The sequence below is a fragment of the Musca vetustissima genome, unplaced genomic scaffold (assembly GCF_032173495.1).
Source record: "Musca vetustissima isolate MV318-11 ecotype Yass unplaced genomic scaffold, APGP_CSIRO_Mvet_v1 utg7192, whole genome shotgun sequence".
Taxonomy (NCBI): Eukaryota; Metazoa; Arthropoda; class Insecta; order Diptera; family Muscidae; genus Musca; species Musca vetustissima.
This window is the reverse complement of record NW_026880622.1, coordinates 98,705-170,602: the sequence shown is the minus strand read 5'-3', so window position 1 is coordinate 170,602 and position 71,898 is coordinate 98,705. Positions and strand designations below refer to the sequence as shown.

The following is a 71,898-nucleotide window of genomic DNA, read 5'->3' as shown; positions in this document are numbered from 1 at the left end:
GATTTTGGCTTCCCGCTTCCTTATCCAAGCTGTCAACATTACCGATACCAATCATGAAAAGGAAATGGTCCGTGATTTGAGACAAATTTGCAAAGACTCGCCGCTGAATGCCACCATCTTCCATCCTTACTTTGTGTTCTTCGACCAGTTCGAATTGGTGCGTCCCACCTCGATACAATCGATGATAATTGGTGCCATTATTATGATGATCATCTCATTTGTGTTTATACCGAATATTTTGTGCTCCCTGTGGGTGGCATTCTCTGTGATATCCATTGAAATGGGTGTGGCCGGTTATATGGCCTTGTGGGATGTCAATTTGGATTCCATTTCCATGATTAACCTGATCATGTGCATCGGCTTCTCGGTCGACTTTACCGCCCACATTTGCTATACGTATATGTCATCGAAAAAGAAGAGTCCAAAGGCTAGAGTACGTGAAGCCTTCCATTCGCTGGGCTTGCCAATTATTCAAGGCTCCAGTTCCACGATTTTGGGTATTGTCGCCCTGTTGCTGGCCCAAAGTTATATTTTCTTGGTATTCTTCAAAATGGTGTTCTTGGTGATATTCTTTGGTGCCATGCATGGCCTGTTCTTGTTGCCCGTGTTGTTGTCTCTCTTCGGCCCTGGCTCTTGGCAAACATGGACCGGACGTGATAAGGGCTGTGATGATGAAATCGATGAAATTGAGGGAAAAATTAAATTGGCCAAAATGGATAAGAACTTTGCGAATGCCTTCTATCTGCCCTATGCCTCAAATGTGGCTGGTGTGAATGGTTTTACCTCGAAAGGATTTTTGGGTGCTCCCTATAAGGCATATGGCGATGAAAAAGATTTGGGTATTGGCACATCGGGAGAAGATTCCTCTGAAAGCAGTTCCTCACGTTCGCAAAGACGTCAAGCCTTGGAAGATGAGACAACACAGAGACGATATGAAGAAGGTTGGCGAAAATCCTCCTATCACGATCTCTTTGCCAATAATAGTTCCGCACAATTTGCGGCCCACCCTGCCTTGTACAATCAAAAGGTAACAGCCCATGAATGGCGTACCCGCTTGGAGGAACATCAAGAACGTAAACGTCAAAATAGCGGAGAACGTTTTGCCTATGATAATTATGGTGCCGATTTGCAGAGGCGTCATGGTGAGTTCATTGATGATGAAGATGTTGAGCCAAGGCGCCAGTTTACACCCACCTCATCGTTGGATGAACGTTCGAGGCGTAAGTATCGTTCAGCTTTGCCACGTGTTAGTACGGGAGGTGGTGTAGTGGGCAGTGCGGCAGCTGCTGGTAGTGGTGATGAGGATAATTATCGCCAACAATCACACTTAGATGCATCACACCTTGCCTCCGCCAAACGTTATCAACGAAGACGTTCCTCCGATGAATCGACCCGCCACTTCCAACGTTGGCCTACGTCCAATATCGAGGAGAGATTTATGCGCCGCCATTCTCCAAATCGTAATACGCACAGCCATGAAGATGGTGATTATCCCGCCAATTATCGTCCTGAACCACCCAGGCGTTCATCGTCACATCATAATCTCTATTATCCCAATCAAAGTAAATCGTCATCACAGCAGCAGCCACCTAAATATCAATTTGGTTATAATCATTGATGATATACACACACACACACAGACATACATATGTATGTATCCAGTTAGAGTAGTAGGTCTTTAGCCTCGATTCACTGAGATTTCGCCCCAAGGAGTGAAAAGTGAATTTTTGGGTTCTCTTTTTTCTAATTTAATTTAAAGATGGCGCATATGATGTGACATTGGATTTTTTTTTAATTTCAACTATTATTTTAATTAATTTTTTAAATTAATTAATTTAGGAGACTTTTTTTATACATACAAGTGACATGAACAGGAACAAAAAAAAAGAGAAAACTATAACAACAAAAATTAAATAAAATAAAAACAACAACAATGTAATATTAGTTAGTTAAGTAAATTGTAAGTTTAGGAAAAAAATAATTAATTGAAGAGAAGAGTAGGAGAGAATGAGAGCTAGGAGAAGTTGGCAAGGGGATAGTTTTGTGTAGGGAATTTTTAGCGACGAGACCGTTTTTTTTAAAGAAACTTTTTTTCACATTTGATTTTTTCTACAAAAAGGTGGACCTATAAAAATAGGAGAAAATACAAATTTTCAAAAAAAAGTTCCAGGATCAGATTTTTTTTGGTTTTATATAAAAATTGCCACATTTTATTATAAAACAAAAATCAAGTTCAGACCCCTGACAGGAAAGAAAAAAATAAACAAATTTGGTTATGGCCAAGCCAAACCTATTTCATTAGAAAAAAATATCCCCTGGCCTTAGTTTTGATTTTAGAAAGTTATAAAAAGTATATAAATTAATTTGAAACTTTATTTATAAAAACAAATACAAACCTATATATAAATAATATTTTAATTTTTTAACAATTTTGGTTTTTTTAAAGCCCACAATTACACAAATAGATTTTAATTCTCTTAGGGAATTGCAAACTATTTACAGTCATCGTTTTCGTTTTTCGTTTTTTTTTAAATAATTTCACATTTCCCTTAGGTGTTGTTTCCCCCCTTGTAGATATTATCTAATTCGTGTGTGTGCTTTCAGTAATATTTTTCCAAAGAAAAATATTATTTGAAACAAAGGAAAAAATCAATTTGGTTCTCTTACTTCCCCTCTACGTATAAATATTGTTTATAACATTTAGAAAATATTATAAAAAAATTAAATTTAAACAAATACTCATGCATACATTTTCCCCAAATATTTAAGCAACAAATTTCCATTTCTATTTTTATAATAATAATAATAATAATTTAATATAATAAAAATAAATATGTATATTTGAAAATAATAAAACAAAAAAACAAATGAAAAATATATTACAAAAAATAGTCATTAATTTTAATAAACAATAGGGATTTTTTAAATGGCCATACAACAACAAATTGTGTATATTTAGGTGGCCTGTTATTTTTTTTATTCACTATTTTCTGTAAATTTGTTTCCATTTCTTTTTTTAATTTAGTTATATACGTAGAATTTTGTATTTTTTTTCTTATTTCAATAAGAATTCCTAATATTTCGATTACGCTTTAAATATACAAAATAAAAAAAAATCACAATAAAATAAAACAACAACGAATATATATTGTTCCCCCCCTCAACCCCATGTACTATTTTGCGTAATAAAAAGTTTTTTTGTAAACTATAAAAAAATTAAAAAATATTGTGTTTTTTTTTTTGTATTTTTTCCATAGTTAAAGAATTTTATTCTTTATTTTTTAATAAAAAATAAATTTTCAAAATTTATTTTTTTTTTCAAAATAAACTGTAAGTATAACGACACGAACCCTTGACGCCACAGGCCGGCTCTGTCGGCTTGGAACAAATGAAAAAGTATTCCTTTACACAATTCGCAGTGGTCCATTCAAATTTGCTATTTGTGGCAACACAGTGATTGGGATTGTTGCCTTTAGGGGGTTGTCCCTGGGTCCATTTGGTAAAATTGAAATTTGCACCACTCGATAGCCAGGTGTATTGTTTGTGCAAAGCTAAATCGGAACCGGAAATCCAAAATCCAGCATCATATAAGTCTAGGGAAAAAGAAAAATATATTTAAAAAGACCCAAAAAAATTTTAAGAATTTTTTATATATTTCCAAAGGCTAGAAATAAGCAAAATTCTTAAAAATATTTATTTTCAATTATTTTCTAACAAGTTTTGTTAAGATTTTTAAACAACTTTTTTAATAACTATTCTAAAAATGTTTTCTTTGACCATCAACAAATTTGAATTTTTTTTTTAATTATTTTTTTTCAAAAATTTTTTTAAATATTTTCCTTGGTTTTTATACCCTTCACCACACTGTGGTACAGGGTATTATGTCTTTGTGTATATGTTTGTATGCATAAAATCACTTTTTATGTCGATTTATTCATGTCCGAATTTTTGATTCGAATTGGATGAAATTTGGCACAGCTCCTTTATTTGGCCCGTGGACGAACCCTATTGAAATTCGGAATTAGATGTAGCTCTCATATATAGTTTTGACCGATTTAAAATAAATGGGGCACTAAAGTCTCTATATATCTTTCGATTTGCAAGAAATTTGGCATAGAGTACTGAATTAGATCGAGAATAATGTATGCTAAGTTTCGTGAAAATCGGTTCAGAATTAGATACAGCTTCCATATATAGTTTTGCCCGATTTAAGGTAAATGGGACACCAAAGTCCCTATATATCTTTCGATTTGCACGAAATTTGGTATAGAGTACTGAATTGAGTCTAGAATGATGTGTGCTAGGTTTCGAAAATTAAATTTTTATAGCTCCCATATATTTTTGTTATTTAAGAAATTTTCCCTATATATCCTTCGATTTGCACGAAATTTGGCATATGGTACTGAATTAGGTGCAGAATAATGAGTGATAAGTTTCGTGAAAATCGGGTCAGATTTATATATAGCTCCCATATATATTTAATAAAATGGTGCGCCAAAGTCCCCATATATCCTTCGATTTGTACGAAATTTGACATACCTTACTTAATTGAGTCTAGAATGATATGTGCTAGGTTTCGTGAAAATCGGTCCAGATTCAGATATAGCTACCACATATATTCGACATATGTGGAATATATCCAAAAGTGGTGAAGGGTATCATAAAGTCAGCCCAGTCCGACTTTACTACATTACCTTTACACTTACAATTCGCAAACAAATAATTGCTCAAATTATCATATTCCGCCTGAGATTCAATGGCCGTTAAAGTCATATCCCGTGCAGCACAAATATAATTGGCCGCATACCAGTTGAGCTAAAAATAAAATAAAAAATAAAGGAAATTTTGTGTTAATTTTGCACTTAAAAATCAGAATCAAGGAAGGATTGGACCAATAAGGTACTTTATATGACGAAAACAAAAAAATCGATAAACTGTTTTATAAATAGAAGATCATTGAGGTTTCCGGTAGATGGATCAAAATTAATTTTTATTTATAAACAATTTTAATATTTTTTTCACTTCAAATTTATATTTTATTAATAACCGCTCTCTTACCTTCTGCGACACACCCACATAATATTGTTTTTCACCCAAGACCACAGTCAAACCAAGAGATCTTGGTGAAGGGACAAAAGTCGCTACGGTCTCATTACCAATGCCAATAAATATCGAAAATATTGTAAATAAAATTGCAAGTTTCAATGTTAATGACATGATGAAAGGTTTAGTAGTTTGAAAACTATGACCTTAACCTTATGAAAATCTCTTATATATAGAGAATAGAATTTTTAAAAATCTACTCCAGAAAATTGGGGGATTTTTCCCTAGAAGCTTATCAAAGAAATTTGCATTTGCAATTTTGAAATTCATACAATAACTTGACATTGATAAATGGCAAAGCAAACATTTTTTTCACATACCAAATAGGGGAATTTTCTGTAACATTGTTGGATTTATTTTTTTAGGAAATAATATTTAAATTTTTTATTAAAAAACTTAAAAAAAATTAAACCAAAATAAATTTTATTTGAAGTAAAATATATTATAATATCATTCTCCCTTAGAAATGAAGGCAAAGCTTTTCCATGAGCTTTTTAATTAGTCTACTAGACCTTGCAATGCATTTCCTTTAATACCACATCGATTTTTATTAAATTCCCTTACTAAAATCCAACCCCAAGAAATGAAGACAAATAATGAAGTAAACCATCAATTTTTATCACTTCATTAAATTAATTAAAACTCCTGTAAACATTTTCCCCTTCGATTGCATTTTTTTAATTTTCATTAACATTTTACGATAAGATTACGAATAAAATCAAGGAATTCAAAATAGTTGCATGGATGAATGACAATTTTCCCCCCAACTAATGACAATCATCATTATTAAAGAGAATAAGTAAAGCTACGCTTCTGTAACGGAGCGAATAAGTAACTACATCGTTATCCCTAAAAGTATGCAATTGTATTTGTGTCTCTAATTACGATGACAATAATGCCAAGTTGATGTTGGCATTTCGAGTTAATTAAACACAAATGCTGCTATGCAACCAAGTTTAGTTTTACAAAAACAACAGAAAACCACTATTATTGTTGTGGGCACAGTGGGGTATTGGTAGACATTTTATAGTAAAGTGAATGGTTAAGAGGAAGACTTAAATTATTTTAAGGGAAAGGCCATACAATTAGATTTCAAAAAATCTTTTTAAAAAATACAAAAAATTAAACTTGATTTTTTAAATTTCAACGTCAAAAAAATTAGATTCAAAATATTAAAAAACCGCCTAAAATTAGACTTAAAAATATTTTTTAAAAATCCACGCTAAAATTAAATTTAAAGTTTTTATAAATTCATTCCCAAATTTAAACTTAGCAATATTTTTTTAAAAAAGCGTAACATTAGAACTGGAAAATATTTTATATTCCTCCAAAAAGGTATACTAACAAATATTAAAAAAAAATCGAAAATATAGGATACGTACACAAAAGTGGACCTATACCGAAAAATGCAATGTACACCAAATACAAATTTCAGCAATTTTTAATGGATATTTTCCCTAAAAACTCCCAGAAAGTGGTCCGATATTGACGATGCATGGTAGGGTGAAACATCCCCAAAATACTGCAATTAAGAGGTCAGAGTTATATAACGCCATCACCAATATACGCAGGTTTTATTTCGGCCTAACAGATATAGCTCCATTTCGAAACTAAAATTTTTGCATCAGAATACATTTATTTACATTATATGGGGGCTAGGGACTACCCCTAAAAGGGGGTGAATATTAATAATTTTTGGTAGGGAGATTTGTTACCATATACGACTACAAAATACCAAATTTCATTGAATTCGGTTGAAAAACGCGCTCAAGAACCTCAAAATATCGAAATTTGGTGGTACCATTATATGGAACTACCAGAAAAAATGGACTTATATTTACAATATTTAGTGGAGATATTTGGTACCCAAAAAGAACCCAATGTACCAAATTTCAGCGAATTGGGTTGAAAAGCGAGCTCAAGAATCCCAAACTATGAGGGCTATGCCTAAACGTGGACCGATATAGCCCATCTTCGAACTTGACCTTGAAAAGACTCTATGCAAAATTTTGGCGATCTGCCTCAATTACTTCAGAAGATAGCGTGATTACAACAGACGCACGGAAATGGCTAGATCGTCTTACAATTTTACCCTGATCGAGAACATATATACTTTATAGGGTCGCAAATGAATCTTTCGATGATTTACAAACGGAATGACAAAATTAATATACCCTCCATACTATGGTGGAGGGTATAAAAATACTACTTCTGACAAATTTTCTAAACATGTAAGTAAATGTAATTTCATTTTTTAATTATAAATCTCTCCTCCATCCTATTTTCCCACTTTCCCTCATTTCACCCAATGTCCTCCGCTAATGTGTTTAATCCTTTTTATAAGTATTGCAGCTTATGAACATTTTTTTCTGCGTAGTTTTCACATTCTTGCTTGTCATTTTGGTTGATAATCCAGTCACTTCGATGCTGAGTTGGTATTTACAACTCAATTTCATTGAAGCTGTTACATTTCGCTACCAAGGATAAATATCCTTGGAGATTATGACACAGAGGCAAACATTATCGCCAACAATGTGTTTAACTTTCTCAATGACCTTGTAATGTTAAGCGATTGACAAGTGTTTTTATTTTTTGCTTTGTTTGTCCAATGAGTTTCTTTTATTTTATCTCATTTCATTGCTCATTGTTATCCTGGTTATCCTTGATAATGATAACCTTTTAAAATTTATTCAAAATATTCTAATATTGTTGTGGAGAACGAAGTGAAGAAATAAGAAGACAAATAAAAACCAAAATTGTCAAGGATAGGGAAGTGTATGTGTGTGTTTGCAGGATTTTCAAGTATTCCAAATGAAATTCAATTTTCTGTTGTCAACTTCTGAGAAATCTTTATGGCCAATTGTTTGGTACAATTGTTCCAGGATGTTATTTAAGTGCAGGAGGGTTGTATTCAAAATTGAATTGTTGGTTTGTAGGGTTTCACAGCTAATTTAAGTCAAAAAACGTTAAATAAAATTCAATTAGGTTATAAATAATTAAACATTTCGAAAGATGCTCCTTGAAGTTAAAAATATTTCTTCTTAAAGAAAACATTTCCTCCCCAACCTCTTTAGTTTTCCCCTTTTTATTAAACCGAAATTTCCATCGAAAACTACAATACATTGTTATTCTTGCCAATCACATTTTTTACCATCAACTTTAATGAAATCATGTATATGCATGTTTATGGTTAGCAAGCTAGCGAAACTAAATGATAACATAAAAAATATACAAAAGGATATCTTTGAAATCCTTACCATACATTTACACTTTAACAAAATCTTACAACGACAAAAAAATCAAAACATTCAAACGAAGACCAAATGCTATGACCATTTCAAAATGAAGGGTCCCTTCTTTGAAGGATATCTTAATATGCAACTGAAGAGAAAAAGAGCACATAAAAAAGGTTATGCGTTGCAGTTCAAAACAAATCCTTGACCTAACATAATTTAGATTTTGTTAAGCTTAAAGTAACGACGTCAACACTAAAACGAGGAAGGACATCAATTGATAATGGAATGGTTGGCAAAGGGGACGATAAATTTGACTCAAGGGAGAAATTGTTCAATTTTCCATAAAAATCTGCAAAAAATATGTTAGCAAAAAAATACAACAAATATCAAATAATATTTTTTTGAGAAAAAATTGGAAAATTGGGGAGATTTGGGAGGTTTTTCAGGAAATGACAGCATGGGGACATTGTATTAAAACAGTAGTCTTCAGAATGATTGCTTTTGCTAGAATATTCTATTATTTTAATTTTTATAGATTTTCCTTTATTAATCTGAAAAGTTTTTTATTAATTTCTGTTTCAATATGGGCTACATGATCGGAGTTGCAATGAAAAGGAAAGCCAGAGAGATACTACATTCCCACCACTATGCGACGCGTTTCGCCGTTGGTTAAGCGGCTCATCAAGCATATTGGGCAATGTGGCTTACAAATGTCTTTACTTGATAAGTTGTATTTATGCCGACTATTGTTTCGAAATTGCATCTACGAATTAAATTCAACCGTATTAAAGTTCGGACATTTAGCATCACACCAGAACGTGACTTTTGGGGTCAATTGGCGCCTTTCTTCTCAAAATTTGGTGTAAACCTGGAACTTAGGAGGATTTTTTAAGTGCTCTTCCTTAGCAAATTAGTATTTTTTTTCTATAAAAATTCTCTATAAGTTATTGAGGAATATTTTTTTAGATATAAATATTTTCCTTCGGGAATGAGAACAAGTCCCGCAAAGTTAAAATCTGCACACAAACCGAGAAATGTTTTCGACCAATTAAGGGATTTTTTGGAACAAATTCTTCCTTAGTAAGTGGATTTTTTACCGAAAAATTTTTATCCCCAACAGAATAATTTTACTTAAAAAGGGTCTTACTCAGCGAACTGAGATGGAGATTTTTTCTACCAAACTTGAGGGTTTTTTTTCCTCAGTAGCGGAGGATTTTTTATATAGAGTATCCCTTAGTGTCCTGTTGCGAGAATCTTAATATGGATCTTCGAAGATATTTTGAGTCATACTTAGTGACGATTCCTGGAGTGGAAATCAAACCAAATATTTTTAACGGAAACCGGCGCACGAATCATCATCGAAATAGCCAGAAAGTGGACCTCAAGAACGTGCTTAGAGTTTTTTTCGAAATTACTAAATATACGAATGATCCGCAAGGGATGCGTAGCCAAATTTTTGCCTTTAACAAATAGTCTTTGGTTGGAAGATGTTATAGACTCTTATAAGAAAGTTTTTTCTGGTCTACAAACATCGAGTCTCTTTAAAGAAGACCACCTTGTTTTCTAAAGGCTAACCTTCGAGTCGTATAGACGATAACTTCTTGAATTATCTGCAAAAGGAAGAACTTTCTGTCTGTTATAAGAAGATCATCTCATATTCTATTGGAAGTTATTTTGGCATTTTTTTGAGGGATAAAAATCCGTTCTTCGGATGGAAAAAATTTAAGTCTTCTATGGATGATTTTCTACTGCTCTTCGAGTCTAACAAAGAAAGCAGTTCTGAAATTTGCTTATAAAGGAAGAATCTCCTGTCCCTACAAGAAGAAGATCATCTCACAGTTTAAAGAGTGTTATTTTGGCCATTTTGAAGGACAAATTTCCAGTCTTCGCAAGGAAAAACTTCAGGTCTTCTATAGGTTGGTGTTTTGAGGAAAAAGCTTCTAAGAGGGTAATCTTCTGAAGTGATGCAGAAAGACCTTCGAATCATGTATTCTATAGGAAACCATGAAACTTTTTGGAAGGAACAATTTTTGGTTTCTATGCGATGCCCTTCTGGCTTTATTTATGGGATACCTTCTGATTTCCTATAGAAAAATGATCAGGTCTATTATAAGAAGGACTTTCTGGTGTTTTAAGGAAAAGGTTTCTGGTATTCTTTAGGAAAAACCTTTAGGAATCCTCTAGGACAACAATCTTCTGCTGTGCTACAGAAAGACCATCTAATCTTGTCTTCAATGGATTCCTATTGAAGACAAGATAGATAGAATTGATCTTCTAAAAGAAGTCACTTTGCAATTCTGGAAGTTTTTCGGAGGGCACAACTTTTGGTTTTTATGCGATGCCTTTCTGGCCTTATTTATGGAATACCTTCTGATCTCCTATAGATAGACCATCAGGTATATTATAAGAAGACATTTGGTCTATTATAGGGAACCCATAAGAGCTTAGGCAATTATTTGGCTCTAACAAAATATTGAACTTTCGATCTTGAAAAAAAAAAATTCAAAATCATAAACCCCAAATCATACGGCAAGATCTCGGAGAAACGATGATGATTTCTTTTTTTTTTAGCGTCAGCACATCCTAAAATGGTGGAACGTTTGCCTGACGGATCCAAACTTGCACAAATCAGAGAAAATCGACCTTGTAATTGGTGTCGACCTGTTTTCACAAATACTGGAAGATAGAGTCAGCACTCTTCCGGGAAGGAAGAAAACATATGCAGATAGCACCGCTTTTCTATCATCATTATAGTTCTTCCTTCCCGGAAATCAGGATATAGGAAGTCGAATTATGCTGAGTAAAAATGTGGATTTGTAGAAAATCGATTTGGGATACTAAAAATATGAAACTGATTCTCAAAACATCAAGGTTTACAAAAATTATCTTTTGCACCCACTGTGAATTGCTAGTATTTTAAAATAGCGAAATTTACTTCGATTACTTCCCAAAGTATGCTTTGATTTTTTATAAATTCTCTAAGCTATCCTTTGTAAGTTGGAGTTTTATTGCCTTTCCACTTTTATAATCCAAATGCTGTTTTACACAAATATCCCCCCGATTTTTTTCTGTTGAAAACAGCAAAAATTTCCATTGAATTGTGAGGCAAAAATGGGGGGATTTAACTCAAAAACATATCAAAATTTACGAGATCACAACGTGAAATTGCATTATGTCAGGGTAGCAATTGCAATTTACGCACTTACACACACACATACAACCAAAACGAATACAACAAATAAATGCGATAATATCAGGAATTGTATCCCCCAACACACAAACCCCAATTCCATGCATAAAAAATTGTTCGCAATATATTGTATGCCATTGAATTGACATTGAAATGACCTTGCACTACTAACCACCCAGTGTTATGAAACATAAGCTAATTTAGTCCGAACAACTCTATCAACACCCATTTTCAATAAAACAAAAAAAAAAAACGAACAGAAGAATGAAAAATTTCTTTGTCTTTATTGTTGTATCAGTGAAACGTAGAAATCCCGCGCATACGGAAATTGCTTTGGGGTATTGGAACTCCTGTTAGCATATCCTTGTTATTGCATTCCTTTTTCTGGTGTTGTTCCTTTGGCATACATACGAACATAGCTCCTGCATTTCAATGCAAGTCTTTGCTGAATCACCTTACTGTGTGGCATTGTTGTTGCTGCTGTTGTTCCAATCGCTGAGTCGTTTATTTGAAGAACATGAAAATCTACTTGAATGTCACGTCCAACAAACGAATGTTGTCGATGTTTTTCTTGTTGTTGTTGCATTTTTTTTGTGGTAATAGCCACCAACAGTTGTACAAGCTGCCAGTAGTTTGCCGATACTAACTTCGTTACCGCCAACGAATTTAAAAACAATGCGCACAAAATGTTTAGCATACTTTTAGGGGACACAGTGGATGAATTTTGAAAACAATGCTTTAGGGGATTTTTTAATGAAATACTGATTGAGTTCCTGAAAACGACTTTCTGGGCTTCTCTAAGAAGGTTCTCTAGATTTCTGTAGGAAAAAATGCTGGACTTTTAGAGGAAATTCTTCAGGTTTTCCTTAAGAAGACCATTGGATGAGATTTAAAGCAAGGTTTTAGGGGTTTCCTAATTGAAAAATCGCAGGACATCTTGAACACGACTTTCTGGGCTTCTGTAAGAAGGTTCCCTAGACTCCTGCATACTGGTCTTTTAGAGGAAATTCTCCGGGCTTTCTTTAAGAAACCATCGGCTATTTTAAAAGAAAGCTTTTTTGTTTTTTATTAGAAGATTCTTTGGCCTTGTCTAGGAATCCTTCTTGTTAGGAATACCTTCTGATCTTTTTATGATCTATTATAGGGAGACATTCAGGTCTTCTATAGGAAGTTCTTTAGATTTTCAATAGGAAGATTTTCTTCCGATGTATTATAGGAAGATTTTCTGGTCTTCCTCTAAAGGAATATCTTTTGATCGGCTTCTCTAAGAAGATCTGGTTCTCTATACGAAATAGTTTGCCCTTCAGGTGTTTTATAGAAGGACTTATTGGTCTTATATGGGGAGTCTTTCAAGTCTTATTTAAGAATATTGTCTTTTGGAATGTTTTTATATATTCTGCAGGAAGCAAGATTTTAATCCTTATATTAAATTAGGCTTATATTTTTATCTGCAAACACTGTCATCGAAGAAATGAAAACCAAATAGTTTACCATCTATTAAATATACACGGACCTCCAATATTTCCCTTTAAAAAATATTCATCATACTCCACTATGCGGATACGCTAGACAATGATGTCGATGGTGGTGAAGTAATGCCAACACCAAATAAGGATCCTTCTCAGTAGGGGACGATTTCACTTTTTGCCACACTCACACAGCAGGTGTTTAGTTAGTTGGTGGCTGGTTAATGGCAGAAGTTGTCAATAAGTGCCATTTTATGCATTACCTTCCACTGGCAATGTCTGTGGGGGAAACAAACTCTGGATGTGTGGTTATTGGTAACAAGTGGCTTAAATAGTTGATTAAATTATATAACAGCAAGGTAAGTTAGCTTTTCCATTTTTGTAATTTAATTTTATGTTACATTTTATCTCCCCAAACGTGGAAGAGATTTACTTCTCCCTTTTTCATAGAATCTACTTACTTTAAGTTTGTAACTAAGTTTTTTTCTTTACTTTAATTTATGGCCAATATATAAATCTTCGTAATAACAACAAGTCATGTCCTTCTCCTCGCCTCCCCCCCACCTTTACATCTAATAGCTCTGTGACACAGGGTGTGTGCGCTCCCGCACTAAATGGACACTTTGACATGCTATTGTGTTGGCGCAGTGGCACAAATAACATTCACAAAAGTTTAAAGGATATGCAAGATTTATATGTGTGTATGGTCAAGAGCACAAAAAAGTGCAAGGAGATAGGAAGTCATCGTCAGCGACTGGCAATGTCTTAATATTGAATGACAAATTACTTTCAATTTAATTGCAATTTGTACGTGCAATCGAATATCCTTCATAGCTGTTTTTTTCTTTTTTCACGATATTTTTCATGGGGTCTTCATTGTCATGGCATTATTTCAAAGTCATTTGCGTTTTAATTTTTATGTTTAAATTAACTTAGTTATGGGACATCAAGATATCAAATAAAGTTGGCAAGGAGAATGATAATCTAATTTTTCTTTTTATAAATAATATAAAATTTTAGAATAATATAAATTCCAACAAATATCAAAATTTTAAATTTAATTTCAAAACTTAAATATTTTATTAATAAATGATAATTTTGTTATAAAATTTAGTTTCGATTTTAGAATAATATAAATTCCAACAAATATCAAAATTTGAAATTTAATTTCAGAACTTAAATATTTTATTAATAAATGATTATTTTGTTATAAAATTTAGTTTCGGCATAAATCTACGAGAGTATATGGCGCCAGAGGTTATTAATTAGGCGCCAAATTATTTAATAGGCCTAGCTTTTTATGCATAAAACATATTTGGCAACTCTTCACATTAATGAAACAAATTTTCAATCTTCAAAACATCTTATTGATCATTAATACGAAGCAAATTACATAAAAATACAAAGAGGAAAAATAAATCCCTTCCATTGGCATTATTTTCTAATTAAAAACACATTTTTTAAGTATTTTAATCATTTTATTCCAATTTGTTGACTAAAACAATGATTTCGTTATTGGCAACACTCAACTACAACGAAAAGACGCCCCAATTGGCAACACAGCACACAAAAAGCTTTCTCTGCTATCATTTCCATTGAATTGTCCCGTTTGATTCCCCACACAATTGCCAATTGAACAATCATGCAAAACAGCTATTCACTGAAATGAACCACCACCGAACTACTGACCAACACAACACAATAATGTGTAATTACAACTGCAATGCATCGTGCGTTGTTGGTTTTGTTGTTATTGTTGGTGCTGCTGCTGCAACTTTACATTTGATTCGATTTTCGTTTAGTTTGTCTCAGTCTCTCAGTTGAAATTTGTTGTTACGGTCGATAGTTTGATGTGTGCGGGCGTCCGTCTCTAGAAGAAAAATAAGTGATGAAAATACACAAAAAAGAAATAATACATGATTTTTTGTAAATGTAAAGTGAAGGAAGCAGCTAATGAAATAAATTACAAAAAGCAAAACCAAATAGTTCACGCTGAAACGTGCAAAATAAATTCCATTAAATAAAAAAAGTAAATTTCCCTTAGAAAAAAGAAAGAAAAAAAAACAAAAGTTTGCAATTTTTCTTTGAGATTGCTTTACAACAGAAAGACGGCTACAAAAGTCAAAACGAATAAAAATAGAAACACGAAAAAACAAGCAAAAATTGAATGCATGAATAAAAAAAGAAGAGAAACAACAACAACGACGGCAAAAAATTAATGGTCGCGAAAAAATTTGCACAATTTTGTTTTTTGTTGGTTTGACGCGGCAGAGTTTGGGGCTGAACAACGACAGCAGAGTGCGCCGCTGCTGGTTGGTTGGCAGTCTGTCAGGCTGAGTTTTGCTTTTTTCATTTCATTACAATTCTCTTGACTGTGCTTTAATTTTGTTTCGTGTGTTGTGTGTGGTTTTTATTACAATACAAAAATTAACTCGGTTTGTTGTCAGCGAAAATAATAAAAAAAAGCAGCGGTGGCGGTGGCCAACAATTGCAACAACAAGAAACGCATTTTTTATTATTAAAAAAATAAGCAGTGTGTGAATGTGCATGCCAAAAAATTAAGCAAAAGCAAGAATAAGAAACAACAACAATAAAACAAAATCAATCCCTGGCTCCCTTCCTTCCAATAAGAAAGAGTATTGCCGACAATAAAACTCACTCTCGTCGTTAGCATCGGTCGGTCGGCATAGGCCGCGAAGGCAGCAGCGCCAACAACAACTAAAAAGTGTGTGTGTTTGACCGAGTGTGTGTGTGCACATGAAAACGAAAAGAGAAGTAAAATAATGTAAAACAAATAAATTAGCAAACAAACAACAAGCAAAAATAAAATGCAATGAATGAAAATGATTATTGAGAACAACAGCGGCAGCAGAGAGAAGGCAAATGTAAATAATTATTTTTGACACGGTGAGAGAGATAGAGGCCTTTTGCTGCTCAGTGTGTTATTTAAAAAACAACGGCGTTTATTAAACTCCAACTGTGGCGGCCGACAGCAATATGGGCTGCAGCCTCAATGTAAACATAGGCAAATTGATGGAATTAAAAGGGAAATTGTGTTTAAAAATAACCAAATTATTAAGTTAAAAAGTCTAAATAAATAAAAAAATGGAAAAAATTCAGTGTGTGAAAAGTTGGCAGCTAGAATTTTGAGATTAAAAAAATTAAACCGAGTGTTTCATAAAGTGATAAATTTGCAATAAAACAGCATGTTTTGAAAAAGTCAATAATTACAAATCCAAAGTGTAAGTTATTTTCTATTAAAAAAAATAATAATAAATAACAACAACATACAAAAAGTGAAATTAAAAAATAAGTTTACTGTTGACCCTGCAGTTGTAAATTTGCCAATAAATAATAAAAGTGCAACAACAATCTCGTGTCAAAAATTTTGTACACCACTGGAGTTTAAATCACATGTGATTTCCTTCTTCTGCAATTCGGTGTTCTTCTTCTTCTTGCTGTCCTTTATGTTAAAAGGTAAGTCTACCAACAAATTTATGCAAATTCGTTGACGCTCTGACCTTTTCTATTAAAGGCCTACCGTGGCAAAGACAGAACTTCAGAAAAAAACTAACTAAAACAAATATCCACAAAAGCGAATACATGACAAAAAAAGATCCCATTCAAAATGCATAGGAACAAGAATTTTAAAAAAGTGTTGTCAATTTGGCGTTTTTAACACTTGTAATTGTTAAAGAATATGTTTTGTTGGTGAAACTGGCGATTTCTAAGGCTCAGCCATGGCACACTAAATAGGTAGTCCTTTTAGCGTAGCTAACGATTCGATTTACTGTCAAAGTTCGTAGTTTCGACTTAAATTCGATATACAACGTTGCTAACCGTGTGGAAAAATTTTACAGATGGTCGGTCAGGATAAAATCAAATGTTTTTGTTTTGATACATCAGCTTATTATTACATCATGGACTCAACTACACAATTATTAAACCTGATAATTTAGGGAAAATTTCTACAAAATATTTTTAGGTACTTTGTAATATTTTTTTATCCGAAAGTCTGCAAAAAATTTATACTTAAATTACTTCAATTAAAATTGTATTTATACATTTGACCATTTTTACAGTTACAAAACTTTCATTTTTTTGTTTATTAAACAATACGAAAAATATATATTTTTCCCTCGGCTATAAAATTGTTATTAGGATTTACAGAAATATAAAATTGTAACGCATTTTTTAATGTTAATTGTAAACATATCGAAAATAACGTCGAAAATTCTCATAGAAAAAATATCTAATATTTATTGGCCTAAAGGCTTAGTTATGCATGTTACAATTGAAATAAATAAAAATAAAATAAATAAATGTGGTATGATGTTATTTTTATCTCCGATATTATCTGCTGATTACGATGATTTTAGACACTAAAGTTCATATATTCCTGATTGTTATTTTGAAGCTTTTGGATACTTTTTTTGTTCTCTGGGTTTTCAATTCAGAGTAGTCCACAAATAAATCAATCCAAGTTTTTTAACCCAATTTGCTCTAATTTGATTTTTCAGGTTCTCAGGGTTGTCAAATCTTATTATCAAAAATGGTCAATATGTATTTTCGTTATATAGGGATATCAATTCATGAAGGCTTAAGTCGCTTTTTCCCACCTATGTTTCTGTAATTTGGAATAATGGCTTACATACACCCTATGTAAGGGTATCGCCCCATTGTCAGTATTTTAAAGATATTAGCCGCATTTTCTTATTGTCGTGGCTGTAATTTTGCATTCCGCCATATTGGAGGGCAAAATACATCTTTACGGAAACTTATTTAATCATAATTTTCGCTATTTGAAGGTTTAAGGCGCACGTTTCAACATGAAAGGTAAAATCTTAATATTAGTATCGGCCCCTTTATAGCAGGCCTTAGGGACCACTTTACATTGGGAAAATTTTGTTTTAGTCTTGAATTTGTTCGCTAAAAATTTATAAAAAAAATTCAATAAGAAATCTGTGCAAAAGTAGGCATTCATTTGGGCCAAAATATATTTTTTTTATTCCTTTACTTTACAATGAAGAACTAAAAACATATATTTTTAATATTTATTCCTTTCCAAAAACTTAATTTAGCGCCTTTTTATTCTCGCAACATTGACAACACTACTGCCACTAGGCATAAGAGGAGAGAGAACAAAATAATTCACGCATATATGCAAAACGAATGAAAATAACACACACAACACCATTCCCCACCAACATTTAGCATGGCTGTGTTGTTTTTGTTTCTTTTTCTTCCCTTTTTTGTAATTCCAGACTGACAACACCAATCTATTTTGTGGTGGGGTAGGAAAAAAGCAAAAACAATAACAACAAAAGCAAAAAAAAACACTTTGATGGAAAAAAAGGGAGTTCTTGAAAATTACACACTGCAACTCAATAATAATAAGCACATGCATTTATTTTTGTTGTCGGTGTGTCGTCGTTGTCCCTGCATAAATTGCGTGTAATGTTGTTGTTCTTATTGTCGTGTTAATGGTCGTGTTAGTGTTGATGTTGGCGGCGACGGCGTATGTCGTCTGGTTGTGCCTCAATGGTTGGTGTTGGCTGACATACACGAAACCTAAACGATAAACATGATAATCGGTCAAGGTAGCCGAGAGAAGATACAACAAAAACAAGAAGCAACAACGACAACACGAACAAATAAAAAAAAAACTGTCGATGTTTTTCATTTGGGGGATTTCATGTTTGATTGATAGTGCCACCCGTAACAAAGAGGGAGAGAGTAATGCAAAATACAAATATTTGTGGGAGAGCGTATGAGGCACAGAGAGAGTGCATAGAATATGGGAGACACATTGTGGGTGGTGTCTGCCAGACAGGCAGGCATGCATGCAAAAACAAGTGTTAATTTCATTGCAAGCCGATTATCGGTGTTTTTTTTAATAATAAAGGGTATTAATTTACGCTTTTAAGGATTTACTAATAGTTAAATATAACTGTACAGAAGAAAGAAATATTCAAGCTTCAAATGAAGGAAATTTATATTAAAAGAGACATGTAGGTAGATATCGATATGGAAAAATTTTTTTTCAATAATTTTATTTCTTCATGGCAAATATTTCAATAATTTTTAATCAGAAAATTCTTTAAACTCTCCAATAAAACTAAAAAACAACATCAATAATATTCATATCGGATTACATTAACTTCAAAGTCAAATTTTGTTAGTGACAGTTGCGCCAAAAAATTGCCAATCTATTAGAATTGGTTATTTCTGTATTTTTATAAATCCAGTTTAACAGTCCTTGAAAGGATTTCAACGTACAAAAGTCAAGTTGCACATTTTCAAAAACATATTTTTTTATTTGTGTTGTTGGTGTAGATGTATTTTGGTCTATCTTTTTGAAGTACCACCACCACAACTTGTTTACCTTATTGTTGTACTTTGGTACTGTTGTCAATGAAAATTGCAAAAAACCAAAGAAGACGATGCAAAAAAAGCACAACAAACAAAAAAGCAAAGCAAATGAATAATAACCACAATAAAAAAAGAAACAACCTCTACCACCATCCATTGTAGGCAAGTGCAGGTTTGTTTAGCTTGCCTGCCTGCCTACCACAACCAGCGACAGCCATGAACAAGACAACAATAGCTGGAGGAATCAACTTGTCCAACAACTAACTAAGCCAACGAGCCAGCCAGCCAACCATCCATCCAATTGAAAATAAAATTGCTGCTGTTTTTTGCTTTTGGTTTCTTTTCAATTTTAAAATCGGTCGACCAACCAACCGACTCTTAGCCAAAAACAAAAAACTATTCTTGCACCACTGACTGAGTTGCTTGCATGGTTCGTTTGAGCTAGGCAGCTTGGCTTGTATGACTTGTGTTGGTTTTGTTGTTGTTGTTGTTGCTGCTGCTTGTGAAGATGGTATTGATGTTGTCTCTGGTGTTGTTGTTGTTTAGCTATTTAGCAATTGGGAATAGCCGGTCGCTAGGTTGTTCGGTCGCAAAGCTTTACAGCAAAAACAAAGGAAACAAAAAGAAGCACAAAAGATGTAATATATTAAAACTGGCTTGGAGGCATGCAACTATGTGGTCACCGCGACTTTGATGGCTCTTTCAGGTAAAAAAACTATTAAACATTGGATGGCTCTCTCTCCACCATAGAATTTGATCCAAGACTCAGTAGATGATTCTAAGACACATCATAACTCAAACACCGATTACCCTAGGACTCAGCTTCCCCACACAAGAAGATCTTAGAACGCATCTATTCTATAGTAGATGGCTCCAGGACCCACTTAGGATACAGTAGATGCTGCTAGGAATCTACAGAGGATTACCCAGGTCCTTAACGATAGATGATATTACGCCGAGACTTCGTTTCCCACAATAGATGACCCCGAAAATCATATACCCAATGGTAGATAGACTTCGAATTCATCTATAATGACTCAAGGACCCCGTTACGATACAGCAGATGCTTATAATAACCATCCCCACTGTCCTAGGCAAAATTTACTCTGCAATATATTGCCTACAATAGAAATGACCCCGAAACTCACCTAGCCTATAGTAGATGACCTTCGGGCTGATATAATAGATGAACTTAGGACCTAGTTACGATACAGCAGAAGCTTCTATGAACTATATCCACTACAGGGGATTATCCTACCTAAGACACCGTTTTTTATAGTAGAAGTTACTAGGGAACTTCTACTATACTCTTCAATTTTAGATGTACCCTCGACACAGTTTCGATACCGTAGATTTTTGTAGGATTCATCTAATCTATAGAGGTTTATCCTATGCCACATTTGGTCTACAGTAGATACTCTGGAACTCATTTTCCGCAAAGTTGAAGTTCCTAGCGTGAATCTACTCCAAAGTACATGACCCCAAAATCCATCTACGCTACGATAGATGACATTTCAACTCATATATTTCATAGTAGATTATCCCAGGATCCAATAATGATACAGTAGATGCCTCAAGGATCCGTCTACAGATTGCATGGAATCAGTTTTCTAACAGTATAAGTACGTATCGCTCATCTGCTCTGAAGTAGATGAACCGAAACTCACCTAGCCTACAGTAGATGACATTCGGGCTAATTTATGCTATATAGATGACTCCAGGCCCATAGTAGAAATTCCTAACGCAAATCTACTTCAAAGTACATGACCCCATAACTAATCTACACTACTGTATTCCACAGAATATTATCCTAGGCCACATTAATCTACAGTAGATATTTGGAACTCAATTCCAGTAGAAGTTCCCAGTGCTAATCGGCTCCAAAGTAGATAAACTAAAAATGCATCTACCCTACGTTAGGTGGGCTTCGACCTCATCTATTGTATAACATATTGTCCCAGAATCCAGTTAAATTGCAGCAGATACTTCTATGAGACATCTTTTCTACATCATACAATGTATCTACTCTACAGTAGATTGCCCGAGGAATGTAGAACAGTAGATGAACCGAGGAGTCTGCTATATAAAATTAGACAGACCTGAAGTCGTTTTATGAAATATGATTGCAATACTCTTCTCTAGAGTAAATAATCCGATCCCCAAGACTTGTCCACTCTCTAGTAGTTGATCCTAGGATTCAGTTAATATACAGCTCCTCTACTCTAATCGATTATCCTCGGATTTATTTAACCTGCAATAGGAGGTTCTAGGGTCCATCTACTCTATAGCAGGTGAGCCTAAAACTCTTATATCCTATAGAGAATGATCCTTTGACTCGCCTACCCTGCAGTAGATATCCTTCGGGATCATAATTTCTAAAGCAGACACAATGACACATTTAGGTCGCAAGAGAACTCATCTAATCTATATTAGCTGACCCTAGGAATCTTATATTGCATAATAGATGATCCTAAGACCCAGGTACTCTACAGTGGATGCTCCTAATAATTATATACCCTGCGGTAGGGGGTCCTGGACCCAGTTAAGCTATAGTAGATGATCGGAATTATGTACCCTAAAGTAGACGACTCAGGTACCAACCTAAAACTCAAAAATTCTACAATACATCCCCTTAAGCACATGTGCTATAGCATATAAACCCTGATCCCCTATAATTTCATTTCCTTCAATTACTTTTTGTGTCATGAGGATGAATGATTTATCCGAACATAGTATGCCCTCCAATGCCACCAACAGCACTTCTTGTTGAAGTTTTAACAACACCAACAATATGGAAAAAAAGAAACAAAAGTGAAATAAACAAGAAAAATAGTAGTAAATACAACACAGACGTATCGTACGTACGTACATATATCTGTCAAGAGGAACCAGGGACCGGATCGGTTAGTGGGGCACAGATAGAGCGAAGAGAGACAAACAAGACTCCAACTAGCCGTGTGACTTACTTGACTTATGGAAGTCATCATCGGCGAAGCCCATGAAAGCAGAAAACATGAAAATAAAACTAAACAACAAAAACCAATAACAGCAACAACAACAACAACAATAGCCGATGAAGCGACGACGCAGTAGTCGAGGCAGCAGTGATAAAAAGCTGAACCTCTAAACTAAAAAGAATATCATTGTGTTAGGAGGTCTGTGAATGCGAAAAGAATGCTGCCTTACTGCTCCTAGCTGGTTGGGTCTGGTGCTTGCGCTTGGTTGGCAATTTCTTGGACGCCAAAGCAAAAAAAAACTAAAACGAGTAACGCAGTTGCGTCGATGTGCTGCTGCGACTGTTGCAGTTGATACTGTTCTTGGGTCCCAACATAGCACATACATGAGTGGATTGTTTCTTTGGTTTGTCGTTTCGTCTCTGCGTCGTTTGGTCTATCTATATGTCTGTCTGTCTAGCTGCTGGCTTGTTTTCAGTTGATCTTGTATTTTTTGTTCAATTGTGTTTGATTTCGCCTTGCCTTCCTTCTTAACTTCTTCTTGTCTTTGGGTGTTGTTTTTTTCTTCTTGGTTTTATTGTATGCACTTTTTTGTAATCTCAGTTGTTGTTGCTGATTTTTTTTTCTAAAAAAAACTATTTTTTGTACTATGTTTTATTCTTGGCATTTCTTCTCCCTTCTAGCTATTCTGAAACTAAGATTTTTTATTTTTAAATGCGGCGTTTTTTCTCTGCTTTTTTGCTATCGTCTAGATGTTCATATACAGATGTACATAGTTCTGCTTTGTTATTATTATTTTTTTTTTATAATTTTCTCGTAATGTTTTTATAGATATTTTTATAGAATGTAAACAATTGTTTTACATTTAATCTTGAAATGCAAAAAACTAAAATTTATGAATGGGTCTCTAGAAACATAAAAACACTGAATGTGTTACGCCTAATCTTATCGTTCCACTTGCATTGACACGAAGATCTGCCATGGAGGGCGTCTGGCCATAATTAAGTCTAGAAATGGCAAGTATTAACTGTTAAAATAAAGGCAAGGGGGAAATAGCCATCAATTCCAGGAAAATTGATTTTTTTCTTCTATGAAAATATCTGTATAAGTTTCCTCAAGAAAATATGGTCCGGATCAGTTTTCAGTTTTTGTCCATAGGGAATATTATCCGCGCATTTTTTCCAATAGAACATATTATCCGGATATTTTTTTATTGGGAATATCCGAAAAACCTTTCAAATGATTCGGGTCTCCATACAATATGGTGTTTTCTACACAGGGTCCCCACCGTCACTGGGACTTGCAAGGGAAATCGAGAAAATCCGTTACACGAAAGTCTACTTTTCGGCATAAAGTGTATACATTCTGAAAGTACTTCTCAAGACCTTTCAACTGATGTTGGTCTCCATACTGCATCCATTTTAGTTTTTGCAGATGGTGTTTTCTACACAGGGTCCCCACCGTCACTGAGACTTGCAAAAAATCGAGAAAATCCGTTAGGCGAAAGTCTACTTTTCGGCATAAAGTGTATATATTCTGAAAGTACTTCTCGAGACCTTTCAACTGATGTGGGTCTCCATACTGCATCCATTTTAGTTTTTGCAATATGGCGTTTTCTACACAGGGTCCCCACTGTCACTGGGACTTGCAAGGGAAATCGAGAAAATCCGTTTGGCGAAAGTTTTTTTTCGGCATATGGTGTGTATATTCTGAAAGTACATTTCGAGACCTTTCAACTGATGTGGGTCTCCTTACTGCATCCATTTTAGTTTTTGCTATATGACGTTTTCTACACTGTCACTGAGACTTGCAAGGGAAATCCAGAAAATCCGTAAGGCGAAAGTGCACTTTTCGGCACAAGGTGTATATATTCTGAAAGTACTTCTCGAGACCTTTCAACTGATGTGCGTCTCCTTACTTGCATCCATTTTAGTTTTTGCAATATGGCGTTTTCTACAAAGGGTCCCCACTGTCACTGGGACTTGCAAGGGAAATCGAGAAAATCCGTTAGGCGAAAGTCTACTTTTCGGCATAAAGCGTATATATTCTGAAAGTAATTCTCGAGCCCTTTCAATGTGGTTCGATATAAATTGTATATATTCTGAAAGGTATATATAACTGCATTTATAACTACATTTTCCAGATATGTTTCTATAGACCAACTTATAAAGTTTTCTATTGGAAATTTTGTGTGAATATTTTTTCACTCTAGAAGTAAAAATCGTATCTAAATAAATCAAATTTATAGTTTCTTTAAACAAATATCTAGCTCTCTTTATAAAATACTGTCCACACAATATTTTCCTTAAGCAAATATTTTCGAATTGACCCAAAAGAAAATCGCCACACAAACAGAGCAAAATCAATCAACTTCCACTTCAGTTTCATTTTCAAAATTCCAGTTTTTCTGACGTTTGTGTATTTTCTGCTGTTGTTGTTGTTGTTGTGCATTATTTAACTATTATGGGTCAATATCATCGCAAATGAACTGCTGATGATACCACAAATTCAGCACTACTTCATCATCATCATCATCGTCCTCAATGGCTTTTCAATGAATTTTAAATATGGCTGCTGTTTCTGCAGATGCTGTTGTTTTTTTATATGCTGCTCGAATGCCGCCAGATTCTGGTTCTCAATTTTTTTTGCTCTGCTATTTTATTCACGCTTGTTGTCGTCGCCGTAACATTAAAAATTCACAAAGAAGAAATTGCCTCGAAATCGAATCTAGACACTTGAGACTTTGACTTTGACAATGCCATAGCTGGTAGGGCAGGGAAGCTGGGCCGGCAGGCTGGCATTCAGTAATGGCGATGATGTTGCAGCAGCAGCCTTCGCAGCAGAGTTTCGGAGGCCTTAGCTTTGCTGCAGAACGATGCACTTACAAATTCTAGTAAGAAGGCAGACAGAAACGAAAACAAGAAGAGTTACATATTTTTTAAATGCCAAAGAATGAAAAAAAAACGAAGAACAAGAAATGGAGAACAATAAATAGAGTTGATACAAAAAAAAGAGGAGATAAAAAAAGATTTATTTTAGAGGTATATACCGAAATAGAATATTGCAAAAATAGGCTAATTGTTCGTAGATTTTTCGAAAAAATACTTAGAACCGAAATTTTATATATATTTAAAATTTTCGTTTCTAAGTATTTTCTATTTTCCTCCAATATTTATTCATAGGCCACCTGATTTTTACGTCTGGATTTATTTTTAATATACGACTCTATGAAAATTACTGCTCTCGGAGCTTAGTTGCAATGCACCACTCTCTATCTCACTGTCTCCCTTGGTCTGTCTCAACTGTGTTATTGAAAGGGAAAACAGCAAATCTCATTTTAATAGTTCTGGATGGTTGGTTGTTTATCGCCTGCTGTGTTTGCTTGGCATTTCCATTAGTTGCTTTTCTCGTTGTCGTTACCTCCCCACTTTTCTGCAACTTCTCTAATGGAGATTCTGTGTTTGCAGATTTTTTTCTTCATTTGATTTTGTTGGTTTTTGCTCTATTCGCCCATATTTTCAGAAATTTCTTGTTTCATAGTTTTTTTTTTGCATATAGTGAGGACAGGGCATACCCCTCTACCAGATGCTCAGACATTTACAGTGGCCACCATCAGCACAATTAATGACCGAACATTTTCAGGCAGGTTATGTGGGGTCCGATTTAATTTCCTATATCTCTCTCTCTCTGCGCTCTCACCTCTCTCAAACGTCGTTGCTGCAACCATCATCATCGTTTGATGATATTGATGGAGTTTCCGTTCTGTATTGTATCTTTGTTATAGTGTGTGTGTGCCTACATTTACGTCAGAGTTTCTAATACTCCACATGAGTTAGTGGAGCATTCGTCCAAGTTACCTTGACTTTATCCAAACTGTGTGTAGAGTGGCGAGCCATATCACCTATGCTTTTTTTTGAATTGCATATCTATGTTCACCATTGGAGCTAAAACATGCACAGTGGGATAAAATAGAACATTGTTATTATTATCCGCATCAAATGTTCTGCACAAATGATGTATGCGGATACAGTCTTTATAGAAAAATTGCTATCCGGATAATATTTTTTATATAGAATAATTATTATCCGGATAATATTTTTTATATAGGAAAATTGTCAGTCATTGTCAATATTTTCTATATAGAGAATGTTTTATCCCAATAATATTTTTTATATAGAATTTTTTTATTCTGATAATATTTTCTTTCTGCATATATAAGAAACTAATAAAAATATAATATTTTCCAATGAAAAATTTTATCCGCATAATATTTTTTATATGAACATTTTTATTAACATATTTTCCACAGGAAAATATTGGTAGCTTTTGTTCCACTGTGCATATTTATTTTTGTTTTTAGATTTATTTCTGCAATGTTGCTTTCATTAGCTGTTATATTGATATTTTGTTTTGTATAAATTTGTCATGTATTTTGGGGACAACATGCGGTGCCGAGTGCATTAGTACGAAGAGAGCACCAAACATATTTTTTCTAACCCACTCTCTCTCATGTCATCCTCTCCTTATGTTATTAATTATTGCGTGGATTATTTTTGATGTTTTGTTCGTTATTTTTGATATTTTCAGCAAAATTTTTATTCTGCTGCTAAAATGGTTACAAACAAATCAAGTGTAATTTTGTCTGAAACAAACAAAACATTTATGGCAACATATAAAACATTTTTTTCTCATGCAAAGAACTTCCTCTCTTCTGCTCTGCTGCTGCACTCTCAGTTGCAAATGCGTACTTACGTCCATTCGTATGCATTCGATGGTATCTCTTGTTTATGTTCGGTTTATTTCGAGGCTGAACTTTATCTTGTTCTCGTAACATCGTCAACTACTTCCCTGCCCCTGCCCTCTCTCTATCACACACAACTTTGCATTGCAGTTTTAGTAATGCATGGCATGCCTGCCTGTTGGCCTGCACGTTGCCATTCTGCATAATGTCCGTCCGGAGACATGAATACGAATGTGCATTGTCGTGTACGAAATGTTTGCATGTGTGTTTTTGTTTTCATTACAACACAATTGTAGATGGGGGCTGGTTGGTTACATATGTGGTCTGGTCTGGTCTCTGTGTGATGATGATGGGATGCATAATGGGCCATTTTGCTGTTTCTCTTTTTCCGTTTCGCTCTCCCTACATGTTTTATGATTTGTGTTCTCGTCGTCGTTGTGTTGACGTCGTTCGCCCAACAACGATTGCATATTGCATTGCGTTCTTTGAAAAATTCCTAACCTACACCACATGAAAATTATTGTGATGTCGTCGGTCATTTGGTGGGTTGTTCGTTCATTCTCCTATCTATATGGTGTTTCAGCTCATTAACACACCTAAATAAATAAACAAATCGTTGTTTTAATCTAAATATAATAACAAATAATAAATACTAAGGAGGAAGAAGAAGCAGAAAAGGAAAAAAAACAGACAACCCTGACGCCGTCGATAATGAAAACAAGTTGACGGCGAAGTTTGTTGTTTTGTGGGGAAAAAGAAAAAGAGAGTGTGTGGGTGAGAGAGAGAGCAAGGAGTGGGAGTAGGGAATTTATTTATTGACAAAACAATAAATAAACCAATGCACACATTTCAATAAATAATAACTCTTTCGTTTTTGTGCAATAAACAATCAACCATCACTAATTCATAAAATTTTTCATATAGGCACTGCAATGTTTTTGTGGTTTCCGTAGATAAATGACCTAAGTCCATAATATATAAATAGGTTTAGTTTAAATATTCTCAGGTTGAATCGAAATTGCGTCATACAAAACATTTGGTACATTTCCTCAATAAATATATTTTTGGGTTGTCTGCAGAAAATCTTTTCAGGTCGTTTATAGATACTCCCTGCAGTCAGTTATAGATACTCAAGACTATACGGGCTACCTTTTGTTCCCCTGTAGAGGCTCCCTTCAGCTCTTCATTAAAGACTCCCGCCGCTCGTCTGTAGATACTGCTTTCAAAGACGGCTTCGTCTACAAAGATTCCCTGCAATCAACCCTTCAGGTCTTCTTCAGCTCGTCTATAGGGACTCCTTCATCTCGTCTATAGAGGCCTCCTGCAGTTCGACTACACAGACTTCTTTCAGTCGTCTGTAGAGACCACCTTCAGCTCGTCTATGGAGACTTATTTAATTTCTTCTGTTGATCCTATCTTCACCTCGTTTGCAGAGTCTGTCTTCAGCTCGTCTATAGAGATTGCCTTCAACTCATCTATAGAGACTCCCTTCAGCTCGTATATGGAGACTCCATTCAGCTTGTTTATAGATACTCTCTTGAGCTTGTCTATAGAGATTCCCTTATAGATACTAACTTCAGCTCGTCTGTAGAGACTTTCAGTTCGCTTCTAAAGAATCCCCTCATCTCGTCTTAAGGACCTACATAAAAATCGGCCTGGAAGCCTGGAGGCTTCTCTCAGCTTGTCTATAGAGATATTTTTCCTTGTCTCTAGAGATTTTCCTCGTCTCGTGTATAGCGACTCCCAACAGCTCGTCTGTAGAGACTCCTATCGATTTATCTACAGAAATTCCCTTTCAGTTCGGCTATGGAGACTCCCATCGGCTGGTCTATTGAGACTCCTTTGATTTGTCTATTTATAGTCCTTCCGCTCTTTAATATATAATTCTTAAAGCTTTCGAGAATATCTTCAGCTCGTGTATATAGACAGCCTTCAGCTCGATTATAGAAAGATTCCCTCAAGCACGTCTATAGATATATTTCCTTCAGCTCGTCTATACCTTCGGGTCGTCTATAGAGACTATCTTCAGACCGTATATAGAGACACCCTCCTGTTTATTTATGGAGACTACCTTCAGTTCGGCTATATAAACTCTCATCGTCTAGTCTATAGGGACCCACACCTCTTCCACAAAGACTTCTTCAGCTTATCTATAGATACTCCATTCAGCACTTCTATAGAGATTCCCATTAGGTCGTCCGTAAAAATACCTACATGTCGTCTATAGAAACATAGATTTATGGAGAGTTCCTTCAGTTCCTCTATAGAGACTCCCACCAGTGAAAACTATTTTAGAAACAATTTCTTCCGCTCGTCTGAATAGTCTACCTTCAGTTCGGTTATCGAGACTCCGTTTAGGTCGTCTATAAGGACATCCTTCAGGACTTCTATAGAGACTCCTTCAGCTCATTTATTTATACTGCTTTCGGATCGTCGTCTTCGGCTATACTTTATACTATAATCTCCCTTCTCCTCCCTACTAATTTATCTATTTCCATAGAAAACTCTGCCTATACGTAAATTGCATTTATGACGATTATTGTGGACTCACATTTGTACATCCCCACCTTGTTCCCTCTTTATGTCTACACTTCATACGTAACAAATTAAGAAATCCGTCATTCACAAGAAAAATTAAAAGGAAGGAAAGTCGAAAGGGAAGAAGGAAAATGACGACAACGACGACGACCACCCTCGAATAACAGAAATTGGTTTGGGGTAGGCAATGGTTTGGTTCTGTTGGTTGGGCATGACAAGAAATTCATTTCAAAGCTTAATTTCTCAGCTCCCTTTTTTCCGAACAACAACAGCAACAACAACAACAACAGCAGTTGGCAATTTAAGTAAATATCACGAATCAACGAAGACGACAACAAACTCACTTATTTAGGGAGTAAAAATATGCTGCGCAGACATTGGCGATTACAAACACACATTCACACACACTGGCATACACAGCAAATTGTGTTTTCTTCCCTTATTCCTTCTTGTTGTCCCTTTTTTCTGCAAGTCAGACATTATCCTCAGTTTGTAAATCTTACAGCAGACAGACAGCTCTGCCATCCAGCCAGCCAGTCATTCCAACGACCATGATAACGAGCATGGCTGGATGGCTGGCTGGTTGGCGACTACATCGTCAAAGACATACATATGTACGAACATATGCGTATTCCTGACCTGCCTCCCTACCCCGCAAATAATTTCAAGGGTCCACACAATAACGTCTATATTGGGTTAGGTTCGGGTAAATGTTGGTCTTTTGCAAATTTTTCTGTTGTCTGAGTTTTGTTTGTTATTTTTTGCTTTCCTCGGGGTTTCTCATGGTTCCTCAATTCGGTTCTCTTTGCGTAGTTCGTTTCCATTCATGTTGTTGCTGCTGCTGCGGATCTCTGCCACTGCGACGTTGTAATTTTGTGGCCCCTATAATGTTAGCCCTCTTTATGTTTATATTTTTTTTCGTATAGAATTTTTTGTGGTTGTTGTTTTTTTTTGCGATTTTTTGTTTCATGTGAAAACAAAGGAACAATATCTCATCTTATTTTCCCAGCGGAAATTTATGAGGGTCGTTGTGGGAAATTTGTTAAGTTGTTGTTGTAATGGAAAATAAAAAAAAAAAATAAAATTATTTTGATCATGTAGAGTTCCGGTAGAACCTACCTATGCACCTCTACAGAAATACCCTTCAGTTCTTCTGTAGAGACTTCCCTCCTCTCTTCTGTGAAGGCTTCTCGTCTATGGGGACACCCTTTAGCTCGTCAGAGCCTTCCATCAGTTATGAAGATATATTTTTTATTATTTATAGAAACCCCCTTTCTGATCGCCTCTAGATATTGTGTTTAGAAAGTCTATAGATCCTGCCTTCAGCCTGTAGAAGTTCCCTTTAGACTCCCGTCAGTTCGTCTATAAAGACTCCCTTCAGTTCATCTATGGAGACTCTCTTTAACTCGTCTATGGAGCCTCCCTTCAGCTCGCCTATAGAGAATCCCTTCAACTCCTCTATAAGGCTATAGAGACATCGTCTATAGATACTCCCTTCAGCTCGTCAGACATCCTTTCAGTTCGCTTCTAAAGACTCGCTTCTGCTCGCGTAGGAGCTTCATTAGGCTCTTCTATGCAGACTGATTTTACCTAGTCTATGCGGCCTTCATTTAACTGATCCTTAAAGAGTCCCTTCACCTCGTCTTAATGACCTACATTAAAATCGGCTTAAGGAAGGAAGCCTGTAGTCTTCTCTCAACTTGCCTATAGAGATCTTCCTTCAGTTCGATTATGGAGACCCCCATCGACTGATCTATAGAGACTCCCTTCAGCTCGCCTATAGAGACTCCCTTCAGCTTGCCTATAGAGACTTCCTTCAGCTCGTCTATAGAGATTTCCTTCAGCTCGTCTATAGAGACTCCCTTCAGCTCGTCTATACAGACTCTCTTCAGCTCGTCTGTAGAGACTCCTTTCAGCTCATCTATAGAGACTTTCTTCAGCTAGTCTATAGAAACCATCTAGAGACTCGCTTTTCGTCCATAGAAACCGCCTTCAGCTCGTCTATCTATAGAGACTCCCTTCAGCTCGTCTATAGAAACCATCTAGAGACTCGCTTTTCGTCCATAGAAACCGCCTTCAGCTCGTCTATGGAGTCTCCCTTCAGCTCATCTATAGAGACAACCTTAAGCTCGTCTACGGAGACTTCCTTAATCTATATAGAGACCTCCTGCAGTTCCTCCTGTCTTCGGCTCGTCTCTTCAGCTCTTCTATAAACTTTTTTCCACAGTCTATCAGCTCGTCCATAGCGACTGCCTTCGGGCCATCTCCTACCTCAGACCGTCCATAGAGTCTTCTTTCTGCTCGTTTGTCTATGGAGAATCTCATTTCTAGTTCTCTAAATCTTTGAAGACTCCACTCTGCACATCTGGGAAGGCTTCCTTAAGTTTGAATCCCCTTACTTCAAAAAAACAAAAAAAAAAAAAAAAAAAATCTCCTCAGATTCCCCGTTCAATCTGTTAATATCCAATTGTGATTCTTTATCAAGAATCTGCCCTGAATCACGACAAAGGATCCCTTCAAACCATATATAAATAACCAATTCTCTACGAGCCCAATTCATCCTCTTAATCTCTTCCTTGAAATTTCGTCATCCTTTTCCTGGCTGTAGGCATCCATAAAGGGTGTTCTCTAAACATGACTGAATTGATAAGTTCCATGATTTTTCAGCCTTCTCCCTGCTATAGGAAGTGCCCTGTTCATCATCTATATAGACCTCCCTTTCGGTCCCACGGCTTTCCTGTAGTAGGAAAAGACGACCGACCGACTAACATAGCTAAGTCGTAATTAGATTGCATTGTCCCGCAATCTGAGCTTTGATTCGTGGTCATATAATAATACTTATTAATTATTGATTCTCTAATTAATCTAAATCAATTTCTATATGTGTATATTTTTAGCTATTATCGCCGTTGTTGTTGTTGTTATTTTTTCCCAGTAGTCACTGTTGCTGTCATTGCAGTTTGTTAATTAAAAGGCCGTTGTTGTTGTTGCCTTTTAGTTAACTAATTAATTAATTATTTCCGCTTAGAGTTTATTGACTTTTTGATTTACAGCAGAAACAACGACAACAACAACTACAACTTGACTTTGCATTTGTTATTGTTGTAGCGTGTTTTTCTCACTTGTTGCTGTTGCTGTTGCTCTGTTGTTACAGAACTGAATTCCTTTGTTCTTTGGAATGTTTTGAATATTAAGCAGTTTTTTGTTTTTTTTTTCACTAACATTTCTGTTGATAATCAAATGCTAAAAAAAAATAATATAAATTTCATTGTTTTATTTTTAAATAAAATAATTCAAGATAGTATTCCAATTTTTTTTTTTCTTTATTTGAATATTGTGAAATTATTTATTGGAAAAATTCCACACTAGTTTCGGGACACACACAAAGACCTACAACAGTTCGTTTCTTTTTCTTACGGTGTAACTTAAAAAAAAAACAAAATCATCTTCAAACAAAACCCAAACGCTGTGTGTTCTATAAATATTGAATTTACATACAAACATACATTTGTATGTATTTTTTGTAGGTGTAGTATATTCTTCGCAAGATTCATAAACCCATTAAATTATTTGTTTGCTATAGTTTATAAGAGAGCCAGCTCTCACCCAAAAACCGGTTATCATCATACTACAACAGTTCATTTGAGTTTTCATGCCACCAAAGAACCCACTGTGAGCATGTGTGCTAAACATGTGGTCCTGTGGCGCAATGGATAACGCGTCTGACTACGGATCAGAAGATTCCAGGTTCGACTCCTGGCAGGATCGAAAATTCTTTTTAATTTTTTTTTAATTTTTTTTTATTACAAAATTATATTCAGAATATAAAAATTGATATAAAATACATACAAATAATTAAAATTGGTAGTTATATTTTTCATTTTAGTTTTGTAGAAGATGTGAGGTATAATTTATTGTTCTTTTAATAATTTCGCGGATTGGTTGTCATTGACATTCTGCTGGGTAACGGTAGTGATTTTGTGTATTACATTGCGTCCACAATCAACAAGTGGTCCTGTGGCGCAATGGATAACGCGTCTGACTACGGATCAGAAGATTCCAGGTTCGACTCCTGGCAGGATCGGAAATAACTTTTTATTTTTGTTTTTAATATTCACGCGAAATTTATGGGCCAAATTTTTATTATCTATGTTTTTTATTTATATATTTTTATTATTTATACAGTCACTTATAACGACAGCCAAAGGGCCGGTGAAATATAAGCGATATTAAACAAATTTTTAATTTTTTGGATACAGTCGTTATAACCGACTGTGTATAAAATGAAATTTGTCGAAGTTTTTTTTTCGGAATGCGGGAGTTATTTGTGATTATTTTATACACAACCGGTATTTGTTTCAGCTGAGTTAAAATGGAAGTCTAAAGCTAAGTAATCATTCCTATTTCAACCTGACTACCAAGGTTATTCTTAAACTCTCCTAGAATGTCCCCTTTCATCTTATCTAAAAAGACTATCTTCACTAATTTTCCTTCTCAATTTTGTTGCTAATCTATTCGTTTGGGCAGGTCTAAGGTTGTTGACCAACCACCTACCCAATATTAAATCATTTATTACTTGTATTATTACGTAATGCCATTACCATACACGTCATAATTTTACTAAATTTTTAGTGAAGTATTTTTTCTTATCAATTTTTGATAGAACGTGGGTTCAAAACAATTTTGAAAAAATAAGTTCAAGAATTGGTTTAACATTCGGTGACCATGGATATCAAGTGGTCCTGTGGCGCAATGGATAACGCGTCTGACTACGGATCAGAAGATTCCAGGTTCGACTCCTGGCAGGATCGAGAAATCATTTTTTTTAATTATTTTCAATATTAATTTAAATACATTAATTATATATAAGTATTGTCATATAATATTTCTATATTTTTTATCAATTTATTGTTTATTGATAATATTTTTATAATTTTATTGAAAATTTTACGAATTATTTTTAATGTTCATATTTTTGCAATGAATAATTTTATTTTTTAATACAAACATAAAACTATTTAAATTATCACTAAATTTATACACATTTCGATAATTTTTTATTTTATTTTATTATTTTTATGTTATTATTTTTTATTGTATTATTTTGTATTATATAAATGTTCATTTATGAATATAATAGGATTATATTTTTTATTTTATTAGTTTATTATTTTTTATCAATTATTTTTTTGTTTTTGCAAAATTTGTTATATTTTTGTTTTTATATTTTTTTTATTTTATATTTTTTTATTTTATATTTTTTTTATTTTATATTTTTTTATTTTATATTTTTCTATTTTATATTTTTTTATTTTATATTTTTTATATTTTTTTATTTTATATTTTTTATTAACCCGCCAAACACTACTGAAATTATTTTTTTGTTTAATTTTTTTATTTTGTTTTTTTTAATTTATTATTTTTTTGTTTAATTTGTTTTTTATTTTATATTTTTTTATTTCATATATTTTTTATTTTATATATTTTTTATTTTATATATTTTTTATTTTATATATTTTTTATTTTATATATTTTTTATTTTATATATTTTTTATTTTATATATTTTTAATTTTTTCATTTTATTACTTTTTATTGCATAATTTCTTTTGATTATTTTTTATTATATACATTTTCATTTATGAGTATAATATTTTTTAAACAAAATAATAAAAACAAATCGCCCCCGGGTGGGCTCGAACCACCAACCTTTCGGTTAACAGCCGAACGCGCTAGCCAATTGCGCCACGGAGGCCTTGAAACTCCGTCCATCGATGTACAATAACACACAGTAATAGATAAACGATAACACCCTTAATTAATTTTCCAAAACAAACATTCCTTTACAAATGTCATAACCTTTGACATACGCCACCAACAACAATGTTTGTTGTTTTAATCTTTACTTGAAAATCTTTGCTAAATTTACATTCCATTTCCTTTCGTATATCTTTCTTTCAATACAGTTTTCAGTTTCGCATACCTCAAAGCAAAACAAAAAACTCAATAAGAAATGCCTTATGGTATCTAGTAGCGCTACCCCCTTTTTAGGGAACCCCTCTTTTTTCGTTTGATGTAGTAGCCAGCCCCCATTCAATAGTTGGCATTTCCATACGTTGACGTCGTCGCCATCAACGCCATGGTTGTACGTGCAGTTATTTCAGAGAGTGAATCGGTGTGTGTGTGAATCAGTCGGTTCGTTTGTTTGCTCGTTCGTTAAGTGTAAATATGCAATGCTTAAGTTCAATCTTAAAGTTGAAGGTCAGTTGATGTTTTATGTCATTCAACTTGCCATCTTGTTGTTGTTGTTTTTGCTTAGCTTTTACTGCATATTCATGCAGTAGTAGTGGCGGCAGCAGCAGCCGCAGCAAATGACAAACAGCCCCAACCTGCAAAGCCAAGCAGGCAGGCAAAGGCAGCAAACGGCAATGACGACGTCCGACGACTGTTCACAATCTCGTGCTGCACTCGTTTTATTGTATGAATGTCGTCGTCGTTTGCTGTTGTTTTTGTTGCTGGTTGTGTTTACAAAACGAAATCATTTTAGTTTTTCTGTTTTCTCAGCCTAGCCATTACAACACCCAATTGTAAGAGACTCTCTCGGCTCCCAAGAAAAAAATCAATGAGAGCTTTATTATTTGGAGCTCTCTGCCTGGCACGCTCTCATTTACATTATACCATTGAGTATGTGTGAGAACTAGTAGTTGTACCGGGGGTATTTAACAAAACAACAACAACAGCAAAATTAAGTGAAAACATTTGCAAAAATGTACAAAAAGGCAGCAGCAACAAGAACAACAATAAAAATTACAATAATTATTGTTTTTTTTGCTTCTCTCACTTGCCGCATTTGTAGGTATTTTTTACATTTTATTTTTGTTGTCGTTTTGGGTTTTTTGTTTTTTTGCAAAGAAAATAATGAACACACAATGAAAATACTTTGTTGTTTGAAATGTAATTTTGTTGCTGCTGTCGTTGTTTTCGTTTTTTTTTGCTTGTCATTTGTTTTCATTGATTGCTGGTGCTGTTGTCTGTCCCTCCGTCCGTCAGCCTGAATGCCTGCTTGCTGCACTCCAATGCGCTCATTGTATTGTAAATTGAGGTGCGGTCGTATTGCTGTATTTTGTATTTTATTTTGGTTCGACAATCACCATGTTCGCAGAAAAGAATAGAATCTGCCAGCATCATGGTTGCCCATAAATACAATTGAATTTCCCTATATTTTCTAAACAACAACATTTTAATTTTTCTCGAAAAAATTGAAAAACGAAAACTTGGTAATGAACTTTTTTAGTTTAGAAGTTCGTTGATATATTTTTGTTGGCAGATTAACATGTATTGGGTTGGATCGATTGGGTTTCATTTTTGTCAATGGAGCTGTTTCAGAAGACTAGAATTATTCTTTAGAGAGTACCTATAATCCTTCTATATTCTTTCTAAGAAATCCATGTTACCTAAGTCTTGGAATAAATATATTGATATATATAATAAATATATATATATATATATATATTGATTAAGGCACCTGAACAGACTTTCAAAGACGACGAAGGATTTTAATAAAAAAAAACTGAAGGTCTGCAAAAATTTTGGAGGCAATTTTATTAATGGAAGACCGACCAGTGAGTCTTCTTAGAAACTAGTGGAATGTATTCTAAGAAGAAGTTCTTATTATTGAAGGCCATACCGTTTCCCAATAAAGCCAGAAGGTTTTCTTTATTTAACTCTTGACATAGAAAATCAGGGTGTGTTTTCTGTAAAAGATACACCGGACGTTTTGAATATGAGTAGAAGAGAATTAGAGTATATCCTTAAAGAAGGCCAGAATGTATTCTCGTGGAATAGAAAATTTGAAGGTTTTCTTGTGTTGTCGGCCAGAATGAACGGCCAATAGGTTTCTTATTGAAACCAGAAGTCCTTCTTATTAAATATCTTCATCCAGAAGACAAGCAGAACTTCTTACAGACATTAAGAACGACTTCGTAGAGGTCTATGTTTCTCTATTTTCACAAGAGAACAACGTTTTTTTATATAGGAAACCATGTGATATTTTAGAGAACATCAGATAATCTCCTTACGGAAGGTCTGATTATGGAAGAGAACTATGACTCGTCATGGAAAACGAGAAGATGTTCTCACGAAGACCAAATAAGAAGAAGAAACCAGAATATACCCAAAGGTATTCTCATGAAAGATGTGTGGAGGTCTTTTAAAAAGAGATCAGAAAGTTTTATGCAACATCAGAAAGTTTTCACCTAAAAGAGCAGGTTAGCAAGTCTTCTTATAAAAATACTCTGCGTTTGTCATCAATTCTCATAAATATATAGAACAAGTGATTCTAATAGAAAATTAAAAACTCTTCTAAGGATATTTTCAGAGACGAGTATAACATCTATATAAAAATAGATCAAGTCTTCTCGAGGACAGCGGAAAAAAAGGCTATATCGAAAGGTGAGATGATCTTCTTATACAATATTACAAAGTTTGCTCATAGAAGATAAAAAAGTCGCAATAACCAAGGCCAGCAAATCTCATAGATGACCCGTAGGAGTAAAGAAGCAGATTTTATCATTAAAATCTAATTTTATAAATGATAATAACAGGGAAAACTCTAGTAAGATCAGAAGTCCTTATCACCGATCACCAAAGAGCCATTTTATAGAAGTTCAGAAAGCCTGGTCATAAATGGCCTATGAATTTATAGAAGTACATTAGGAAGGTATTCTTATAAAAATGTCGAGTTTCTTCTCATATGATAGTAGTTTTTCTAATGTCACATCGAAAGTCAGAAGGGTTTTTAGTAGACCGAAAGGCATCCACATAGAGTCGAACTTTTCCTCAATCATGACTAAAACATCTTCCTTAAAAAACTGTTAGGGATCTACGGTTTATAGACCTTATATAAATTATCATTCTGTTTTAAAATGACGTTAAAAGTCCAAAATATACCTTGCATTTACTTCTTTGGTATTTTTTGTAATCTTTGACTTTCACAAATAAATTAGAAATTGCTATTTTTCTGTTACTGTTTTTAATTGCAACAAATGTGGCAACTCTGTTTCCCCCCAAAAACAACGCCTGCGCCTTGAATTCATTGAGAAGGACCTTAGACAAATGTGAACACACACATACACCCCTACATGTACTCCATTGAATATCTCGTGAAGCGTTAATAAATCTCGTGCAAAGTTTTTCCTGCTCCTTTAGATTACCAAAAAAGCAATTAACTTTCCCCCAAATAATTAATTCATAAGATCCTAATAACAAAGAATTCTGTCAAATGTAAATACAAAAAAAAAAATTAGTGAATGAATTCCCAATGCAAAGGAATTGTAAGAAATGCTCGGCGCGAAGATATTTTGGTGTTTTTTTTTGTCGTGAGTGTGTAGTGTTGGGGAAAACGTGCAATGTCATAACTAAATATGCAAGGAGCTCTCTCCTCTGAATACTCTCCGGTAGTTACCAAAAAAAAAATAAAATAAAAAAAAATAAAAGTTGTGACGTTTATTCTTGATTTCATTTTGTCGTTTTTTTTTCTGCTCTCTCTTCAATGGAACCCTTGAATTCACAGGTGTGTTGCAAATTTTGTGTGAACTCAATATTATTATTTGTTTAAATGTGACAACCATAATCGTAATGCTTTGTGACTTTTTGGGACTGGCTGCATAAAGGGTTCAAAATGTTAACTAGTGCTTTTTGTCGAATGGCCAGGTGTTTGTTGTTGTAGGTCAAGAACAGTTTTAAATTAACATATAAACATCTGAGAGGCTTCTTAGATTTAAACGGTTAAAATAAAAAAGCGGAATTTTTTGCGAATAATATTTTTAGAGGCAGTCTACCTCTGAATTTTCTCTATGTATCGATTTCTCCATATGTATAATTTTGTATGTCTTGACACGTATATTAAATGCCAGTGTTCAAAATATTTTGAACAGAATTTTGTATTACAGACGATTTGATCAATGGAGTGTTTTAAGATAAGAGTCTAAAATCTCACATGCAACGCTGATTTTATGACGCACACGATGGGAAAACTCTCCACAGGTGAAATTCTATTATTTGTGTTTTATATGGTATTGCAAAGCCTATTAGAACAAATAGTTTATTGATAAGTATTTTGTGCTGTTGAGATTGGGCTAAGCAAGTAGTTTAAGTAGTATCTAAAGATAAATATTTTACAATAAAATCAGTGCCATACAACTACTCAACAAGAACGGTCAGGAGCACCGTGTCTAGATTATGAGCTGTGGCTGTCTGTATATTTTAACAGCCAGATTTGTACTTCACATTATAAACATTTATTCCAATAATTGGTTAAAATTTGGAAAGAGAAAAACAGCAAAAAAATTAAAAAAAATTAAAAAAAAATTATATGCGCCCCCGGGTGGGCTCGAACCACCAACCTTTCGGTTAACAGCCGAACGCGCTAGCCAATTGCGCCACGGAGGCCATGTTCAAGCTCTCAACAAAGTACACACATGACAGTTCATGTTACACATTACGCTTTAAGAACATTTTATTTATGAACTATAGGTAAGCTTTTAATAAAAAAGCTTTTTTGCCAATAAGCAAAGCTTTAGAAAAATTACATTGCAAAAAAATATTAGTCATTGTTCTCATATTTCAAAATATTCTGATTAGCAACAAAAAAATGTTTTGCGCCCCCGGGTGGGCTCGAACCACCAACCTTTCGGTTAACAGCCGAACGCGCTAGCCAATTGCGCCACGGAGGCAGATGTCAACGTCGTTGCGTATTAGTAGTATTGAACTTGGATAATTAGATTATTTTAAAATTTTTATTTATTAGGGCAAATAAAAATGTGTAGAAGATTTTTTTAATATACAAAGGTAACCCGAACCATTCTCCCTTTGTTGCTGAAATTTAGACATTGTTGTATTCTGACACAAAATACCATATTATATAGTTAATCACTTTAGAATTTAATTGATATGAGATTTAGGGACGTTACAAGATTGAATTTCCTGTAAAAGTCCAAGACGTCTGTACATAGGTTTCATAGTCTCGAGTTTTATAGCGCCCTATGACTTGTAAGGTCACAATATTTGGGGATACACATATTTTTTATAAGCGCACAAATTCTCCGATTTGTAGATATAAGGATAGAATGTAAAAACCTCAGCATTGAAGTAAGTTTTTATTTCAATTAATAACCCTCTAAGAGGGGTAATCACAAATCACGTATTGTAGCTGGTGTTTCCATGTTTTCCACAAATTCAAGTTGTTGGTTGCGTCGTAATTTTCTTCGAAGTTTCTAGAATGTTCGATGAGAAATCGAAATTCTTAAAATATCTGCCGCCCCCGGGTGGGCTCGAACCACCAACCTTTCGGTTAACAGCCGAACGCGCTAGCCAATTGCGCCACGGAGGCGATAATTAGTTTCGCACTCTAAATATAACAAGAGACCCTATAGTATTCGATTCAGACGAAAAAAATATATAGGATCCTTTTAAGTCAACTCTCTTGGACCATCATCTCGAACATTCTAGGATGTTCTAGAATTTTGAAAAGATTTTTATGAAGCTCGAGTTTCAATTGTTTTATAATTCAAAAAGAGAAGAACCGCCCCCGGGTGGGCTCGAACCACCAACCTTTCGGTTAACAGCCGAACGCGCTAGCCAATTGCGCCACGGAGGCGATAATGAGGATCTAATATTGTTACAATTTCTGATTGGAAGCTATATTTCATTTAAAATGCTACTCAAAATTAACGTTTGCGGTTCAAATTCGATTTAGTATTGTTTTTCTTTGGCCTTCGGAACTTCTTTAAAGATGTCTGACCTCTTTAATCTGCAATTAAGAAAATATTGTTTTAGAAAATTCCAATTAGCAAATTTGCTAAAATTTAGCGCACACATATAGCCTCCGTGGCGCAATTGGCTAGCGCGTTCGGCTGTTAACCGAAAGGTTGGTGGTTCGAGCCCACCCGGGGGCGAATAAGTTTTTTCCTTATTTTTTTTTATAAAATTGAATTAATTTGGTTTCCAATAATTCATTAGATTGCATTTCCCTATGTCGAAATTTTACTTTTTCCTGCTTTATTTAATTTGTCATCGGAAGAGAGAGATTTATATCCTGTAGGTAGACCAGGACTCAGAGAGGATTTTCTTCAAAAATGTTAGCTTTAATTTTTTCCAATTGTTGTAATTCTTTGACCCGCATCGCCTCCGTGGCGCAATTGGCTAGCGCGTTCGGCTGTTAACCGAAAGGTTGGTGGTTCGAGCCCACCCGGGGGCGCAAATTCTTTTTTTTTCAGTCATGTATACTGGTACAAATGTATAGACCACTCCATAATAGAGAAGTTACATATCGTTTTTCTCATGACAGGATAACATTTTTGATTTTGCATAACATCGACCTTAAAAATAATACCCTGATATATCTTCTATTAATTAAAAAATTTACAAAATATACAAATATATATACGCCCCCGGGTGGGCTCGAACCACCAACCTTTCGGTTAACAGCCGAACGCGCTAGCCAATTGCGCCACGGAGGCGACATGCTTGAACTTATGTTTGTACAATAGCGATTTTTTGATCGAAGGACCAAAATTAAACCGAATTAATTATATATGATATCAAAATCAGAAATCAGGATAAAATATTACCAATTTTCTTAATAATCATTAGAAAAAAAACAGATTTTGGGTGTTCAGTTTTCTAGCAATTCACACTCAATCAGAACAAAACAAATCGCCCCCGGGTGGGCTCGAACCACCAACCTTTCGGTTAACAGCCGAACGCGCTAGCCAATTGCGCCACGGAGGCTATGTAACTCCATCACACTTGTATCTTCGATTCAGCTCGAGCTGAGACTTTTGCAAAGAATAATACTTTAAGAAGTACTTGTAATCCGCGTGGACGATTATAATATTTTATGTATTTTAATTACATACCGTTTAAATTTAATTAAGGGCTGTATAAGATACAAAAAATATAGAACTCGCCCCCGGGTGGGCTCGAACCACCAACCTTTCGGTTAACAGCCGAACGCGCTAGCCAATTGCGCCACGGAGGCGACATATCATCTCCTTGGAAATGTGTGTACAGTACATGGGGCACATGGTCGAAGGACCAAACATTTTTATAGTGAAGGAAATTTGTAGAGGATTATATAAGGACACATGGTAATTCCGTGGAGAAATGGGCTTATGTGAAAAAAATATATTTGTTTCCTGAGATTCACACATTACGCACCAAAGGTCAAAGTATTATTAGTACTAATATTTCCTTAACACCCTACGTTCTACCAGTTTTGGTAAGAGGTATATTTTCCAAAATAGTTGCTCTTTAAGACACATACTTCAGGTAACTCCACAGAGAAATGAGTTTAATTGTTTACTTAAATTCACACATTCCGAACCCATCAAAGTAGTATTATTATTAATAAGATTTCCTTTATATAGTTTCATGACCCTTTGTTCGACCAATTCCGATGGGAGGTATATAAAAATTACATTAAAAAATATATCTCGCCCCCGGGTGGGCTCGAACCACCAACCTTTCGGTTAACAGCCGAACGCGCTAGCCAATTGCGCCACGGAGGCGACATGCTTGAAGATTTTCCTAGTGAAAGAAACAGATTTTTTGTACAGTACCTCTTTGATCGAAGGACCAAAAATCAAGCAGAAAGAAAAATAAATTACAGCAACAATTGTTTGGTTTTCATCCACAAATACCAATAACTTTCTCAGTAGGAAATCTTGGCACTGGTTTTAGAAAATGCACACGTTTATGCCTTAGAATGAAGCCCTATTAATATTTCCCTATTACACATTTCCTTGAGGTTTTTATTGGCGACTCAACTTGGACTGTATATATTTTTTTGAATTTCCCCCTCTTTTTATAGGCGTGTCTGAAGTAAAATTCTTTCTACAAAATTGTGTAATAATTTCTTAACGAAGTTTCATGTGACAAAAATGTAACTAATAAATTAATTATTAAATTAATAAAAAGAAATCGCCCCCGGGTGGGCTCGAACCACCAACCTTTCGGTTAACAGCCGAACGCGCTAGCCAATTGCGCCACGGAGGCCATATATGTTTCCGAAATTTTGAGTATGTATTTTGATAAGAGTTCTTGAAGTATGTACAGTACATAATTCGAATCGATCGGAGAGCGCTGAGCTACAAATAAGTAGCATAGGTCCATTCTGCCAATTTTAAATCAGAAAAAATTGATGCTTTAAATTTTTTAAAACATACTTTTTGCAAACCTTTTCATTTCAACCTCACAGCAACCTCTAACATCCTTGACTCATTACCACCCTATCTATAGTGCTAGTGCAGTTTATGTGAAAGCGTTTTTGTTGCTTTTGCACCAAGCATGTGACCACGAATACTTTGTGTTTAACATGACATGGTGATGATGACGACGACGGCATTCAACCCTTGATACCCTGAAAAGCTGAACAAAAACTAGGTCAATGCATGCTCAAGTATGGCATAGACGAAAAACTACCAGAGGAGAATGCCATGAGTTCAGCAGTAGTAGCTGGGCGAACAATAACCATCAACAGAGGGAGGAGGAGTGGTAGGCACACTATAGTCAGATTATTGAAAGGTGACTGCCAGTCATAAAACAAACAAAAAAGAGAATACTTAGAAATGCTTACGAACAAGAACAAAATATGGAATGGGGTGGAAGAGGCACAACAAAAATTTAAACACCGCCTTTAAGTCAAAACTAATTTTTGAATTTTTCTTTCTTTTCTCTTTACTTTCAGCTGAACCGTTCTTGGCAAACTGTAAATAAATTTAAATCAAAGTGTTTGGGGCTTGAAATTTTATTGGTATTACGTACCAAGCCATAGACCAGCCGCCATACACTGCTAAAACATAGAGGAGAATTGCTGCACAAGGCCAACCAGAGGGCGATTGGCCGAAAAAAACGGTGCCACATCAAGGGGCACCGTTTAAGCGAAAAATGTAACACAAACAACCGAAATTTTTTCTCAGCTATTTTTAAATGTCGTTAAACGCAACAATAACTGCGGGTCAATACAAAGTTTAGGATGAATTTGTCCTCAATGATGTACCGGCTAAATCATGCGCAAGGACAAAAGCTGTCGTTGCCCAGCGAACAACAGCAGTCGCAGCAGCAGTCAGCACAACAACACCAACAGTCGTCGACGCAACAACAACAGCAAGTTATACCCAGTCATATCCTGTTGCAACAACAATTGGATGCTGCTGCAAGTTCAGCTGCTGTTGCTGCCAGCAATGCAGCTGCTGCTGCGGCGGCAGCTGTGGGCGGTGATGCTGCCAATGTTTTCATAGCCAATTTTGCTGGTGGAGGAGGTGGAGGCGATGGAACCGATACCGCCAGCAATAATTCAAATCCAGTTCGCAATTTAATCCACATACAACAGCAGCATCAACATGCCGCCACACGCCAGCTAAACAATAACATAAGCAATATTGTCATTAGTTCGGTCGATTCACTCGCCAGTGCTTCCGTCGAAGAGAAAATAAAGCTTTTAAAGACTGCCATTAAATCGGAACCCCTGCATGACATTTCCACAGCTTCAACGACAGCGGCGGCGGTGGTGGCCGCATCGACGAGCAGCAGCAGTAACCATAGTCAGGTTGGCGGCATCAATAGTGCTGCCAATCTCAGTAGCGACTGTAAAGAGGAGTTTATTAGCCTGGCGGCATGTTCGGCACTGGCAAATATGGCACCCTCGGCATCATCAGCACTCAAAGCAGGAACTTTGGCATTGAAAACGGCAACGGGTATTGCTGGAAATGCTACAGTGGCGGGTTCTACACAGGTTACCATAACGGCGGCGGCAGCAAGTGGTGTTGGTGGCGGTGCTGGTGGTAGTAGTTCGAGTAATGTGGCAGCTGCAGGGAGTAGTAATGCTGCCACAGATCCTTCCAATGGCAGTTTGGTTTTCACCCACACAAAACGGGCGCGTCTGGATTTGTAAGTTTTGAATAATTACGACTATTTTTAATTCTTTGATGATTTATTGATTGGTGTTATTGTTTTACAGAAGGGAAGAATGGATTTCCACACCTAGTCCTGGCAGTGTGCCAAGCACTGCTCCGTTAAGTCCATCTTCAGCTTCCCAAAATCACATGTATGGCGCAAATTTATCGAATGGATATTCATCACCAATGTCAGCCGGCAGTTATGATCCATTTAGTCCAAATGGTAAACAAGGTAAGTGGAAGCTGCTTTTGTTTTTAGTATTATTATTGCGTTTATACGTGGGCGAACTAAAAATTAGGGTCTTTATAATCGTTAGGATAGAGAAAGGTATAAAAACGATAATATATTATGTGGATCTGAGAATGCCTTCTGTCGATGAAACCTATTGGACCCAAAGAAAAGTCTTGGAGTATTTTTGTACTTTATGAACAGAGTTTGTTTTTTAAGCTAAACATCAACTATAACGTTGGCTGTAAAGAATTTAAACTCCAAGATTCGGCATTCATAAGCTGTATTTATAAAAAGTGTGGATCTTTAGTCTTTGCTTCTTCTATGATCTTCCACTTAATTTTGTTTTTTTTTTTATCTCCAATCTCCAATCCATGAATCATCAAAAAATAATATCTATGTTAAACAATGTTTGTTAAACTAATGATACTATCTAAAGTATGCCTCATCCAAATATCAGTTCTGAACCCCCAGTGTCTTGAACTAAATCCGTATCCGACATGTTGGAATCGATTTAGAAATGCTATCCGTCTATCTATCCGTCTTTCTGGCTGAAGCGCTGGATAACTCTCGAAGGACGCACCTCTATTCGATCATGTTCGAAAATAGAGACTATCGCATCCCTTCTAGAACCTAGACGACAAAATCATTGAAAAGAGAGGTGGCTTACGCCAATACATGCCCAATAGTAAGACATACACTTAAGACTGTGAAAAGGCCTGATGTGTGCCCCAGAAAGGAGAGAAAGTTAGAAGAAATTATCATGAGATTTTTGTATCCTCAAACATCTTGGAATTCTGTATTCTTAGGGAAGCCATACAGTTTATTTATTCAAAGGCGTGTAAAAGCTTGGCAGCAACTAGTTTCACTTCCCACACAGATAGTAGCTACAATTTCAAAAACAATAAATATATTTTTATCTAACTGAAATAGGAAACAATAATGGAACGCGATATGTAGGCTACGGTTCCGCCGACCAGGTAAAAACTGTACAAAATGGCATACAAAAATGTTGATAAATATATAGTGGACATATATTGAGGATCGGTAAATCCTACTTATACTTTGAATCTAGTTTTTTTCAAACACAGATAAATTTCATTGCTCGATAATATCGTTTCAACTTTAATCGTACCTCTCCATAACAATTTCAGATTGGGAGCCACTGATATATCAAAAAGCCGTTATAACGTATTAATACAAAAATTTCACAAATAAAAAATATTATATAAAATTACAGAATTAAATACAAAAAAAAAATATTTAATTCTCCCCGACGGGGAATTGAACCCCGGTCTCCCGCGTGACAGGCGGGGATACTAACCACTATACTATCGAGGATGTTGAATAATGGCGAATAAATATAAAATATATATTTCTGTGTGGGAAATGTACAACAAATGTTGTAATATAGAATTGTGATATTAAAAATCGATCGGGTTGGGTCTCAATATTTTTTCTGTCAAAATTTCAACTAAACATTCTATTTCAAAAAATTTTCTTACAAATGAGGAACTCAATTCTTGTTCTGTGGCAAAAATATATAAGAGAGTGAACCAAATATAAGAACTAAAACACTACTTCTGTAAAATTTGAATCAAGCGAATTCGGGCGACTAAAATAAATTTAATATCATCTTTCCATTGAACTATAATTGTATTCCGCTTATATGTATTGAAAAAATAATGATATTTTTATATTAATACGCTACATTAATTGATTTGTAGTGAATATTGGATTACTTTATGGTTCGATATTAATAGTATTGCAGCGGTCGTGGCTACTAACTATCGAGGAAAAAGAAGAAAAATATTTAAATCTTATGACAATTTAAAAAAGTATATATTTAAATCTCTATAAATGTACCCGGCGGCTACTAACCACTGTACTATCGAGGAAAAGAAAAATAAATATTGAAATATTTTAATAACAATCTTAAAATGTAGATATTTAAATATAAAAATTTAAAATTAAAAAAAGTGTTTAATTCTCCCCGACGGGGAATTGAACCCCGGTCTCCCGCGTGACAGGCGGGGATACTGACCACTATACTATCGAGGATGTTGAATGCTAGTGTGTTTAAATATGTACTTGATTCGTTTAGTATTGCCAACCACCTAAGCAGTAGAATAAAATGATTCGTTTAGTATGGCCATTAAACAATAGATGGCGCTATCGAAAATTGTATAAAAGCTTTTATATCGCTTTTGGTTATTATAGCTCCATCTATGGTATACTTCGGATTTTATTTTCCTTTTTCTTCAATAGACAATTTGAATGGACTTTTTTCTTCTTGCACATCCTACCCCTGCATCCTTTTTCGTTTTATGGATTTTCGAGGAGAAACTGAGAATATTTCCATCAAATGCCAAAGTTAAAGTAACACCACAACCACCAAACCACATTCTCCACTACACCCACAGGATAAAGACCTTTCCCAAAAAATTATTTGATTGTAAAAACAACAAACGACGACGTCGTTATACCAAATTTAACATCGTCAAGGACGATGTGCTGCCTCTGCTGCTTTCTGTGTGTGTGTGGAACAAAGAAAGTCTGGCATTCTGGTAAAAACGAATGGCCTGATTGGAAAGATTTTCACTTGTGTGTGTGTGAGTGTTCGGTATATATTATATGTTGATGTACATTCTAGAATTCCTGTGTATACTTCGTGTATATACACAAAACTTGTGGGGGACGGACTATATACTTCTACATCCTTGAGCTCCACACACATACACTGAAACACAGAGCCAACAATTTATTATGGTGGAAAAGTTGAAGGTCACCAGACAGACGTCTATGTCATCACGTTTGTTGTCTTCTTTGAAGAAATGTTTTACCGAAAAAAGTGCTTGAACTTGCACAATGTGGGTTTTGTTGTTGCGGATTTGAGTGCCAAGTGGGAGTTGGCGGGGGTGGTTGGTTGGATGACTGGAAAAATCTGTAAAATAAATGTAAGCTTCAGTCGCAGTATTTGCCTTGGGGTATCCTCTCCCCTCCTTCATCATCAGCCCTAACACCTTGACATATAACGCAACGACCTTTTTCTTGACGATTTGTTGTTGTAATTTTACTTGCTTTTGTTGGTTTATTTGTGCACTTTGATGCCTGGCAAAGTAGCGGGGATTTGGTTGTCTTCTATTTGCGTTGCTCTTTATATAGCCTGCAGTTTTTTGCTTTTTTTGCTCCTTAGAAGTGGCAAGGTGTTACCGGCATGTGCTGGTATTTGCCATACTTTGTTATGAGCCGGGTCTCCTCGGCTATCGCCCACATTTCGCTGGATTTTGTTATTGTTTAACTCTCGCTACTGCTGTTTTTACTGGGATTCGGTCTGGCAGTTATTCTGACTGTCTGTAGGTTTGACGGTCGATTGGTTTGTTGTGTTGTTTTTGTCATAGAGAAAAAATATCACGAATTTGTACTTATTTTTGCACGTTCGACAGCAACATCTTGTCGCCTCGATTGTTGCTGCCGCTGTTCCTCTTGTTCTTCTTTTTGAGGTTTTATTGTTATTGGACAAATTAATGGGTTTTGGGTGTGCTTTTGTTGTTGGCGTTGCTGCTCTTGTTGAACACGCGCAGGATGTAAGGCGTAAATACCGAAATATATATATTTATATACTTTTAAATGTATGCTATATACATATGTACATATATTTATTGCTGTATCGTATATATTTAGAAGTTATATTTTGTTGTTGTTCTTGTACATTATTTACGTCTGTGAATGGTTTTACTAACTACATTGTTGTTCTAAATTGTTGGCCATTTTAAGGTTTTAGTATTTTTCAGTTACTTTGTTTTTGTTTTGTGCAAAAACAAATGAATGGCTTTAAGCCCAAAATGGAATAAATAAATATAAAAATCAAGAATTTTAGGTTAGATGGGCAACGTGATTTGAGGAGATTTTCTGTTCTCTTCGTTGAGGTTAAGGACAATACTTTCATTAAAGAGACATCGAACTTTTCCAAAGAGTTCTGTCTTTGCCAAATAAGACTCTGGGGAAAATTATGAAAATGGTATTTGAAGAATACTTTTTGTGGTATTGATGTTCCGCACAAGCGATGGGTTTTTTTTTTTTTTTTGGTATTAGGAAATTATTGTTGAAGAAGTACAATAACCAGGTCATTAGCATAGAAGTTTTTGATCCCTTGGTATTGATTTTGCAACAATTGTTAGATGTCATTTGAAAAATTGATATTCAGAAAAAGTTTTATATCATGCCATAAAAAGGAATAGGCGGTTTTATAATAGGAACGTGTTCCTTTGTAGCAGAAAAATGGTATTTATAAAAAAAATTGACCAGAAAAAAGTTCTTAATTTTGGTATTACTAATCTAGATATGTTCTGCACCAATTTGACTTCTATGATTGCATATAGGTCTGAAGTACTTCATTTTTCCATAAATAATTGTACGAGTCGGATCCAAAAATAGATATGGGCAATATTTGCAAAGAAATGGGAATTCATAGGACAAGCTCACCGTTAAAGAAACTTCCAAGAATATTATTTCTTTGCTAAAACGACTATTACGGCTCTTACTATATAATATTTTAAGTTTTGTGGGGATTGTGACAAAGGTCTTAGTGGTATATTCCTAAAATATTTTTCTAAGTTCGTATCCCAACTAGAAGTTGAAGAAAATATTTGATATCTTAGTTTGTGGCCATTACAGGTTATTTTGGAGGTTACATGGCCTCAGTCCTTCTCCGAGTCCTTGAGCGCCTTTTTCGTCCCTATTTTCTTGAAGTAAATACCACAAGATGAGATTTGTTGGCCTTAACATATTCTGGAAAAATGTCACTCATAAAATTTTCCACTTTTAACCGTTTCTTGCTCAGAAAATCTACGAACACGTATATCTGCTACTAAATTTCAAATAAAATTAGCAATATGAAAAACTGTTACTAACATTAAATTTGCGCGAAATTGTTTAGGATACCTAAACTTTTAATCTGGATTTTCATTTAATAATCCAAATTTTTGTACCGTTTTTAATCAAATGATTAACCGATGATATGCGAGTATTGAATGCTAAGGACATTTCTATCAATTTGTTTTATATAATTTTAATTTTTTTATTATTATTATTTTATAATTTTTTTGTATATATTTTTATATATTTTTGGCAATTCAAATTATATATAAATATTTTATATTTTCAACCGAATAAGGCGTATTTTTGTATTTTAATATATTTGTTATGTATGTGTTTTGGTATAAACCCCATATATTTTTATATTTTTCGTTTTGTTGGTGGCTGATTATGTGAATTTACGAAATACATTTTTTTTTATTTTCAATATATTCCTTTTTATATTTTTTATACTTTTTTATATATTTAATACATATTATTTTATACAAAAATATATATTTGAAATGCAAAAAAAAAAATTGTAAATCTCCCCGACGGGGAATTGAACCCCGGTCTCCCGCGTGACAGGCGGGGATACTGACCACTATACTATCGAGGATGTTGATTTAGCATAAAACAAATGTGTATTTCTGTGTGTGAGAATGGAGAAGGGGAGAACATGTCTAGATTATTCTTCTGCTAGTTATGCTGCACCAAGCAACATTAGATTTTATATCTGCCTTCAAAATTTTCTTACTAAAATTTCAAGTAATGACACGTCATACATCAAAAAAGGAATATTTATAGTGGAAATGTTTTATTCTTTTTTTTTTTTTGCATTTAATTAATATAAATAATACTCGTTACATTTTTGAGAAATTCCACCACTCCAAAAAAGACTAATGCCTTATTTTCTATATCTCTCCCCGATCTTTGTCAATTTACAATAAAAATAAAATGAAAAAAAAAATATTGCAAAAACTTATTAAATTCGTGAAAATTCACTTTTTTGTTATTTTCTTTAGATCTCCGATAATTTGATACGTCGAAGTAAAAAAGAAATATATATCCAATCAATTTTTAATTGTTTGCTTACATTTTTGTTTTTGTTGGTTTTTTACTTTTTTATCAACAACAAGACTGCAAAAAAGATAATTTATTATTTTTGGAATACCCATGAAAAAAAAACGAGATGAACATATATTTTTTTAAGTACACATTTCTTTGTGTGTAAAACAACAACGAATAAAAATGAGATACAGAAATTACGCATTATTGTGGTGTTTCAGTTCTTCGCAGAAAATTGCATTCACGTGTTGTCATCGGTGACGATAACGACGACATTTGGCAAATATTTAACCTTAAAAAATTGAGATAGTCTTTAAATTTATTTAGATAAAATAATTGGAAGGTTGGTTTGTGTTGTTTTCTAATAATGATAATCCAGACAGGAAGTTTAATTATTTCGCGGAAAAATATTTTTAAAAAAAGAACCACCGAATAGGATAGCATTTTGGTACCCTATATATCCAAATGTTTTATTGTAATATACAGATGTTTCTTTTATTTTATTTTTTGAAGAGAAAAATTATAAAAAAGGACTAATAAAATCTAAATGGAAAATATATGTCATTCAGAACTTCAACATATTTGAAGGGTTAAAATGGATTTTATCATGCTATAAAAACCCATTAATCGATTTCGAATGTTTTCGAAATGTCAAAGGGCCTAGGGAATTTAATTTCTATACTGGATCGATGTTGAATAAAATGTTTAACTTTTATGTCAGTGTAAGGCTCTTTCCATTAATGTCCGGGTATGATACACTTCGAAGCCTGGCTCTTTCCATATATGATCAATGTTTGCTTTGTGGCAAAGATCGGTCATTCTTATCTAATGAAATCTCGAGGGAAAATATATGTCCTTTAGGCCTTTAAAATATTTATTGGGAGAAAATGTATCCTATTTTGGTATAGAAGTCTATTTAAAGGTCCAAAATTTTAAAGTTTCTGCAACATTCATGGCAGTTTCAGAGTACACTTCAAATCTTGTCCTTTTCTTTTGATTTTTCGAAGTCAGGCTCTATTTCAGATATGACCAAGTTTTGCTTTGAGGTATAGAACGGCCATTCCTAACGAAAGAAATCTAGAGTTTCCTTCAGGACTTTAAAGTACTTAAACGCATAAAATGGACCCTATTTCGGTATAGAAGACTATTAAATTGCCTGAAATTTGAGAAGTTGTACAAAATAGACATCGATACCGATTGAAAGAAAGCTACACTCGAATTCTGTCTCTCATTTAATGTCAATATATGGTACTCTTCGAAGTCAGCATCTTTGCAGTTATGGTCAATGTTTGTTCTGTGACATAGAGCGGTCATTCCTAACTTATAAAGTCTACGTTCTTCAGGTATTTGAAATACATACTTAAACTGAGTAGAAGGAATGTGCCATATTTCGGTATGGAAAATCAATAAATGTCCTGAAGTTTAAAAGTTTTTTTTTATTTTCGATGCCGATCAAAATATTTACTTAAATGCTAGTTGAAGCTGGAATCCTGTTCCTATCCTTTGATGTCAAGGTATAATTCATCCTGGTTCTACAATAAATGCCCGTATTAGCTACTTCAAATCCTAGTTCTCCCCTCTAATGTCAGTGTAGGGTACACTTCGAAGCCTGGCTTTCTGCAGGTTTGGCCAATGTTTACTTCGTTCATTCCTTGTTTAATTGCATTTACCAGAACATATTCTCCGGTCTTTGTTTTAAACATTTCTGCAATTTCAAGGACAATAAATTCTGAAAATAATGACGTCGACTCCTCCTTCTCCTTCGTCGCCTTCTTCTCCTTTCCTCAACCAGACAACAGAAACCAGTTCTGCTGCATTGGCAATGAAGGCCAAGGAGAACAGATCCTAAAATAGAGGAACAAGAAAAAAGCACAACAAATTGCCGAATAATGGCATTTGGCCTATATATGATTCCAGGTAAACATAATTTTTTGTTAAAAAAAAACCCCAAACAACAAATTAGTATCGGGTTGAGAACTTTATGAACAAAAAAATTCAGGGACCTCATGGTTTTCATCGGGTTTGAAACCCTTAATAAATTTGTCGTGGCAGTAGAAGAAAAGCAGCTGTTGTGTCAGAACACACGGGAACGTAAGGCAAGGAGGAACAGGAGTAGCTGTTAGTTAGGCATAAAGTCAGAGAAGAATGCTTTGTGGAAAGAACTTTTGTGGGCACTTCTGTGTTTGGCTTGGCAAATTTGTCGTCGTCGTCGTCTCGCAAAAAAACCCCTCTCACAAAGCATGGAACACAAATAAGCCGCACACACACACACACTCAAATAGCAAATAAATTGACTGACAGACAGCCAGCCAGACATGGCTTCCAGAAACATATGTATGTGTATGTATATGTGAGTGGGTATCTGTTCAGCCCCGTCTGTACACATCCTCTAAAACAAAGGCACAACGAAACAACACACCCTGTATTCTCCTCTACACGTAAGAGAATGTAAGTGTGTGTATGAGTTCGTGTAAAACCTACCGAATACCAAAACTTGGTGATGTGCTCCTTTTTTATTTTGGTGGTAATTTTTTTTTTTTGGACTGTCTCTGTGTGTGTTAGTAGTAAGTTTGAGAGTGTGTATCTGTATCTGTGTGTACGAATTTGAAACTTGATGTGTTTTTTGGTGTGTATTTTTCAAGATCAAGGTCAACCAACACCGACTGACTGGCACATGTTGTGCTTTCATTTCACACAAAAACCAACAACAACAACCGCCACGACAATAGGATCACACAACACAACACCAAACGAAAACTGCACAAACAAGTTGGCGTGGTTGGTTGTCGAAGTTGTTGTTGCTGTTTTGTTGTGTCGTTTTTGCGTATTTGTGTCGTTATTAGGGTTTGTTTCGTTGCATTGCATTTCTGTCGTTTGTTTTAATTTTTGCTCGTTTTGTTTTTGTATTTTTTGGGGGGAGAACAAAGCAAATTAAATGAATGACCGTCATTCAATAAATTACAATCTACCAAATGTCCGCCGCCGAAATGCAGAATTATTAGACAGGCCAACCAGACACACACACACACACATTTTGTATATATTCTCATATGTTGCCCATATGTACAGATGAGTGTGGGGGAGCGGACTGGTCTTCCATGAGCTTCCTCTTGCATCAAATGAAAAATGCAAACACGTACATAGTTAGATCTTTCAGAATAAGATGGTATGACGAACAATCTTTTACGACTGAGGGACCACAAGATCAGGTCTAAGCCTAAACGGTTAAAAAAGTCTTAGAAAAATCTGTAAAATTACTCTGGCATAAAATGAATCTACGTTTTTTATAAAAACCCATTGACATGCGAAATTCAATTTAAAAAGGTTATAATACCTAAAAAATACCACAAATCGTTGGGAATAGTCATAAGGGTCCATACTAAAATATAGACTTAGGTTGGCATTTTTTGGTCCGAGGCATTTCACCCGCTAAGACCTCAAAGTCCCAAATAAAATACCTAAAATTTTAAAATACATACATACATTGGGAGAATACTGACCTACTGTTTGACCAGAACGTGAATCAACATCTAAAGGGGGCCATTAAAGATCAATACATTAAATATTCAATAACAAGGATATTGCGCAGAATATAGCATTTCAGAGCTCTGCTGAAAATGTTGAGACCAAGACCGCAATAAAATTTATTGAACCCTAAAATTGCACGATAGACATTTTTGTAGAATATTTGAAGGTCAAGGCTCAAAAATGTACGAAAAAGGTAAACTATTCATCATTCGATTTGACTGAAGTAACCCCCAATATATTTCCACCCGAAAGATTGCATAGACCAATTTCCCTAATGCCGAAAATGATCGGCATTATCAATCCATAACATTCCAAACAAGTGGGAGAGTGTGCCTTCTGCATGCTCTCCAATTGGTACAACATTTCAGTGCTGGTGGGCATAATTCCGCCTATGGCTCAGCCAGTGTGAGGTAGGCCAATAGACAGGTACTCACACAAATTTCTCCAGATACCGTCCCTATTTTCAAATCGGAGGTTATCCGTACCGCAGGTGTCAGGTGCCCCTGGATCTGTTGATCCAGCCTAACAGTTGGTGTGGCCCCCTGGGAGCTTCGTGGCGACGGATTTCCTGGCGCCTGTGAGTTAGGCCAAATGGCAGGGACTCACACAAATTTCTCCAGATACTGTCGATATTTTCAAATCCATAGTGCATACTTTTAGGTGCCACGAAATCCAAACAGCTGTGTATGTCTGAATATCCGAATATTTTAAAGAAAATAATTCAATTTTAATTTTGAAAGTTTAAAGAAATTCTTGTAACAGATCAATGTTTTATTTTTTGTATTCTTTGTTATATTAAGATTTAAATTCGAGGCAATATCGAATGCAAAAAAGTCTCATACATTTTCTAAAACCAATATTCGGTGCATACTTTTAGGTGTAACATAATTCAAACAGCTGGCAAATTTAATGTTTGAATACTATTTTTCTTTTGTCAGTTCTCTAAATGCAATTAATTTTCTATTGCCCTTATGTAAGAAGAAAAACATATTTTTGCATACTTTTAGGTGTCACGTATTTCAAACAGCTGATAAAAGCTAATATTGAAAAGCTAATTCCTCTATGGGATCTCAAAATTCAATTAGTTTGCTGAAATAAAAAAATATTTTATATTGAGATTTCTGAGAACTATTTAACTGACAGTTTAAAATCCTTGAATATTCGAAAACTGAAATAATTTGATGACTCCCTGTTTCTTTTAGCCCACTATTGTTACCTCTTACCCTGAAGCATTTTAAGTTTATGCAATGTCAAATGCAAAAAAATGAAACCTGGCAATAAATTGCATACATTATGTAGGACGAAACCAATATTTTGTTCTTGAAAAAAATCGAATATTTTTTTATCGAAGAAATTGATCCTTTTTTCTGAAACTCTGGAACCGACAGACATACAACAGACAGTTGAGATAAAAATCCGACATGCATACATATAGAAGCAGTAATTTAGTTTAGAGTGAGATACACCTAACAACAAGAACTAAGTCCTGGTGTCTAGACAGACATACAGACAGTGTGTGTGTGTGCGTGTGAGCTGTATCTGGGCTCAGTGGCAGTATGTCTGTCCGTCAGTCTGCGCACAAAGTATCTAATTATCTTTTACTTGCATATTGACAGCTACACTCACGCAATCTCTTCGTTTTTTGCCAATATTTAAATGAAATTTTAGATTCGAAACATTCTGCATGCATGTTCATAACTTTAACATATTTATGAGGAACCAAGCCGATTTTTTTGCTAATGATATTTAATATTTTTTTTCTCTACAGAGTGTGTGTGTGCGTGTTTGAAATGATGGGTTTAGTGTTTAATGCATATCAATATTTCAATATTTACAGTAAGAATTTCAATGTCTCGCCTTGTTTCCGTTCTTTTGTACAAAGAAAAAAATTAAAAAATAAAGAAGAAGAGAAGCAAAGGAAATTAACGAACGTAAAAAATGCAGATAAGTTGGGTAAACGATATTTTTTAATGCCCTCCCTCCAACTAATGTCGGAATAAATTTTGTGTGAAACGAGTTTGGGTTTTAAATAATTTTTAATTGTTAAATTCCAATAAAATAATCATTTAACTCTGCTAGGAGTGCTATTTATATAAATAACACAGGAGTCATCAGAGTTATATAGAGGCATTCGCACCAAAATTAACTAGCGGTCTTATAATTTATACTTGAAGTCTCCAGAGGTAATCGACTCTAAAGAAAATCTCACCAACGGCATAAAAAGGTCTTCTAATCTTTTGTAGCAGTCTCCGAAGGTCATGTACTTTAATGCAAATCTCACCAGAGGCATATAGAGGACTTCTAATATACATTAGAGGTCACCGGAGACCATGTACTCCAAACCAAATCTTACCAGAGACATAGGGAGGTATTCTATTGGCTATACGAAGTATCCAGAGGTCATATACATCAAAGCAACTTACACCGGAGGCATATAGAGCTCTTCTAAACTATAGTAGAATTCTCCAGAGGTTATCTGGTCCAAATCAAATTACACCAGACGCATGTATTGGCCTTGTAATCATTAGAAGTATTCCGAAGTAGTTGCCTCCAGAGGCATATAGCGATTTTTAGTCTATTGTACTCGATTTCAGGGGTCATCTACTCTAATGTAGATGTCGTCAGAGACATATATAGGTCTTTTAATATATAGTAGTATTCTAAAGAGGTCGTATATTCTTAAGTAGTTGTCATCATAGGCATGTAGAGGAGTTCTTATCTATAGTATAAGTCTCCAGAGTTTATTTACTGTAAAACAAATCACACCAGAGCCATTTATAGGTTTTCTAATTTATAGTAGGTCTCCAAAGGCCATTTACTCTTAAGCAAATCGGACCAGAGTTGTATTAAGATCTCCAAAGGTCATCTAGTCTAAAGTTAATCTCACCAGAAGCATGAAGAAACCATCTTAGCTATTGTAGAAAGTTTGAGTGGTCATCTATTCTAAAGGAAATCTCATTAGTGGTATATATAATTCTTCTAATCTAAGTCCTAAGTTCTTCTAATCTAAGTTCCTCTTGTGCGATTTGCTTTGGAGTAAATAACCTCTGGAGACTACTACTGTAGATTAGAAAACCTCTATATGCTTTTGGCCCATTTGCTTTAGAGTAACTGACCTGTGCAGGATTCTTCAATAGATTAGAAGACCTCTGTATGTCTGTAGTGACGCTTTCCTTAGAGTGGATGACCTCTGGAGACTTTTAATATAGATTAGAAAATTTTTGTGTGCCTCTTGTAAGAGTTGAGATGACCTGTATAAATTTCTACTATGGACTAGGAGATCTTAATATATGTCCCTAGTGCAATTTGCTTTGGGGTAGATGACCTCTTCAGACTTCTTCTAATATACTATATAATATACCTCTACATGTCTCTGCTGACATTTTCATTCGTGTAGATTTAATCTGAAGACATCTATTATAGATTAGAAGACATCTATATGCGTCTGGTACGACTTATTTTGGAGTAAATGACCTCTAGAAACTTCTAACATATATAAGAAGACCTCAACATGCCTCAGGAGAGAATTGATTTAGAAAATTCTTCATTCGCATAGATGATTTCAGGTGCAAATTATATGGTCTCTGGGGATGTCTACTATATAGGTAACAGGTAATTTAGTTTTTTTATTATTGTTCTCATTGTCTGTTATCCATCCTTGTAAAACTTAGCTTATTTGTTTTCGAATTTTGCCATTTTTATATTCCAAATTTCAGCTAATTTAAAATGGAAGCAAAATAACGAAATACTTTTTTATGGGTAGAGTGCTGGGCCTGTTTGTCGTTTTTTTATTTGATTTTGCAAAATAAAAACGAAAAGACATTGTCTGAAACGACAGTGGCTGCTTATCTCTTCTACAGTACGCCTGTCACCTCCCCCCAAACCCAGCACAAACAAACGCTGCTCCACAACCCACCCAAATAATGAAATGGATCCCCACCCTTCAGAAAAATATGTGGATGTATGAAATATTTGCACCAGAGTCATTCAGTTAGTCAGTCACCGAGTGAATGAGCGAGTGAGTGAATGCGCCACAAAGTGAATGTGTACAAAATCAGCAGCAGCAACAACAATAATAATAAATATATTAAAAGTGAAATAAAAATAAAGAATTAATAAAGTGAAGCAACCGCATTCAAGGTCATGTGATAATTTCGCTTTTTTTCATTATTTACTCAGCAGTGAAAACAAAAGCAGAAAACACACACATTTGCAGTAGCGCATTCTTTTTTCATTTCATTTTTTATTTCGTTATGGATTCATAACAATATTTTTTTTGCAATATTTACAGACGCAAATACAACAGCAACAAAAAAAGAGAATTATGTGGCAATGAGAAAGGGGACAGCGGGAAAGAGTTCCCCCAGAAGTTAGGGAGAGACAGTCTGGGGATCCAAACCCAAACCTCAGACACACATACACACACGCAACCACAGATACCACCATCATCATTGCCATCACCATTATTGCCCCAAGAGTGCAAATTAAATGTTGTGACGCTTGGCTGATGATGATACCGCTGCCATCCATTATTGCATTGCCGCCGCTGCTACTTTCCTTTTTTTGTCAATTTACGTTATTAATGCCCCTCAATTGCACAGACAACAATAACAATTTTGATGATATGACAGCAATAACAACAATAGCATAATGCATTTTTGTCTGCTGACAATTTACCTTTAAAGCAATTGTCGGGACCCATCCTCCCTCCCACTGCATTCTGGAACAGAGACGTCAAGAATAAGTCTTCCACAACATTAGAGTCAATTTTTGGGTATGTGACCTCTGGAGACTTCTACTATACATTAGAAGGCCTCTATATACTTCTGGGTAGATTTTCTTTAGACAAGACAAGCTCTCCTCTATATACCTGTGATGCGATTTGCTTAGGACTAGAGGGCCTCTGAAGGTATTTGAAATAGATTAGGAGACCTCTATATGTCTCTATTGAAATTAGAATACCCCTATATGCCCTTGATGCGATTTGCTTTAGAACGATGACCTCTAGAGACATCTGCTATAGATTAGAAGAATAAACGACCTCTGAAACCTTCTAATATAGATTAGAAGACCTCTTTATGCCCTGGAGACCTCTACTCAAAATTGGAAAACCTCTAAAAGCTTGTGGCTTGTTTTATTTTACAGTAAATAACCTCTGGAAACTTCTACTATATATAAGAACTCCTCTACATACCTATGATGACACCTGCCAATGAATATATGACCTATGTAGACTTCTACTATAGATTAGAAGACCTATATTAGAGTGAATGACTTCTGGAGTCTTCTACAATAGACTAAAAACCTATATATGCCTCCCGAAACAACCTCTATATCTTGCTTTGGTGTGTATGACCTCTGACTCCTCTTATAGAGATTAGAAAACCAGAGTCAATGACATCTGGAGGCTTCTAATGCAAATTAAAAGACATCTATAGACCTTTGGTTAGATTTGATTTACAGTACATGACCTAGGAGAATGCTACTAAAGATTAGACGACCTGTATATGTCACCGATGAGATTTTTTTAGAGTAGATTACCATGGAGACTTCAACTATATATTATAAGACAGCTACTGAGCTCTGGGTTGTATGCCTTTTGAGTAGATAACCTCTGGAGACCTCTACAATAGATTAAAAGACCTCTGAATGCCTCTGGAGTAACTTGATGTGGTTTATATGACCTCTGACCTCCACTTATAGACATTAGAATACCTCTATATGCCTCTGGTAAGATTTGCTTTGGAGTAAACGAATTCTGGAGGCCTCTTGTGTGATGTGCTTTATAGTAAATGTTCTGCGACGACTGCTACTAAACATTAGAAGACCTCTATACGTCGCTGGTCTTTGGAGTATATTACCTCTGGGACATCAACTATATTTTATAAGACCACAAGTTTACCCTGGTGACTTTTGAGGAGACAACCTCTGGAGACCCCTACAATAGATTAGAAGACCTCTGGCGGAATTTTCTCTAGAAAAGACAACCTCTGGAGACCTCTATTATTGATTAGAAGACCTCTATATGACTCTGGCGAAATTTACTTTAGAGTGTATGAACTCGATATTTGTGATCGTTAGCAATAATTCTATGAGATCATCGTTACATTTTGAAGCTCCAAATTTATATTCTATTTTTCGATTCATTTGAGTAAATTCGAACAGACACTTGTTGCTTGCCGATCCCTCTCTTTCTCTCCCTCCCACATCGATTCAATTCGTTTGCAAATGGCCATAAAAAAAAAACAAATCCGATAATTCCTTTGGATTGTGACATGTGCAATTTAAAACCGAAATTTATCACACATTTGGTTGTGGTTGTTGTTGGCTTTTTTCGCCTTTATTGTTTTTATTTATTTTTTACAATACAAGTAATGCAACAACAACAAAAGATGAGTATTTTGAGTGATTATAAATCTTCCTCCACTCCAAGCAACCAGACAAAAAATTTGGCAATAAATTATTGTCAAAAATCTTTGGACAAAAAAAGATCACAAAGGAATAAAAACACAACAACAATGCCCAAATTTTTGAAGATTAAAACAAAAAATCGGCAAAGTATTTGTGTTCATTGTTGTTGTTGTTGGTTTAATTATAAAAAGTATTTTGCGTGATTCAATTAACTTTGTTGTTGCTGTTGCTACTGAGTTTTTTGCGTATAAGACCCCTCATACAACAGCAACAACCATCCATCCATGTGGATGTTTTTATGGCCGATTTTTTCGCATTATCTTCTTCTCTCCAGAGCAAATCAAATGAAGACAAACCACCAACGACGATAACTGCCGAGAGATGGCTGGCTGTGTGCGAAGTGTATTTACAAAGTCCGCGTCGGTCGTACTTTGTTGTCTCGTAAGTACACAGCAAATACGAGTCGATGGTGTCACAACCCCACCCCACCCTCTCATACCAATGTATGTAAGTCGCGCCACTACAACGTAATGTTTGAGTACTCTTTGGAATTAAAGAGTGTGATATTTACACTTGTTGTTGGTTGTGTTGTTGTAGTATTGGTTGGCCTTGAATGCAAGCGGTGACCTTTAACTTTGAATTGAAATCAGCAACAACGTTGAAGACGAATCAAACAGCGATTGCAAAGTTTATCGTACAAAATTTCGAAAATGAAACAACAACAACGACAATAAATACACATTAGCCACACAACAACAGCAACAACAAATCAACATCATCAAAACAGCAAATGGCAATAATTAAACACAACAACAACAACAACCATACATAGTCAGACACGACAGATAGACAATTAGTCAGTGTTTCGCTTGTTGTTGCTGTTGTTATTTTTTGCAACCTTCCTCCAGCAAATTAAGAAATACTTTCTTTTTTGAAATTTGCAATTTTTTTATTAGCAAAACTGTTATTCAGCCGGGCTGAATAGAGTTTTCTATTGGAAAACAGCTATTCAGCCGGGCTAAATAGAGTTTTCTATTGGAAAACAGCTATTCAGCCGGGCTGAATAAAGTTTTCTATTGGAAAACAGCTATTCAGCCGGGCTGAATAGAGTTTTCTATTGGAAAACAGCTATTCAGCCGGGCTGAATAGAGTTTTCTATTGGAAAACAGCTATTCAGCCGGGCTGAATAGAGTTTTCTATTGGAAAACAGCTATTCAGCCGGGCTGAATAGAGTTTTCTATTGGAAAACAGCTATTCAGCCGGGCTGAATAGAGTTTTCTATTGGAAAACAGCTATTCAGCCGGGCTGAATAGAGTTTTCTATTGGAAAACAGCTATTCAGCCGGGCTGAATAGAGTTTTCTATTGGAAAACAGCTATTCAGCCGGGCTGAATAGAGTTTTCTATTGGAAAACAGCTATTCAGCCGGGCTGAATAGAGTTTTTTATTGGAAAACAGCTATTCAGCCGGGCTGAATAGAGTTTTCTATTGGAAAACAGCTATTCAGCCGGGCTGAATAAAGTTTTCTATTGGAAAACAGCTATTCAGCCTGGCTGAATAGAGTTTTCTATAGGAAATCTATTAATCAGCCTGACTGAATATAATTTTCAGCCGAACTGAAAGGAGTTTTTTATGGGAAGGATGTTATTCAACCGGCTGAATAGAGTTTTTGTTATAAAAAATGTTTTTCAGCCACTCTGAATGTGGTTTTCTTTTGGAAAAATGGTATTCAGCCAGGCTGAATATATATTTTTCTATGGAAAAATGATATTCAGGCATTTTTTCTTATAAGAAAACATCAATTCAGCCAGGTTGGATACAGTTTCCGATAGGAAAACCCCTATTCAGCCAGGCTGAATGACAGTTTAACCTACTTAAAAAATTCTAAACCTATATGAACAGCAACAGTAATGGCATGTGTCACTTAACCGCATACATATTTGCATTCTCTAAATATTTATATGTATTATACGGTTTGTAGATGTGTGTTTGTCTGTTCATAGGTCTGTTTGTCTGTCTTGTCGCCACGACTCACCCCAAATCGTTCGTCAGTTTATTCACTTTTTTTTTGAAATATGTGTCGGAAAGTTTGGATATCACTTGTTGTTTATTGTTGTTGTAGTCGCTGTCGTTGTTGTTGCTGCTGCTGTGGTATGGTGTGGTGTCTACGTTTTCAATTTCATTTTTATTGTGTTAATGGGTCTCTGACCTGATTTGATAAATGGCAAAAACAACAACGACAAAAAACACCAGTAGAACAACGTAAATAATATTAATAAATAAATAAATGTGAAATATTGTTGCTGATGGTTGAGCTTTTTTTGTGGTTGTTGTTGTTGCTGTCGTTGATTCTGGATTGTGATTCTCTCTCTTGTGTCGTCTCCCTCTCTTGCATATTTTAAGCGTTTTTTTCTGTTTTTATTAATTTTATATGCTCTATTATTATTTTATTTATTGTTGCTTTTGTTGTTGCCAGCAGCAGTAACTGCTTCTGAAATTCAATACCATTCCTCACTCAAACTTCAATTGAAAGTTGCAATCATTTCGAATTATTTTTTAAGACTTTTTTTTAAATGACTCAGTTGTCATCGTGTTTGAGTGTATATTGTATATTATTTTTATTCTCTATAATTATTTGTCTCTCCCCTCAAAAAAATATTCGATGTTGTTGCACTTTCTTATATGGGTGTTTGGTGTTGGTGTTTGTTATTGCTGCTGCTGGTGGTGGGGAGTAGATTATGGCCATTGAAATACTTCCACATATTTCGATGACAGTCTAATTGACCCAATTTGTTGCTACTGTTAAAAGAATAAATATTATATTATTTGTCAAAATGTCAGTTAAATGACACATACATATTGCTGCAAGGGGAAGGTATGAGGGTCATAGAGAATAATTTTGGAATTTAAATAAAAAATAATTAAAATTTAATGAAAAAAATGTAAAAGTATAATTTGAATGCAGTAATGGTAATAAAACTACTGTGGAAAAAATATTTAAATTTCATATTTTTTTCTCAAAATTTAAAGTTTCGTTGGGTTCGCCACTTGTCTTTACTATACCCAACGTGACCCCTTTATCGTGCGTTCACTATATCCAGATACGACTGCAAAATAAAAATCAATACAATTTCTTTTGTATACCCATTTAGTGAAGAACAAACTGGTTGTTTCTGGAATTTTATTCTATCCAGACAATTTAACAGTTGAATTGCAAAACCGGATTTTTTATTAAATAAAAAAAAAAATATTTTCGTCATATTGACAGGGTTTTGAACTGAAGAAATAATTATATGTATTATTAAATCTGAATGTTTATACTATATTTGAAGGTTTTTGAGGGGATTTTGTTTAATGGAAGTAAACATTTTCTTCAAAGAAAGGACACTGTTGAAATGAGACTTTTTTCGGAAATCGGAACATGATAGGCCCTATAGAGCTTTCCGTCAGACGAACCTCCATTCATCCAACAGGAAAATAATACGCCAGGTGTTGGTAACACATACTAATTTTTTTAATAGAGTTTTTCTAACACTGGGGAGGAAATGAAAACCTCAGAAGATAGATTCCCTCAATTCTACCTCAGACCGACGCTAAATCTTTTCCTTCTGGAGTTTTCATAACTGCTAACATGGCGGTCAACTTTAAACATTTCTCCAATTTAATCGACATTTTAGACGACCGGCCTACGTTTGCGAGGTGCATCTTTAACATCAAAATTTCCTGAACGGAATCTGCGAAATAAAAATTGCTCATAATTGGCTGTTACAGTATCGGAACCATGATCACCATTCACAATTTTAGCCACTTGAAATTGTTTGATCTATTAGTAGAGCGATCTGCCGAAAAAAATAATGGAGTTCTTTTCCCCCAACCTAATATATTCAAGATCATAATTCAAATTCTATGCCGATTTACCGATGTAGGTCTGTCTGTTCGTTTGTTGAAATCACGATGGACATCACAATTTTTAATATAGAGCTCTGAAAATTTGCACAGACATTGCTAATACTTGTAGGATGTTTGGTATTGCAAATGGTCATCGGTCCATGTTTTGGTGTAGCCCCCCTATAACGCTTCCCCCCAATATTTGGGAATTTGGGGATTTTGAACACGTTTTTCAACCGAATTGGCTGTATTTCCGCATTTTGGGTTCTCATGTAATAAAACACAAACGAAACAAAAATTATTAATATTTACCCAAATTTCCGGATAGTCTATGTAAGGGACGCTTCCCCCAATATTCTGTATTTTGGGGGTATTGGATACGTTTTCCAACCGAACTGGCTGTAAATCAGTATTTTGGGTTCTCATTAATAAGGCACACAACCGTACCAAAAAATATTAATATTGACCCAAGTTTCAGGGTAGTCCGCATATAACGGTACCCCCTAATATTTGGCATTTTAGGGATTTTAGACGTATTTTTCGATATGTTCAAGATCCTATCACAGCATGAATTTTCTCCTAGGAACCCACATAAATTTTAGATGTTTTGATTGTCATCCTCATGTGTACCTCCAACCGGGTAATATTATATATTTGCAATTTACACCTTGACAGCAAATTGCAAACAAAAGAAAAAATGTCCAAAAAATATCAATTTTGTAAAAGTAGAACATTTTTCCCATTTTTTTGGGAAGGAAAGGTAAATAAATTATACCCCTGACAGCTGTCAATCACAGGCAATGAATTGGCTTGATTTTTTTTCAGAAACCTTTTTATTAGGCAAAAAGCTTAAATGTTCGCATTAATGGTGAGGTGTCGTTGTGGAATCATTTATTAAATCCTATATTGAATAGAATATATCTACCATAGATCAAGAAGAGGCATTTACAATAGAAGAGATCTTGATTAATAGCCGATGCAGCATTAATTTCTCAGCATTTAATCAATTGAAATGTGTCCATATATATGTATGATTTTCTGTAGCTATATTTATTTGTATGCGTATTGCTCTCCCCACAATCAAAATTCACCCTTGCCTGCTAAGCCTCCTACTAGACACAACTATAAATTATCAGCAAAAAAATTGCAACAACAACAATAACAACCGCAGCCATAAAAACCTCTAGACAAATTCATAGAAGAAGAAGAAACAGAGAAAATGTTATACAAAACCCACCCTGACCCACCTCAACACAATTTCTATTTTAGCCTAAAATTTAGTTTGACGCAGAGCTTTCATTGTCTTTTCTAAGATTTTTTGTTGTTGTTGTTTTTGTTTTGGCAAAGAACAATATTTGCTCTATTGTTTGTTGTAATTAAGAATGGTAGAGGGGGAAATGAGAGGGACTGAGATACATGAAACAGATAGGGTGGTGAGTGAGTGCGTGCCAGAGCTTAGGGGTAGTGCGTGTGCTGTTTTTTCATTGAGTGGGGGCAGGGGTGGTTGTGTACATAAGTAGGTATTTGATTTCAATGTCTAGTCTTTTTTCCTCAGAATGAGAATCAATTAATGAGTTTTGCTTTCGTTTTTTCGTTTTATTGGTTGCCTGCAACACCTACTCAGACGCTTGTCTGAGGTGTTTTTTTTTGCGATAACGCATTTTGTTATGCGTAAGGCAAACGGCAAAAAAGAAAACATTCGCTGCTTAGTCATTTTCCAAAAAATATATTAAATTTTCTGCGAGGGATTTCCTTGCCTCTGGCCCTGTCTGCCTTGAAAAATCCATTTGATTATTATTAGAGGGTTGATTGAACAGCCTAGTCATTCATCCATTGTTGTTTGCTATAATTGATTATATAGCTTTCAATTAGCACCTTCATTTAACTCACATTAATTTACATAAAATATGTGTTGCCTTACCCTTACCCCTGCCACACCCCAATAGTTTTCCCTTAAAGACACATTATTCACTCTGCCGTCGTCCTGAAATATTCAATTTTTTGTTTAGATTTCATTTGGATGTGTAGAAAAATAAACATGACATGTGAATCACCTCAATAAAACAACAACAAAAATACAACAAAAACTAATGCCAAAGTCTCATGCTAGACATAAAGTCTAGAATAGTAGACAGCAGCAACAACAACAACAACAATAATGATAATAATAGTAGTGTATAAAAAAAAAACTAGTGACGTTTTCCGAATGTCTGAATGAAATGTTAGATGCCTTTAATGTTTTATTTTCTCTATATGACTACAACAAAATGAAAAATAATTGAAATTGTTTAATGAAAATTTAATCTCGAAACTGTTAATTAAAACTGACATTTTTTGAAAATTTATCTAAGGGACAGATGAAGAAAGGTGTATCATTACTCTACGACACAAAATCAAGTTCATGTTTTGGAGATAGGAAATTTCTTGTGGAACGAAAGCCCTTGGCGATTATATAAAGAATCCAAAAGGGCAAATTCTCCACAGGTTAAGGTTTTTGACCCTTGGCGGGTTGAATTTTTTTACTGCTAACTCTAAAGTGAACGAAGAAAATGTTTTATATTTTTGTTTGCAGCTATATCAGATAATTTCTGAGATGAATTTTCTTCTGTCAAAACGAATGAGGAAATTTTTTGTAGAATATGCCATCCTTCTTTCTCGAGTCCTTATGCTTCATTTTCGTCCTTATTTTCTTGATCTAAACAACGGAAGACTAGATTTTTTCACCTCCAAATATTTTACAAAAATGTCGAAGTAGTGTTGGCGGTTTATTTGGGATACCATTTGTATTTTGTTTTTGCAAAATAGTCAGGCTGAATCCCAGTTTGTTGTTTTTATAAAAAAAAACAACTATTTATTAGTGGGGAATGTATGGCATTGTTTGCCGAGGGGTAAGGCAAGGAAGACTATAGTTTCGGATCACGCCACTGATCCTCATCAGTTCCCTTAGTTTTTTGTTGGGATATTCTCCCCAGAAGCTATTGCTTCTATACAAAAAAAACCTTTCAAACCCAAATGTCTCTTGTAGCAAAGCGAAGTACTTAGCTGACCAACGACAACGAGGTAAGATTTTAGATAGGGCCCCCGAAGACGAGAAATCGATATTCGTATGTTTTCATTGCCCTTTTCCACTAACAGGTGCTGGAATTCCGATTTATTGCTATAACATCTGTGCTGACCTATCCATACATAAAACAAGGATAGGGAGTGGAGAGTCTGTATAATTTGAACGTAAAGTAGATCCATCTAATTATAAGAAATTTATATTATTATATATTGAAAATCTGCCAAATTTCTAATGGATACCGGTTTTATTTTCAAAATTGTTTTCGAAAATTTGTGTAGTACTAGATATATTGTGGGGTCTGGAATCAATCTTGGCTTTGTGACTAGGTTCCATACTAGTATGGTTTAATACTTATAAGCAGGGACCCAAACCACTGCATAACATTGAATGAGGCGTTGTTTCTAGACAACGCTAGATGGCTGCAGCATAGCCAGAGCAGGCTATATCAGGCCAATCATATAATTAAGTGGAATTACAAAGCAATTATTAACGAAACGAACACAAAATTGATCAAGTTCAACGATGATGCTTTGTTCAAGCCCTATGCTCTCCATACGAGGAGTTTATTGTTGTGTCCGGAATCGATCTTTCCTTTAGGGCTAGTTTCCCAATTTTTGATATAAATTGAAATTGAAAAAAATATGTATGTAATAGGCTTACATACATCTGCCTCCAGATAAAATTCATTCACAAAATAAAAACGACATTTTAGCGCCATCTCGAGGAAAATATCAATACTAAATACCATGGATCCGAACCATTGTACATCATTACATGAGGCTTTTTTCCTAGACAACGCCAGATGGCGGCATCATCGTCTAGAGTAAGTTGCAGCGGAGCAATTATATACTTAGATGGAATAACAAAACCATGATTAACGAAGCGAACACAATGGTTGATCGAGGAAGACCATGATGCTTTATGGAAGCCCTATGCTCTCAATAGGGGTAAGAGGAGAAAGAATATATTCATGTTCTGTTAAGAAAACTAGAAACTGTATGTAAATTCAATTTTTCTGAAGAAAATTTAAAATGGTAATAATAAATAAGCAATTACCCTTACCACTACTCAACATTCAATGAGGAGTTATTTTTAGGTAACGATAGATGGCAGCCTCCAATCACCTAGGAGAGGCTATTGGCATAAAAAATAATTATTAGCGAACCTAACACAATCCCTAATCGAGTAGGATGACGATGCTCCCAAGAGCAGTAACAGTAGCAAAATAATGTCCATGTACTGTTAAATAGAAGCTGTATGTAAATGCAATTTTTCTGAAGATTCGTAGAAAATTTAAAATAGTAATACTAAACAAGTAAGGACCTCAACCACAGCACTATATTTAATGAGGCATTGTTTCTAGGTAACGATAGAGGGCAGTCCTCCATCAGCTTGGATAGACTGCAGCAGAGTAAGATGACGATGCTCCCAAGACGAGTAACAGTAGAGAAAAATATCCATGTACAATAAAATAGAAGCTGGATGTAAATGCAAATCTTGTCTTGACAATTTGTAGAAATGTTAAAATGATAATAGCTAGCTAAGAGAAACATTGGAAAGAGAAAAAAACTGTACATGTAATAAAATAGAAACTGTATGTAAATGCAATTTTTGTCTTGACAAATTGTGGAACATGGTAATATTAAATAAACATGGACCCCAACCTCTGCATAAAATTCAAGAAGGCGTTGTTTCTATGCAAAGCTAGATCGCAGTTTCATTTTCATTTATAAAAAGCAATAGCAATAAAAGCAAGTAGAAACTGTATGTAAATGAAAATTTTACCTTGATATTTTGTAGAAAATTGGCGTCTTTGTTCAAAAGAAGAAGAATGTGATCCAATACTTCTTATTGGTATACATTATGACGTTTCTCGATTTTTTACAATAGGTCATGTTTCCAGATATAAAATTATTAATTATTATTACAATGCATTATTGCTATGAAATATCTAAAAGCCATATGTGTTAGAATGCATAAAAGAATTTCCCTTCCCCCTCATTATCTGTGCTTGAATTCAAAACCGTTATCAATTTTTGCAGATAACACCTCCCTCCCAGTTTATTATAGTTGTTATTGTTCTACGTAAATTCTTTCATCCCATTGCGTTTTCAATTTTGTTTTTGTATAATTAGAATTTTTATTATCACTTTCGATTTCACAATTTTGCAACATCCTATCACTTTCTATTGTTGGCTGGCAGATGGGTTGGGGAGGGCAGGTTACGGGGGAGTTCATTTTCTGTTTATATCAACGTTCATTGCTTTATTTCATTTTTTTGTATAACTAATTCTGATAAGGTTTTTGGCCTCTAAAAATGCACTTGGAATGGTTCGTCGATTTGGTGCTGATGATGATGAATATGTATACAAACATATGTTGTTGGTGCTGTGCTTCTTTTTTAGAAATACGATTATCAGGCATTTGCCTTTGAACGTCAATGGACTCCTAAAGAAATAACAAACAAAAAAAGGCAAGCAGAACGCAACAGCAACACACAGAGTTAGCAGAGGCCGAGGCATAGCCTAACATTCACCATTGTGTGGGTGTTTAGAAATTTAAAGGTAATATGCAAACAGAAAGGGGATCAATGTTCGCCATGGCTTTTTTATTGTACATTCTGCATGATAAATAGCCCGATGATGAAATATTGAACGAATGACGAATGCACGAGAATTTTTTTATTATCATTTTGGGAATCTGTCATCTTTGAAAATATAAAAATCCCTGTGTGTTTTAATTTGTTTTCTTTGAAGAGTGTGAATATTTAAGCTTCAAGTGCCAGAAGAAAACATCTAGCTGGTTTATATTCTGTTGTTTATGTCTCTTTCTCCCTTTCGTTGTGTTTTCTGTTTGTGATAAACAAATCTGAGCTAAAAAAATTCCAGAGGAACAAGTTCTGGTAAAAAGAAATACACAAAAAGGCACTGACACAATTCGCTTCAACGAAAATGCGTCAATAAAACAGTAGCAACGACAACCAAAGCAGCAGCAACACCAACACTGAACTACACAAATTGAATCACCCAACAACAACGGCATTAGCGACATTCAACTGCCAGCAACGACATCAGCAGCAATCAACGTTGAACTATTTTGCTAAATTCTATTCTCTTTTTGTTGTTGTTGTGTGCCCAAGCAGAGTATGTCACCTATGTCAGGGTGTCTGCCTTCGTATGTGTGTGTGCCTGCTGCATGCATGTATACGTTTTGTGGGGGAACCCTGACCCCAATTTGTTTTCTGTTGTCGTTGATTGTCGCTGATTTCATTCGGTTGCTGTTACTGCAGTCTCTTCCTCGG

General features: G+C 34.9%; 2 protein-coding genes and 18 non-coding genes across 20 annotated transcripts in view; 6 read left to right on the top strand and 14 right to left on the bottom strand.

Annotated features, from left to right (window-relative positions):
• The window catches only part of LOC133326333 (patched domain-containing protein 3), an 8,586-nt gene extending 6,968 nt beyond the window's left edge, over positions 1-1,618 (top strand). The window contains exon 8 of the mRNA XM_061535002.1: positions 1-1,618. This exon is cut by the window's left edge and continues 275 nt beyond it. Within this exon, the coding sequence (XP_061390986.1) occupies positions 1-1,618 (1,618 nt within the window).
• A 1,700-nt stretch (positions 1,619-3,318) lies between these two features.
• Positions 3,319-5,217, bottom strand: LOC133326332 (galactose-specific lectin nattectin-like). The gene is made up of 3 exons (XM_061535001.1): positions 5,059-5,217; positions 4,707-4,815; positions 3,319-3,593 (listed from the first exon to the last, which is right to left on the bottom strand). Exons 1-3 carry the CDS (start codon positions 5,215-5,217, stop codon positions 3,319-3,321), a joined length of 543 nt encoding a protein of 180 aa, XP_061390985.1.
• A 28,078-nt stretch (positions 5,218-33,295) lies between these two features.
• Positions 33,296-33,368, top strand: Trnar-acg (transfer RNA arginine (anticodon ACG)). Its single transcript has one exon. It is a non-coding gene; the product is annotated as a tRNA-Arg (tRNA).
• A 243-nt stretch (positions 33,369-33,611) lies between these two features.
• On the top strand, positions 33,612-33,684 carry Trnar-acg (transfer RNA arginine (anticodon ACG)). Its single transcript has one exon. It is a non-coding gene; the product is annotated as a tRNA-Arg (tRNA).
• A 654-nt stretch (positions 33,685-34,338) lies between these two features.
• Positions 34,339-34,411, top strand: Trnar-acg (transfer RNA arginine (anticodon ACG)). The gene has a single exon. It is a non-coding gene; the product is annotated as a tRNA-Arg (tRNA).
• An 868-nt stretch (positions 34,412-35,279) lies between these two features.
• On the bottom strand, positions 35,280-35,353 carry Trnan-guu (transfer RNA asparagine (anticodon GUU)). Its single transcript has one exon. It is a non-coding gene; the product is annotated as a tRNA-Asn (tRNA).
• A 4,620-nt stretch (positions 35,354-39,973) lies between these two features.
• Positions 39,974-40,047, bottom strand: Trnan-guu (transfer RNA asparagine (anticodon GUU)). Its single transcript has one exon. It is a non-coding gene; the product is annotated as a tRNA-Asn (tRNA).
• Positions 40,048-40,257: 210 nt separating this feature from the next.
• Positions 40,258-40,331, bottom strand: Trnan-guu (transfer RNA asparagine (anticodon GUU)). The gene has a single exon. It is a non-coding gene; the product is annotated as a tRNA-Asn (tRNA).
• Positions 40,332-40,913: 582 nt separating this feature from the next.
• Positions 40,914-40,987, bottom strand: Trnan-guu (transfer RNA asparagine (anticodon GUU)). Its single transcript has one exon. It is a non-coding gene; the product is annotated as a tRNA-Asn (tRNA).
• A 193-nt stretch (positions 40,988-41,180) lies between these two features.
• On the bottom strand, positions 41,181-41,254 carry Trnan-guu (transfer RNA asparagine (anticodon GUU)). The gene has a single exon. It is a non-coding gene; the product is annotated as a tRNA-Asn (tRNA).
• A 224-nt stretch (positions 41,255-41,478) lies between these two features.
• Trnan-guu (transfer RNA asparagine (anticodon GUU)) lies at positions 41,479-41,552 on the top strand. Its single transcript has one exon. It is a non-coding gene; the product is annotated as a tRNA-Asn (tRNA).
• A 228-nt stretch (positions 41,553-41,780) lies between these two features.
• Trnan-guu (transfer RNA asparagine (anticodon GUU)) lies at positions 41,781-41,854 on the top strand. The gene has a single exon. It is a non-coding gene; the product is annotated as a tRNA-Asn (tRNA).
• Positions 41,855-42,042: 188 nt separating this feature from the next.
• On the bottom strand, positions 42,043-42,116 carry Trnan-guu (transfer RNA asparagine (anticodon GUU)). The gene has a single exon. It is a non-coding gene; the product is annotated as a tRNA-Asn (tRNA).
• Positions 42,117-42,313: 197 nt separating this feature from the next.
• Positions 42,314-42,387, bottom strand: Trnan-guu (transfer RNA asparagine (anticodon GUU)). Its single transcript has one exon. It is a non-coding gene; the product is annotated as a tRNA-Asn (tRNA).
• A 176-nt stretch (positions 42,388-42,563) lies between these two features.
• Positions 42,564-42,637, bottom strand: Trnan-guu (transfer RNA asparagine (anticodon GUU)). The gene has a single exon. It is a non-coding gene; the product is annotated as a tRNA-Asn (tRNA).
• Positions 42,638-43,092: 455 nt separating this feature from the next.
• Positions 43,093-43,166, bottom strand: Trnan-guu (transfer RNA asparagine (anticodon GUU)). The gene has a single exon. It is a non-coding gene; the product is annotated as a tRNA-Asn (tRNA).
• A 413-nt stretch (positions 43,167-43,579) lies between these two features.
• Positions 43,580-43,653, bottom strand: Trnan-guu (transfer RNA asparagine (anticodon GUU)). The gene has a single exon. It is a non-coding gene; the product is annotated as a tRNA-Asn (tRNA).
• Positions 43,654-47,052: 3,399 nt separating this feature from the next.
• Positions 47,053-47,124, bottom strand: Trnad-guc (transfer RNA aspartic acid (anticodon GUC)). Its single transcript has one exon. It is a non-coding gene; the product is annotated as a tRNA-Asp (tRNA).
• A 648-nt stretch (positions 47,125-47,772) lies between these two features.
• On the bottom strand, positions 47,773-47,844 carry Trnad-guc (transfer RNA aspartic acid (anticodon GUC)). Its single transcript has one exon. It is a non-coding gene; the product is annotated as a tRNA-Asp (tRNA).
• A 3,343-nt stretch (positions 47,845-51,187) lies between these two features.
• On the bottom strand, positions 51,188-51,259 carry Trnad-guc (transfer RNA aspartic acid (anticodon GUC)). Its single transcript has one exon. It is a non-coding gene; the product is annotated as a tRNA-Asp (tRNA).
• Between the last annotated feature and the right edge of the window lie 20,639 nt (positions 51,260-71,898).

Coding starts and splice junctions, on each gene's coding strand:
- LOC133326332 (XM_061535001.1), bottom strand. CDS start 5,217: ATGTCATTAACATTGAAACTTGCAATTTTATTTACAATATTTTCGATA. Junction 4,816..5,058: donor ATGTGGGTGTGTCGCAGAAG/GTAAGAGAGCGG, acceptor TTTTATTTTTAG/CTCAACTGGTATGCGGCCAA. Junction 3,594..4,706: donor CAATTATTTGTTTGCGAATT/GTAAGTGTAAAG, acceptor CTTTTTCCCTAG/ACTTATATGATGCTGGATTT.